Below are 63608 nucleotides of genomic sequence, written 5' to 3'. Positions count from 1 at the left end.
ATTATTGTACTGTTATTGAATTTTAATATTTATTCATTTTAATAAAGACTATTTATAAGATATTTTAGTAAGCTTATATAATTTGCTCTAAATATAAGCTTGTGAGTAGATAGATTGTTATGATATTATGATGGAAATGATTTAATTATTCTTTCAATTTAAGAAAAAATATACAATTGCAACTCAATATCTAACGTATCATATGAAATCATGTTAGTATGTAAATTTATTTTTTCGATATCTATTTATGGCTATAACATTTATCTTTAACATTATATATCTTCAATGGTACAAATTGTATGGTTAATCTATTTGGGTATTGGATCAGATTTTTATGAAATTTGTTTTGGTATTGCAAACGATATGGTCCTCATATCATCAAGTCGGCAGGTGTTTTAGCATTCAAATTTCAAAACGAAAGGGGGAAAAAAAAAAAAGAATTAATTGTCTTAATCTTTGAACGCTTCGATGTCTGTAGTTTTCATGAGTAATCAATGAGTTTGCATTTATACAGATTGAATTGGGTTTTGGTAATTTAAACGTCTTTCTCTGTACAGACACCACCCATTTTTGGTGAAAATACAGCTATTTCTGATTAATAATAATAAAAAAAACGAAGATATTTTAAAGCAATAGTTATGCTATAGATTCTGATGATCTTTTATATACTTCCAAAACCAATTTAATGTTATTTTTTAAATAAAAAAATAAAATTGGGTGAGTTTTTTTTAATTAATTAGGTAATTGAATATGCATTATTTATAATGAGTATTAAGAGTTAAGCAGCAACTTAATTCATGAATTACGGTTGTTTCACGAGATACATGCATGATTCTTATCCTTAATTATTTTTTTTCATTGATTATAAGGGATGTGTTAAGGAAGAATAATTAAATGCTGTTAATTAGCCACCTCTGACATTTAGGCCTCAAAATACTTTTAATCTATCTTATTTCATCATTACAATATTTTCAAATTTTTTATATAAAATATAATAAAAAAATTAACTTTTTTAAATCTCAAAATAATAATAATATTAAAAAATAATATTTTAATAATATTTTATTTATCTTATCTCATTATCTAAACGAATTCTTAGCCTACCCATCAATACCCGTATTTCATGAGGGTGAGATCCTTGCCGCCGGGTTGAATGATCTCCTTCCCATATATTAATTGTCTACAAAATATATATATATATATATATGTAAAAGACTTTATTAGGTTTTTTTAATGAAAATATATAATTAATTTTACTACATTATAATTATATGTTTATATAAAAAATTATCGGATTAATTGATTTGCAGTTCAATTGGTAGTATGGTACGTCTTCTTTTTATAATATATAATAAAGTAGAGAGTGCATGAAATTCTGAATTCAATAAAATTTCACCAAATTCATAAAAAAACCAGAAAAAAAAAAAAAAACTCATCAAAATCAGAATACATGAGCTTATCTTTAAAATTAGCAAAAGAATGAATTAAATTTGGTGGAAAACCCTAAAAAATAAAAAATTCTAATAAAACCCTCTAAAATTTTAAAATTTTTTTCTTTATAATAAAGTTAAATTTTCCATCAAAAGGTAATTAATATTCTTTTTTTTTGGATTTTTAGTTGCACACGTGTATATTAGGGTGCGTTTTGTTTCCCATGCATGTGTCATGTGTCAACGTCGTGAAGTGAAGTGTTTTGTTGTTTCCCATGTAGGTCTCCAAAAAGGATTGGCCCACCCGTCGCTGCTATCTGATCAGGCGAGGCGGCGGCGGCGAGGATACTTTTGCATGCAATGCAATGGGTAACTACAACATCTTGTCAATCTTTTTACTCAATTTTTATTCACTTTTTCAACCAATTTTTAGGTTACCTATATTTTCCTCGATCCAAGATTATTGTTTTTTAGTAAATTTTAAATTATTATTTTTAAATTTATAGATTAATTTGTAATTAAAAGAGACTTATAAACTAATAAGAATGTTATACATCAGTTACTATTCACTTCTACATTTATATTTATAACTTTTTTTATAAGATATAAAGTGTGATATAGTGAATAATGACTGATAAAAAGAATTTTTCATGAATAAGACTTATAAATTAATAAGAATGTTATACATCAATTACTATTCATTCTTACATCTATATTTATAACTTTTTTATGGGATATAAAGTGTGATATGGTGAATAATAACTGATAAAAAGAATTTTTCATAAACTAAATAGGAATTAATACATGAATAAAAGCATGATATCCTACAATATTTATAGCATCTACAAATATTACCATAATATTATATTATTAGGATACGATCGTAAGAATCTTAGACACCAACATAAATATGAATTTATATATATATATATATATATACACACCAAGAAAATAATTTCCCTAGCTAGCAATGTTTGATTTTTTTGATAAATAAGTGCCTTTTTTTTTTTAAAAGCTTGTGATATTAATTAGCAATCTTCCACCATTGACATGAAAGAGTAGAAGAAGAAGAAGTATCTAGGAGGGGATGTGTACACAAATATAGGGACAAGAGCATGAAGTTATAATATATATGATTAAAATAAATTGCAGCTATAATTCAAAAGGGCCACTCCAAATAGTGAATTTAGACCTAATCTTGGCATTTTTTTAAAGGAATAAATTAAAGAGAAAAAAGAAGGTTTCTTGCGGGTAGAGTTTTCTTGATTTGATGATACGCAGAATTGCAGCATATGGGGTAGCTTGGAACTGGTGGCGGTTTCATTTTGGTTGATTGCGGGCCCGGTTTAGTTAGGAGGATAAGGTTGCCGTTGGTCCCTTTTTTTTTTTTTTTTAATATATATATATATATATATATATATATATAAAACTAAAAATTGTTGTGCTTTGACTCCAAGCTTTATTTATTTATATATATATTTTTTGCTTACTTTTTTTTTTTCCCAAAGTTTGTTTAATTATAAATATATTAATTATATAATATGCTTGTGGTATCAGAGGGTCAAGTTTCTCCATCTAACTTAAGTTGTTAACTAACTTTAATTATTATGCATTGTTTGTTAGCTTCAATTATTTAATTTGTTAGTTTGAGTTTGAGTTAAAATAAAAAAAAAGTAAGTTCTTTGTGATTTGTTTACAAGTCAAGTCTAATTGATTTATGCTGTGTGCTTACTGCTACGATCAATAAAATCAAGTTCATCATTTTGCCATAAATTTGTTAGGAAACAATTGAAGTTATCTTATATGTTATTTTTTTTTTAAATGTTGTGTTGGTGTTTTTATGTTAAAATTCTTTTCATCAGTTATTATTTATTATTCGATATTTTATATTTTATGAAAAATATTTTAATATTTTATAAAAAAAATTATAAATATAAAATATGAAAATAAATAGTGACGGATGTAACTTTTCTACTGTTAGAGTGAAAAACAAAAGATATTGATTTTTATTGCGTAAATATGTAAAGTTTTTATTGCGTAAAATTGATGTTTATAGGTAATAATTGTGAAAATATTTATGAGAATATAAGGGAAGCCATTTTTGACTGAGTAAAATGAGAGATCAAGGAAAGAAAAGGAAAACACTTGATTATTCCAACCACGACACAAGATTCTAAGCAGATTTTGCCTTTACTTAAAATTATAACGTAATCACTGTATTGAAAAGTAGATACATGCCACCGCCAAGCGCTTTAGCGCGTGGCGACCACCCTCGGGCCTCATCACATCTTTCTCCTTATTCGTCACTTCAAAAGTTCAAATTGAGAACGTGTCTTTTACTTTTAAGGATTCGTTTGATTTTAGAGATAAGATGAAATAAATTGAGATGAGTTAAAATTAAAATTAAAAAGTTAAATAAAATATTATTAGAATATATTTTTTAATATTATTTTTATTTTAAAATTTAAAAAAATTGAATTGTTTATTTTATTTTGTGTAGAGATTTAAAAAAATTATAATAATAAGGTAAGATGAGATGTTTCCTGAAAAAAAACGAGACCTTAGTTCATCTACCATCTTTACCCTCATTGTATTATGATCAAAGAAAAGCAATTCAGCTGCAAGAAAAATAATCAGATATTTATATTGTAAATAAGGCGAAAATAATTCATTTATAAAATATTTTACTATTTTAAATTCAACGTAAGTACTAATAAATTAATAATTTTATGATGATAAAAATTTTAATGAATTGCAGGACCTCATAATTTATTTTAAAGTCTTGTTCACTTTTATTAAATTTTTTATCTCATTTTATCTTATTTTATCTAATTATTATAATTTTTTAAATTTACACATAAAATATAATAAACAATTTAATTTTTTTAAATTTTAAAATAAAAATAATATTAAAAAAATATATTTTAATAATATTTTATTTAATTTTTAATTTTTATCTCATTTAATCTGATTTGTAAAAACAAACTAGGTAAAGAATTAATATTAATATTACTTCTTGAATTATATACACAAAATGGATTGGGTGTTAGGAGTTTGGGGGACCGTGCTCCCCACATGGTCTGATCTCAAACTTCATTTATGGTTTACCTTGTTTTTCTACGTGGCCTCGGCACATGATGTCAACCTGACGAAAAACCAAAAAAGAGTTGTCATCTTTATAGTCTCCCAAGCTCCAAGTGCTATACGTGTACAGGTGCTTTTTCACCTTTACTGTTCTATAGGCTAGAAAAGTCTTCTTTTTTTAAACCCAAAGGTTATAATCTTATCTTTGCTATTTTAACTAATTTTTCAGTTTTGAGTAATGTTAGAGATAATTTTTAATTGTATAAAATTTGTACAAATTTTTTGTAAAAAAAAAGTAGATTATTGTATAAGATTTATATATTTGAGACTTGTGTGTGTATATCGTTATTCTTCAATTTTTGAAAAAAAAAGGGCTAAAAGATGAAGATAGAAAAACAATGAATTAATTGCACATGTTATTAATCATCTAGTGATGAGTAGGATGATAAGATTAGGAGCAAATGTGTATAATTATTTCAATGTGCAGTCGTGAGTGTGAAAGCGCTGCGCAATCACTTAGAAAAAAATTGAAGAAATATGAGACTTACGTGAAAAAATAATTTTTTAATAGTAAATCTCACTATTTTTCAAAACGATTATGCGGCGTTTGTGTATTCCACGACTGTATATAGCATTACTCTTAATTTAATTACACATTATTAACCATATGTTTTTCACTAGTAATTTAGCCCCCAAGAGCAAGTGATGTCCACACCAAAAAAGACGAACAAAATCATTTCTAGAAAGTACTTGTACAAAGGAAAGAAATATACTTTTCTTGATAAGGATTTTTGACAATTTGGAAGGGTGGGGGGTGTAAAAGTGCTACACAAACTTCAGTGTGAAATTAGAATGGGGACCATGATGGGGACGGCCATGGATACTTCTAATTTGTTGAAATAATGTGCTTTTCTCTAGAATGGGAACGTGCATGTGTTGCTAGAAAGGAATATACAGATTGTTAGGCAGGTGAGATGATCTGTTCTCACCAACTCACATGCTTTGTAAGCTTCATTGTGTGCCATATTCATGAACATTGGGAAAATATATTCTGATCTAGGAGCGATCCCTTTGGTTGTTTTGGCATGAGAAGATTATAAGAAACGGTATGGCTCACACGACAATTGTTAGGTCGAAGAAACAGAAAAATATATTAAGAGTATGACATATTAGTATGAAATTACTATTTATTCCAAATGCTTAAACTAATTAAAAGATGTAGATTTAATTATATCATTAATACTTCCGCTCAATAAATGAGCCAAACACTTGAAATATTTATTTAATGAAATGTAGAGTCAGTTTTCGAATTCAGTACCTCTGTTCTGATACTATATAAAATCATTGTTTGTTCCAAAAACTTAATTTGATGAGATCAAGAGCTAGATCTTATTATTTATTTTATATTTTTACAATCAATTGGGTTAACCAAAGATGACAAAATTTAAGATTAAAAATAATATTTATGTTTAGAAGATGTGTGCTAACAAAACAGGAGATGCCAATTAGCTAGAGATATGTGAAAACTAGGAAATGATGAGATAACAGATTTTCTATTTATGCAAGTATCAAGACAGTATGGAATTTCATTCAAAAGTTACAGATTGAAGACTTAGGAGCAAACTTGTTTTTATTCACCTTCCAGTCTCTCCAAGATAAAAACAAGACTCTCAACCAGACCCCTTGGAACTTCAAAGGGCACATTCTCATCCTCAGTGCAGAAAGAAACACCAAAAGGCTAAGCTCCCCCCCTTTACTTAAGAAACCCCAGCCGCGAAATAAAAAGACACAAGCAAACCCACCCACTAGTGTGACCAACATATCCTCAGAAGATTAACCCAACCCATCACTGATGACTCTACGTTGGCTCTCATGCACTTGGAAATGCAAGCTGGCTCTACGAAAAAAAAAACAAAAAATAAAAGGAGCATCATAGATCCCTCCCTTACCTCAGATCACATTCAACAATATTTGAGAAATCCAAAAACGCTGAAGAGGCAAGCTCTAACATGCCTCCAAAAGCTCAATGAGGACAATAGTTTGGAATTGCAGGGGACTCGTTCAACCTAAAGCATCTTGATCTCTCAAGGCCAATATTAGAAAACATAATATGGATATTATCTTTTTGTCAGAAACCATGGTACCTGCAGAACGTACTTATAAAATAGCCTGGATTTCCATCTTTTTGTAATTTTTCCAGCCTCAAGAAACAATGGAGGCCTTTTGTTACTATGGCATTTGGGTGTAGATATTGAACCAGTCAATATTAATATGGATATTGTATCTATTTTGATATACTCTGATCATGCATATCAACCTTGGCCTGTAACTTTTGTTTACGCTCCTGCTTAATGGAATATGCTGCACTCGACATATAAAGCTATCTCGGGACCATGGTGTTGTATAGGAGATTCTAATGACCTACTAAACCAACATGAAAAAATAGGGGGCGCCCTTTCACATCTACTTCTGCTGGGGGTCTGAGGAACTTAATGGAAAAAATTGCCTAATTGACCTTGGATTCACAAGCCCATCCTTTACATGGACCAATAATAGGCAGGGTAGAGTATTGATACAAGAGACTAATTCGGGGCATCACAAACCAACAACGGAGGCTATTATTCCCATATACCAATTTGCAACATCTTTCATCTTCGGCATCAGATCACCACCTATTGATCTTAAATACTACAATGCGCCAGAGCCGGGTATTTTCTTTTAAATTTGAAGAATTCTGTATCCATGAACCACTCAGCCAAATAATCATACAAGAAGCATGGAACCCCGCATACATACTCTGTAGAAAAATCAAGGCCACAAAAGAAGCTCTCAAACACCGGAATCGAGTCCACTTTGGGAAGATCCAAGCCAACATCCCAAAAAATAGAAAATGAGCTTCTTGAAATATAGTGCAATGATCCATCCTTCTAGAACAGCTCTAATATGACCTCCAGAAACAAATGAAGAATGAAGAAAGTCTATGGTGCCAAAAATCCAGAATTTCATGGCTAACCTCCTCGGATCTCAATACAAAAGTTTATCATTTGTCAACAACCATATGAAGGTGTAGCAATACATTCGACTCCATCAAATTGGGCCCAAGTAATTGGTCAATGGACCCATATATCATTGAATCTTCTTTCATAAATCATTTTCAATTCATATATGCATTCTCAAACCCAACAATTCAAAGCCAGCTTGAGAATCTCTTTGAAAAGAAGATCACGGATGAGGATAATACTTTTCTTAGTGCAATGCCCAGTGAAGTAGAAATTCTTGAGGCCCTAAAACAAATTCCATACTAAAAAGTCTCGGGACCAAATGGAATGACTGCCATTTTCTATAGACATTATTGGGTTATTATAAAAAAGAAAGTCATCATGGCAATCCAAAGCTTCTTCCAAAATGGTAAACTACTAAAGTAGATGACCCATACAAATAATGCTCTCATCCCAAAAATCCCCAAACCAAGCTCCCCTCATCACTATCGTCTAATCAGTCTAACGAATGTCATCTGCAAAATCATTACGAAAATCCTGGCCAATAGACTTAAAACCATTCTCCACCGAATCATATCCCCTCTTCAAAGTGCTCTCATTCCCAGACGCAACATAAAAGAAAACACAATAGTAGCTCATGAGCTATTTCACCACCTGAAGGGAAAATCCGAGAAAAGAGAACAAATGACCATAAAGATTGATATGGAAAAGGCATTTGATTATATAGAGTGGGATTTTCTGTTCACAATGATATAGGTTTTGGGGTTTAGCAATAATTGGATCAATCTGATAAAAGAATGTGTCACAATAACATCATTTTCTCTCCTCATCAATGAATCCCTAAGAGAATTTTTCAAGGCTCAAAAGGGCTCAGACAATGTGATCCTATCTCGTATTCTCTCTTCATACGTCCGGAGGTCTTACCAAGATTAATAGCTCGATCAGAGGCTCAATGCAAATTTGATGGCATCCAGCTAAATAGAGATAGCCTCTCAATCACCCATCTACTATTAGCAGACTATCTAATCATCTTCGAAAAGGCTAACGAGATGGGTGCTCAAGTAATATCTGCAAAATTTGGATAAATATCAGGATTGGTTGGGACAAAAAATCAACCTAAAAAAATCATCCATTTTCTTCACCAGAAATACCAACTCTTCATTAGAGCTAGAATCACCCATATGTTGACCGTTTCTCACGGAGGCCGTTCGTGAGAACAAGTCTCTCGCTTCCTTGAGTTTAGGAGTCCTTGAAGTGGTCCACTCTGACTTATTCATCACGTTCATACAGCGTTGAAACTGATTCCATGAAAAACTGAGCATGTGGGACACGTAGCACCGAAAATTGATGGAGGCTTCGGCTATAAATACTGTGTTTAGTCCCCAGACTCACTCACTCAATTCCCTTCAGTCTTACACTATCTAAATAGAGTGGAGTAGAGTTTGGAAGTGCCAAACACCAGTGAGAAACGCAGCAAATCAGTGAAGAACATCAATGGCTGGAGGTACTGTTCTTGACATTAAAACCTATCGATTCTTGTTTAAAAAGTGTTATTTCAAATTATAGAATTGTTATAAAGCTTTCATTTGATATCAGAGCCCCGTTTTAACTCTGCCTTAGTGTTTGAAGAAATGCTCTATTCATCTCTACTTTTGGCCGATTCTTAAAAAAAAAATAATTAAGTTTTGATTTTTAGATTTTTTTATTCGAAAGAAGTTTAATAATCATGTGGAAATAGTTTTTTCTAAACTTTTATGCTTAAAAACATGATTTTTGACGTAAAAAATGGTCCCAAAATCGTGATCTGCGCAATTGTCGGGAGGTTGAAGACGACGAAAACGACATGTAGTTTTTAGCCTTATTGAAAACGACATGTCGTTTAAGGGGGGAAGTTGTCCATTCAATATTACCAAACGACACATCGTTTTGGGTTTGGTGAAAACGACATGTCATTTAGTTCGTAGCCATTTATCAAGTATGAGATAAACGACATGTAGTTTTCAGTTTTGTTGAAAATGACATGTCGTTTAGTTGAACCAAAGTTCATTATGTATAACGATAAAACGACACGTCGTTTATAAGTTTAACAAAACGACATGTCGTTTAGTTGACGTGTTATTCTTTTAAACCAAGAGGAAAACGATACGTCGTTTTGCGGTTTTGGAAAAACGACATGTCGTTTATATGGGTCAGTTTTTTTAAAAATAAAAAATAAAAAAATAAAATTTTTTTCCCCCACCTTTATAGATGGTCTAAAAAGTAGGTTTTTGTGCCTACGCCCTTTGTGCTTATAATTTTTATTTAATTTAATTATATACAATTTGGAGATAATTGTTGTGCAAATTTATTTATTATGCTCATATTTAGTTTGCATGAATTGATTAATTTTGCTCTATATTAATACACGCAATTTTGGATGAGTATATTGTTAACGGCATGATATTAAATGTTAATATTATAGTTTTGATTATGCAATATTTATGCTTATATTATTAGAATATTTGTGCATAATAATAACATGTTAGCATTAGTTAAAATTATGTAATACATAATATTAAGGTTGTCTTATACTATTTAATGTCTAGTGATCCATATAATTTTAATTAATTAGAGAATAGCCACAACATCTTTAATTAATTAAAGTTATATATTAGGATTAATTAGGATCACATAAAGAATATTAGACATTAATTGTAATTAATTATATTTAATATAATAAATTTTATCCCACATGAATTTTTATTATATTTATATTATTAATTAGGATAAAATATCAAGTTATTCATAAATTACCCACATGAATTATGAATTTAGTAAATAATTTGATAGTTTTATCATAAAAGTATAATCTAAGATAGAATATACATTAAATCATAATATACCCTTTAGAATTATGAATTAAGTAAATAATTTGATAAAATTCTATCATAAAGATTAATTGAATATACTTGAATTAAAAATTTAGCCCACAGACAATTTTATGTCATTAGATTCAATTTTTAAGCATGATTTACATTGGTAAAACATGATATTTTTTATTAGGCCTCAGTTTTAACGTAAACATGTAATCTATAATTTTATGCAGTTGCACAACCTGCAAATTTCTTTGATATTCGTTATGATATTTCTGAACTTAAGGGAGATAACTATAAGGTCTGAAGGAGAGAATTTTTCTTCATTTAGGGTGGATGGACATAAATTATACTCTTAGGAAAGACGAACCACCAGAAGTAACTGATACCAGCACTGCAACGAACATCGCGCTTTATGAGCGATGGGAGCAATCTAATCGCCTCAGCATGATGTTCATTAAAACTAGAATTTCTGCTGGTATTCGTGGTTCAGTTGATCAGCATGAAAAGGTCCGAGACTTGCTAAAAGCCATTGATGAACAATTTGTCACTTCTGATAAGGCACTAGCAAGCACCCTAATCATGAAGTTCTCATCCCTAAGGCTCACCAGTGTGAAAGGTGTGCGTGAGCACATCATGCAAATGAGGGACAATGTGGCTTAATTGAAGAAACTCGAGGTTAAAATATCGAAGTCTTTCCTGGTGCACTACATCATAAACACCCTTCCGCATCAATATGGACCCTTCAAAATCTCTTACAACACACATAAGGATAAATATTCAATTAATGAACTCATGACCATGTGTGTTCAAGAGAAAGTGAGACTGATGATGGAACAGGGTGAAAGTGCAATACTTGCAACGCGTGGAAATGACAAATCTCAAGCCAATCAGAAAGGAAAAGGCAAAATACCTCTCCAATGTGGTATTAAGAAAGATTCCAGGTGTTTCTTCTACAAAAAAAAGGGACACATGAATAAGGAATGTGCCAAATTTCAGAAATGGCTTGCAGACAAAGGTAATCCAACCTCATTTGTTTGTTATGAATCTAACATGGTTAATGTCAATATTAACACATGGTGGATTGATTCTGGATCAACAATCCACATTTCGAATTCCTTGCAGGGTTTGCAAAATCTAAGGAAGCCAGTGGGAAATGAGCAAAGCATCTTTTTAGAAAACAAGATGGGCTCGCATGTGGAAGCTATAGGAACTTGCTATTTAATTTTATCTAGTGGTTTTGTTTTAAAGTTGGAAAAGACCTTTTACGTTCCAAGTTTCTCTAGAAACTTGATTTCAGTTTCAAGACTTGTACCTTTTGAATATTCCTTTAATTTTTCAAATTCATCATTCAATTTATTTTATAAATCTGATTGTATTGGGAAAGGTACTTTGTCTGATGGTCTTTATTGCATTAATTGACAAAACAATGCCACTTATGATACAATGTATGTTCACATTGGCACTAAAATGTGTATTATTAATGAGGATTCCTCTAAATTATGACACAAGAGATTAGGTCATATCTTCATAGATAGAATTAAAAGATTAGTAAATGAAAGGGTACTTAATACTCTGGACTTTACTGATTTTGAAACTTGTGTGGACTGCATAAAGGGAAAGCAGACCAACATGTCAAAGAAAGGTGCCAAAAGGAGTTCAGACATATTAGAGATCATACATACTGATATATATAGTCCAGACATGGACTCACATAGTCAGAAATACTTCATCTCTTTTATAGTTGATTACTCACGATATATGTATTTCTACATACTTCATAACAAGAACGAAACATTAGATGCTTTTAAAATCTTTAAGGCTGAAGTAGAGAAATAATACGGTAAACAAATTAAAATCATGAGATCATATAGAGGTGGAGAATATTATGGTAGATACACAGAGAATAGACAAGTACCTGGGCCATTTGCAAAGTTTCTTCAAGAGCATGAGATTGTTGCCCAATACACCATGCCTGGTTCACCGGACCAGAATGGTGTAGCAGAAAGAAGAAACAGAACATTATTGGATATGATGCGAAGTATGCTTAGCAGCTCCAATCTTCCTAAATCCTTATGGGCTGAAACACTTAAGACGACAGTATATATATTAAACTGAGTTCCAACTAAGGCTGTTCCTAAAACGCCATTTGAATTATGGAAATGTTGGAAACCGAGTTTGCGACATATGTACGTTTGGGATGCCCGTCTGAGGTGAGAATTTATAATCCACAAGAGAAGAAACTAGACCCAATGACCATTAGTGGGTATTTCATTGGATATGCTGAAATGTCTAAGGGTTATAGATTTTATTGTCCATCTCATAGTACTAAGATTGTGGAATCAAGAAATGCAAAGTTTCTTGAAAATGACTTGATCAGTGGGAGCGATCAAACCAGAAACATAGTTTTTGAGAATGATCATTCAGAATCTCAACCTTCCACCTCAAGTGATAGATTGATTATTGTTTACAGTACCCTTCAAGTATAAACTGATGTTGAATGACCAATCATTGAAATTCCACAAGCTGCTGACAACATTCCAGTAGATCAGGTAGTTCAAGAGTTGCCAACAACTCTTGAACAACAAGTTAAACCACATACTTCTCAGGAAAATGATGGTACAATATTAAGAAGATCTATTAGAGCAAGAAGATCAGCAATTCCTAATGATTATATTGTGTATCTACAAGAATCTAACTATAACATTGGAGCTGAAAATGATCCCGAGTTCTTTTTACAAGCCATGAGTTTCAAAGAATCAGAATTTTGGTACAATGCCATGAAAGAAGAGATGAATCTATGAAGAGTAACGCAGTCTGGGATCTTGTTGAGTTGCCTAACGGTTTAAAAATCATTGGATGTAAATGGGTCTTTAAGACAAAAAAAGACTCATTGGGCAACATTGAGAGATACAAGGCAAGACTCGTTGCTAAGGGATTCACTCAAAAAGAAGGAATCGATTACACGTAAACTTTCTCTCCTGTATCTAAGAAAGATTCCTTATGTGTTATTTTGGCATTGGTAGCCCATTTTGACTTAGAGTTACAATAAATAGATGTGAAAATAACATTTCTCAATGGAGATCTAGAGGAGGAGGTTTACATGAAACAGCCTGAAGGATTCCTCTCTAGTGATGGTGAACAATTGGTTTGCAAGCTCAAGAAATCCATATACGGTTTAAAACAAGCATCCCGCCAATGGTATTTGAAATTTCATAATGTAATTTCTTCATTCGGTTTTGTAAAAAACGTTATAGATCAATGTATATACCAGAAGGTCAATGAGAGTAAAATCTGTTTTCTTGTTTTATATGTGGATGACATTTTGCAACCAATGATAAGGGTTTGCTGCATGAGGTGAAATAATTCATCTCTAAAAATTTTGATATGAAGGATATGGGTGAGGCATCTTATGTCATTGGCATTAAGATCCATAGAGACAGATTTTGAGGTATCTTGAATCTGTCTTAGGAAACCTATATTAATAAAGTTTTAGAGAGATTCCGGATGAATGATTGTTCACCAAGTGTAGCTCCCATTGTGAATGGTGATAGGTTCAATTTGATCCAATGCCTGAAGAATGACCTTGAAAGGGAACAATTAAAGAACATTTCATATGCTTCTGCTGTCAGAAGCCTAATGTATACTCAGGTCTGCATAAGACCTGACATTGCATTTGTTGTGGGAATGTTGGGACAATATCAGAGTGATCTAGATTTAGACTACTAGAGAGCTGCAAAGAAAGTAATGAGATACCTTCAAGAAACCAAAGAATACATGCTTATGTAAACACGGACGGATAATCTGGAAGTAATTGGCTACTCAGATTCTGACTTTGCTAGCTGTATTGATTCATGCAAATCAGCATCATGATACATTTTTTTTTATGGCCGGTGGAGCTGTATCATGGAAGAGTGCCAAGCAAACATTGACTGCCACTATTACTATGGAAGCCGAGTTTGTCTCTTGTTTTGAGGCTACTTCACATGGTGTATGGCTTAAGAGTTTCATTTCTGGGTTTAGAATTATGGATTCTATCTCTAGGCCATTGAGGATGTATTGCGACAATTCAGCTGCTATTTTTATGGCTAAGAACAACAAAAGTGGGAGTCGAAGTAAACACATCGACATTAAATATTTAGCCATAAGAGAACGTGTTAAAGAAAAGAAAGCGGTTATTAAATACGTCAGCACTGAGCTAATGATTGTTGATCCTTTGACTAAGGGCATGCCACTGTTGAAATTCAAAGATCATGTAGTGAATATGAGATTTGGTTCCATTATATAATTTTTCATTGTATGAACAATGTTATTTTAATGAAATTCTTAAATATTTTAATGTTTTTTCTCATACTGATGTGCACCTTAGTTTAATTTTGAGAAAATTCATCTGTGTTGGACCAAGAATAAACATAGGGTTTATTCATTAAGAAATTGTTGCCACATAAATTATAATGTTTAAGAAATAAATGTATGGTAATACATGGAAGGTAATACATGGAAGGTAATACTCGTCATTAGAGGACCTATCGCCATGATTCATGTATTTATTACTTAAATGCATATTATCGATGGGTTTAAGATGAAATATTAGATTAGAAGTGTGGACAAAGTGAGAGAATGTTGACCGTTTCTCACGGAGGCCGTTTATAAGAACGAGTCTCTTGCTTCCTTGAGTTTAGGAGTACTTGAAGTGGTCCACTCTGACTTATTCATCACGTTCATAAAGTGTAGAAACTGATCTTATGAAAAACTGAACACTTGGGACACATAGCACCGAAGATTGATGGAGGCTTCGGCTATAAATACTGTGTTTGGTCCCCAAACTCACTCAATCAATTCCCTCCAGTCTTACACCATCTAAATAGAGTGGAGTAGAGTTTAGAAGTGCCAAACACCAGTGAGAAACGCAGCAAATCAGTGAAGAATATCAATGACTGGAGGTACTGTTCTTGGCATTAAAACCTATCGATTATTGTTTAAAAAGTGTTATTCTGCATTATAGAATCGTTATAAAGCTTACACCATATACTGTCATACAAGTCATCCTCATCCAAAATGAAATATCTAGGACTTTCAACCTCTTTCAATCGAACTAAAAAAGAAGTTTCAAAGACTTAATAGAGAAAATCAATAACAAGTTAGAAGGTTGGAAGTCGAAATTACTTTCGCAAGCAAGAAGAACAATGCTAATCAGCACAGTGGCAAGCTCGATCCCGTCTTATCAAATGATGTTATTTATGCTACCAAAATCAGTATACATGTCTTTGAATAAAAGCTTAAAAAACTTCTGGTGGGGCTTCCCCCATAATCAAACTCACAAGCTTACTCTGAAGTCATGGAAATCCATTTGTCAACCAAAAAATATAGGAGGACTTGGACTAAGGTTAATGGAGGATATGAACTTATCGCTTCTAGCAAAAACAAGATGGGAAATAAGCAAAGCAAATACGAGACTATGGCATGATATCCTCTCAAAAGTACCTAAGATTTGAAGACTTTTGGAATGTTCCAACAAAAGCGTCGAACTCATGGATATGGAAGGAACTCCTAAAGACAAAGGAACGAATTTCAAAAGGCAAGTGCTATCAAATATTCAATGGCTTATCAGTCAATGTATGGTTAGATCCTTGGATACCTACATTGAAAAATTTCAAACCAAAACCCCTCCTTCAAATGAACAAGGTTCACCCTCATCTGCATGTCTATGATATTATTGATAACAATTCACGCTCTTGGAATATGGAGAAAATGCGAACTCTATTCGTGCCAAATAGAATCACAGAAATTCAAAAAATCTCACACTATTGCCAAACTTCCCCACTATCAAGTTAAACAAAATTTGGAGGTTGAAAATTCATGATTGTCATAAGCTACTACTCTAGAAAATATTTTGGAATATGCTCCCTACAAGGAATCAGCTGAAAATGGTTATCACAAACTTTCAAACTGAAATGTGCCCCCTATGTAATGAAGAGGAAGAAACACAACTCCATCTATTTATTGAATGTCCATTTGCTCGTATACTATGGCAACAAAGCTGCTGGCTTTTAAACCTTGATCGATTGCAGCAAAATTTAATTTTAAAATGGATTCAACTTATAATCAACCCCGTGGCACTGGGACTAAATGCATCAGAGAAACATCCTTTTCAACTCTTTGCAATGACAGTGCTTGACTTTATATGGAGGCAACGAAATGAAACAGTACACAATCAAATTGTCATCTTGATCAGAGACTCATCCATTTAGCTGGTGAAAATATATCAAGTCTCCAAACAAGCATGGGAGTTGAAATCAAAAGTCCATCAATCATTAAGTTAGATACATCTACCTTCGAACCAATGGAGCTTCTCCTTTGATGTTATCGTAAGAGTCTCTTTCTCCACATCCTCAGTTATGTGTCGGGACTCAGAAGGCAACATAATGGAAATATGGACCTAAAAAATTCTAGCAACTAACTTAGTCATAGTAGAGGCATCACCAGCTCTCCTGGCCCAGCTCTCCTGGCCTCACAATTGGCAAAAAAAACTCCAAAAGCGTCCATCAACTCTAGAAGGTGATGTAGAACTTGTCATAGATTCCATTACTAATGAAGTCTCTCCTCCTTTTTTGCAACTAACTCATAGATGATATCCATCAAAACCTTCACTTACGGGAAGATTGGAGAGTAATCAAAATACATCGTTCTCAAAATCGATTTGCACACTCAGTGGTGCGATGAAAAGATTGGAGAGTAATAGAAAATATTGTTCTCCAAATCGATGTGCACACTTAGTGGTGCAATGGGTAACGACCAATTTAATTTTTGGTCGTATACCCCTTAATAGTATTCCTAGCTGTATCTTATATATATAGATAGTGGCAAAGACTCTTCTTGAAAAGTTTTGTAACTCATTATTATTTCTTAATATTAAGCATGCTTGATTAGGAAAATAAAAAAGAAAAAAAAAGGAAAAGGGAATGCTAATTTGAGATGATAATTAACAAGGCATCATGATATATTAAATAAGGAGACCACAACAATAGTGATTTTGGATATGAGAGCATAACAGGAAGATACATATCACAGACCTTGGTTATTTCTTAACAGGAATATTTGAAATAATCCACCTCGTTTTTCACTTGGATATAGAGGGAGAAAAAGTTATTTATTGAATTAATTAAATTAGACGGATTAATAAGTTGGCAAGACATGCAAAAATAATATTAAAACTCAAGGGTCTGAAATAGGAAAAAGCAAGTGTATAAAGTGGGCCCTACATATAATATATATTATGGTCCATATAATCTTTTTTACAGTATTAAATGTTCAATAAATACTATGGCGCTTATTTTATATATATTTATTTATCTCTTATTTAAAATTCTCAAATTCATATAAATTAGAGTTGAGAGTATGTTGATCCATTAAATTGCATTTAACTTTGGTAAAATTGTGATGCATGCGTGTAGTGGCTCTGGGGAAGAATAGAAGATGATGAGATTTGTACGGAATATCCCATTTCAACAGTAGATTAATCATATAATTCACAAAATGATCTCATTCTTTTTGCATATTTCTGGTTCATTCTTAGAATTCGAACCTCGAACCATATTCTCCAACTTCACACGCCATTCTAACAACTGTAGGTCAGACCCTTTTAACTTTATCTACTTCAAATGTCAGGAGGACTCAGGACTCAGAATCTTTAACTTTACTTGACAAGGACTCAGGCAGTCTATAACATTTATGTACTGAACTATATATATATATATATATATATATATTTCTCTAAGTATGAAAATTAATTATCAACAAAGAAGCAGCAACTAATCCAATAATAATTAAAGCATATCAAATCTTGATTCCATGCAACTTTATTATTTTCCATAGCCTCCACAAATTTTTCTTTATTTAGAAGGAGGCCCTCTGGCAGGAAAGCCGAAGACACTAGTACAGAAGGATTAACATATCCAGACTCCAGTAGAGACTAGTCCTTGGAGTTTGATTCTTGAAAGTGGGCTCCTAATTGCTAGTGATCTTTTTTCATTACATGTTTGGGCTCCGGATCTTGGGTTTGTCATATGGATCCTTGTACCAAATGATTAGGGCCTTTTTGAAATGTCCATGTATTTACTTTTCTTATTATTCTTTAATAATACTTATATTTTAGTGGTATTTCTATCATATTTAAAAGAAAAACTATATTTAGTAATTTTGCACCACACACCTGTTAAAAAAAAAAAATCTTGTTTAAAATAAAAAATATTTTGGGTCATATAAATAAATAATGAAGGTTTCATTTTACGAAAATAAATTTTATTTACAATCTCTAAATGAAGACTGTATGTGCAAACCCTTCATTAAATAAAAAAAATACCATTTTGATAAGGATATTATTGTAATTTTAAAAAATTTTAAATAAAAAATTGTCTAGACTTGCACAAACAGTCTCCAAATGGAGACTATACATAGCATTACTCTTTTAAAAATACCAACTTCTAGTATATATTGAAGTCAGAAACTTTGTAATCAATATATTTTCAACTGACGTAAATTCTTGCTATATCGTTATAAGAAAAACTAGTATTTATTATAAAAATAATTATTTATTATAATAATGGATTATTTTAATAGAAAATATTTATTTTCATAACAAATAATTAGTAACAACCAATAAATATTTTTCTTGTAATGCATTTGCTTTGTTTGTTTTCCTTAATTTACTTTTATGTCATTTTTACACTACTATAATCTTCGGATATCTTATCAATGTTATTTGTCTCATCCGCATAAAGTGGCCGTTTATAGTAATAATTTAGTATGTAGGGAAGACACTTTTATTGGAGGCGTGAAATTACGAGGAAAAGGTTGGTTTTTCTCATTATTATAAGAAGAAAACTCATACGCTATTGAATAATGAATAAGATCCATGATTACGATAACGACCTAGTAATTATATATATATATATATATAAATTCTACATATAATTCTGAAGTCCGTAAACGTCGTGTAATCGCTTTGAAAAATAGTAGAGTCTACTATTAAAAATTTAATTTTTTTCAAGTGGGTCTCATGCTTTATTCATTTTCTTCAAATCGATCACGCGACGATTGTACAATTCATAATTGTAAATATCTTTTTTCATATATATATATAAGAGGAGAGAGAGAGAGAGAGAGAGTGGCATTGCATGGTTTTGGCTAATGAAAAAGAAAATTTTTATTTATAAATCAGTATAGAAAACAAATCTAATAAAATGTTTTCATAGCGTAATTTGATTTAAAAGATAAAATTTTAAAATTTGAATCTTGTAAATCAAATCTTATCATTTAAGTGATATAGATGTTGTGCTCAACGCACTAATTTGAGAATATAATAACTTGTACATTTCAACTGCAATAACTCTATATGTTTATTCATTTGATTGATAGTAATTTGCAGTCTATGAATATTAATTGATACACCAACTACCAAAAACTCTTTAAAATTTCAAACCGATGTCTACTTACAAGCAGTGAGGATAGGATATGATTTTAATGGTTATGACGCATCATTTTGTGGCCCATTGATTCTCTGCTGACAGCTTAGCATAGACAGAGTAATTGGGTTTTATGATCTTTTATCCTGGTTTTGTGCTGGTCAATGAAAGTTCTCTTTAGCTTAAATCATAGAAAAGTGGAACGTTATTATGTACAAATTTAATTAAATTATGAATCCTAATTAGTAATTACACTTTCATTTTTATTAAGAAAATATTAGTTGAACTTATAAAAGTGACTAATAAAACTCATCGATTGATTTTTTTTTAAATTTTTTTCTTAAGGATTAAGAAAGTGAATAATAATAAATTAATATTTTAAAAAAATATTTAAAAATACATAAAAAATAATTAAAAAAAAGACAAAAATATAAAAATGTATTTGCGTTTATCGGTTTGAATTCTTCTATTGATTATCGGTCAACTACTCTTTTTTTATTAATCCAATTAAATAAACATTGGAAAAAAAGGAACACACACGTCAACTCGAATGATTGGATCCAATACTTATCCACAGCATTGTTTGTAAAAAAAGTGCACTAATGAATGCCCAACTTTGCCGGCTACTCGCACCAGTAGAATCACCACCCTTTGATCCTTCAGATCGGTTAAATGCTTTCTTTATTCAACTGATACATGGTCTTCAGGCGCCACTCCAGAGGTATGGGTTAACTATTCCTCCACTACAGATCTATTCTTCATTTACTGATCTATCTGAACTATTACTTTTCTTAATCGGTAATCTTGTAAGAGAGACTAAGGACCTTATCGACAAATATCTCAATACTTTCAACTACAGTGCATCTACTTGCACCGCTTCTAACAATGACTTGTCTTCAAAACGTCTTTTAAGATGATTTCCTCTTAATAGGGCTTGGTAGAGACCCAGAACTCCTTTTTTTTTTTTTTTTCTTTTTTTCTACTACATTTGCATTGTGTTTGTTGTTTTGGGATATTTTGTTGGGAATCCTACCCCCTCTAACATGTATCATATTTTTTTTTTTTTTAATGAAGTTTACTTACTTAGGAAAGAAAAGAAAAGAAAATAAGAGAAGAAACATCCATAAAAACAGACCACCCTAGTCTCTTTAGGAAACAAATAAGCTCTATTATAAAATTATAAATTCATTTTTTATTATACAAATAATTTTCGTTAATATACTCTTATATAACCTTATTGTTCTCAAAACAAAACTATAATCAAATTAAGAAGTTGCATTTGTACGTACTAATCTCTTGATTACCATCCATTCAATCAACAAAAACAAAAGATGATAAATGTAGTTCTAATTCATACCGAATTACGTTATATCACTCATAGTATCTATTGTGACATTTTTTAAGTAGGATTGATAATTTTTAATGGGTGCTGCTATGCAGCTCCTCAAAATTACTACTAGCTCATTTTTGTGTATTTTTTTTAAACATTAAAAATAAATAAAAATACACAAATGCACTAGAAATACTTTTGAATGTAAGAAAAAAAAAATATACAATAGCGATAACTTTAAACGATAATTTTAAGGAAGCTACTTTGCATTTTTCATTTTTAATATAATTAATAAACTCGAGGCGAACCCAATTCGAAATTAGCAAATATAATTGAGAGGTTTAATAATCTCTTTAATTCTAACAAAAGTCATCAATCGTAATTTAAAGTGGTTTTTTTATTTGATTAATATCATAAAAATGAGTTTTGTTAGATATGGACTAGTCCAACTTATTATAATTTTAAAAAAATAAAAAACTAATTATTTTTCAACATAATTAATATAAAACTTTTTTACATTAATATAATGTGCAGAATGTGTTGAAAAAATAAAAATTCTAGATAAATTTTCTCAGTATAAATTACTTGAAATGCTCCCTTTAATACTCGAAAGGACGAATTCTGGAGTCTGGACAGTGGTTTGCTCAAGTAAATGATGACAGTAGTTAAGTATATAAGTAAAGATTAGAAGTCGTGCTTATCAGGTGATCTTTCTTTCATGTCTAGAACTTTCTGTGTTTCCGAGAAACGTACGTGTAAATCTCATCCACACCAGACCCAGACTTTAATAAATACCCATTGCTCTTTTCTTTTCCACCACATAGTACTTGTTCGTACTGATTTTTTCAGTGCCTTTCTTTATCTGACAAAATAGTTGTACTTTTAGCATTGAATTCAGAATTCTCAAATCGTTCTTTGGTTCTTCTTGTTGGGCTCAAACCCCTAGCCTTGAATCAATCTTAACTCATCCAAAATCCTCGGTTTGAATTCCCAGCTTATGTGAGTTCAAACCCCATGAATTTGACTAGGAATCCTGGGTTTGAAGTTGCATTTCTCTCCCTTAATCTTTCTCAGAAGATTTACAAATTCAGGTTCAAATTCAAGCTTTGAACCAAGTTCAAGTTCTGGGTTTTGCATCTCTTTGCATAAAGTTTTCATTTTTTTGGATTCAAATTCGGAGGTATAGGGTTTTGGGGTTGAGATGGGTGCTAATATGTCTGTCGGCGTGTCGGACACGGATCCTCCTTTGAAGCCCAGGTTGGACGATATACCGGAGAGCTGCGTCGCGCTGGTTCTGATGTACTTGGACCCTCCTGACATTTGCAGATTGGCCCGATTGAACCGGACTTTTCGGGGTGCTTCTTCAGCGGATTTTATATGGGAATCAAAATTGCCGCCCAATTATCTGTATATTATGGAGAGACTTTTTGATGAGGAAGCTTTGGTGAAATTTCGGAAGAAGGATATCTATGCCAGGCTTTGCAGGCCTAATTCCTTTGATAATGGCACAAAGGTACACCTCTCTCTCTCTCTCTCTCTCTCTCTCTCTCTCTCTCTCTCTCTCTCATTATATTCTTATTTTATTGATTTGCTGGGAATTTTTGTTTTGCGAAGGAACTTTGGCTGGAAAAAAGTACGGGGGACGTTTGTGTGGCGATTTCGTCGAAGGCTCTAAGGATAACCGGGATAGATGATCGGAGATACTGGAAACACATTTCGACTGAGGAATCTAGGTAAGATCATATTAACAGAGAAGACATGATTTTCCCATTATATCAGTTGCATAATTTGTGGAATAATGTCATAAAGTTACTCTTCTGTAGTGAAATTTGGAGTACCCGAACCATTCTCTGTGATCTAAAACCTTTTTATTTGTTCACAGCCTAACATAATTAGTGCTAGTGAATTTTACCTTCGATTTATGTCTTGCTTGAGATTTATGAGACCCTTTAAATTAACCACAGAGGCTGAAGTTATAATTTCGAAGCCATGTAGATTTTGGTCCTCTTCATGCTTTTATTGTTTTAACTTTTTGAATTGGTATCCCTTTGCTGAGACTACTGACATTGATCTAGATGTTGCCTAAAAGTTATTCCCTGGTGGCTGTTTCTAGTAAGTTACAATGGCTAAGTAAAATTAGGGATAATCTGTGTGTTGTCAAATTTGATCCTTCTCGATTTTCCCAATAAGTGAAGTATGGTAGATGAATTGCCAGGTTTGTTGTATCTTTTGGTTTCAAGGTGAGAAGGATGCTGGTTTTGCCTTGTTATTGACTACATGTTAATCTTCATCTCTTGGACTGCTGAACAAATTATATACATCTGATCACTCTTAACTTTTATTTTGCTGATTTGGAGTATTTGTGTGTTACGCTCTTGTTTCTTCATGTTGCGTGTTTTCTCCTCAGCGTTTCCTCATGTTATGTGAACTTGACATGGTTTAACTTATCATGTTATCTTGGATATAGGTTCCAGACGGTCGCTTATCTCCAACAAATCTGGTGGTTGGAAGTAGATGGTGAGTTTGAGTTCCAATTCCCTGCCGGAACATATAGTCTATTTTTCAGACTCCAGCTTGGGAAGTCCTCCAAGAGAATGGGACGTCGGGTTTGTGATTCTGAGCACATTCATGGCTGGGACATAAAACCTGTAAGGTTCCAGCTAACAACTTCTGATGGTCAACATGCCGTGTCCCAGTGCTATTTGGACAATCACGGGAACTGGGTGTACTACCATGCTGGAGACTTTGTTGTTCGGAACACCAATGCATTGATGAAGATCAATTTTTCATTAACTCAGATCGATTGCACTCATACCAAAGGTGGTCTTTGTGTAGACTCTGCGTTTATATACCCAAAAAGTGTGGGGGAAGAGGCCAGATTGTTTTTGTAGGCAGGGAGAGCTGTAAAAATATTGAGGTGTTCCGCCAAACAGATGCTTGTTAGCACCAAAGGAAGGACTTTCAAGTAGCGGTTGCTTTGTGAGGGACCCGTAATGATCTTTCAGTGTATAATTGTGCTTATTTACTTCTCTATGATGTTGGCTTTTTGCAGTTGCTTTTGGCCAATAATAAGATGCTTGATTCATTTGAAGTTCAGCATTTACTGATAATGTTTCATATATGTAATAGATTTCCCTTGCTGATTCTTGTTCCCTAGTCTCCAAGTGGGTCCTCCTTGAAACAGAAACAAAAAATTCCTTCTGCTTACCACTCATAAAACTAGAACGGATCACTTGAATGCTAGAACTGCATTTGGTACCTTGAACATTCATTTCCTGCTTTAGATGCAGAAAGCAGGAGGTAGGGACAATTTTCTGTGGGACCTTGAATGAAGCCGAATGGAAATGTTTTGCCGGCGTTGGGTCAATAAGAATGATTCGTGTTTCTTGGGCAAGTGTGCCTCCCAGGTCGCCGAGTTTGAACATTGTACATGGGATATGAAGAATGAGTCAAAGTATGCTGTGCTCAGTGCTCAGTACCGGTCAATAACTAGGAGTTGTGTGGTATACTTATAGCGGCTAGCAGTTTTGGACTTGTTCTTTTGTTTCTGCTTTGTTTTTGTTTTTATTTTTGGGAGGATGTTTTAGGGGTACGTTATCTCTATCTGTAGTGATTGCATCACCCTTGCTCTGTAGTTTTTTTTCAGTGCAGATCAATAGTCTTTATCTGCGTTAAAAATACAGTGAATTCTGAAAGCTATCTGTCAGCGGTTGTCATAACAAGTGTATTGCAGTTCTTGTGTTTAATTTTGGGATTTAAAATAGCTTCATAAATCTGGCATGAGCCTGGCATTTCTTGACTTGGCTTTATTATTATTGTTCAATGTCTGGACTGCTCTTCTTCAAGTTTTGCTTGTGGTCTCAAATTCTCTTTCTGCATTAAAGTTCCAAGATATGAAAGTAGAGGCTAAAAGATGCGGTTTTCTGGTTCTGATTAAACCCAAGATAAATGCTGTATTTACTCACCGATTATAAATAGCATTAACTCTTTAAGAATTGCAGCAGAGAGTATAGATGGCTATCAAGGTCCCTCTCCCTCTCATGCTTTGACACCTTCCTGCTGATGGCCTCCAGCGACATGAGCCATAGCCAAATCCTTCTCAATAGCAGAGCAGCTATCTCCACCCTATCATGTATGTATCCCTCTGTAGAAGTCAGAGTAAGGGGTTGTTTGAAAGATGGAATGGTTTCATCTCATTTTATTCCATTTCATCTCATTTATTTCTCAAATATCATTCTAATACAAATACTTTTCAATTTCAAACCTTCAAATTTTTTAGTTAATTATTACGTAATAATTACAACTTTCTCAAACTTTTAAAAAAAATATAAAAAGTAATTTATTTTTTTCAAATTTCAAAATAAAAATTATATTCTAACAATATTTTAATTTTATAATATTTTTATTCAATTTTTTTTTTCTCTTTTCTTAAAACCTCATAAGACATCATAACTTAAATAATTTTATTATTATTCACAGATCTCTATCGCGTCTCACTTCTCAAACATTCCCTAAGTTTGCTCCAATTACCGTTACAAACAATATACAAGTCAGTTCATCATTGTACCCATCCCCTTCAGTTAAAGTGCAGTGCCTCTTTATCACGAAGTTTTTCTCTTTCCTTCTTCCAACAACTTATACATTAAGTCCTCTGGCTTAATGGTGTTTAAGTTATTATGATGTAATTCAGCATGTATTAGATTTTGGGTTTGAATTTCAATACCAACATCTTGGACTATTAAAATTAATCTTATAAATATTTACGGAATTCTCTAAAAAGACTGATATTTAATTATGATTCAAACTCGATTTAAGGCAGTCATTTAGGCCTTTTATCCAATTCTCAATAGAAAAAGTAATATTAACTATTAAGAAAAGATATTTACAATCGTGAATCGTGCAACTGTCGTATAATCGTTTTGAAAAAAGTAAATAAAACATAGGATTCGTATAAAAATAATTAATTTTTTAATAGTGAACTTCACTTTTTTTAAAATAGTTACGCGGCGTTTACACATTTTACGATTGTATGTAAAATTACTCTTTTAACTATTATGTTCACTTCCAAACTAGTGAAGCTAGCTCTAACTTACCCTGAACTACGCTTTTTAACCAAGGAAAACAAAAGCTTGTGCATGACTTTCGTTTGCATTCAAAATCTATATTAACTCATCTCATCTTATCATTATAATTTTTTTAAATCTTGACACAAAATATAATAAACAATTCAATTTTTTTAAATTTTAAAATAACATTCTTAAATTTTTATATAAAATATAATAAATAATTTAATTTTTATTTTATTATTTATAAATTATTTTAATCTATATTAACTCATCTCTAAATTTAAAACAAGTTTATGCCGCCATCCAAAGGGGAGTGACTGTGACTTCAAAAGAAGGTCTCTTTCTACAACTTTACAGTCATGTAGCTCTGAAAGCGGGCGGCTTTAGCCAACTTTGAAATCTTATTAGCAGAGGCTTAAGATTTAACCCAAGTAAAGGAAAAGCAAAAAAACCTTGTGCATTAAGTAAGTGCTATCCAATTAGGCTTGCAATTTGGCCACGGGAGTGGCTGTAAAAAGAGGTCTCCTACTGCAACTTTATAGTCTTGTTGCTCCGAAAGCTACTTGAATTGAATTGAAAATAATAATATTTTATAAATTTTATTAAAATAAATTTATTTTTTTATATGAATTTAAATTTTTAAGTCAAAATATATGAAATAAGTTGAGATGTATTTAATATTTTTTAAAAAAATTAAAAAATATAATGAATTTTATCAATAATGAATTTGAGATAAATTGAATTGGGTTCACCTTCTTTCAAATATTGTCAGCAAAGATTTAAAAATTGAATAAAATAATTTGTAGTCTTTTTATTATTTACTTATATAACAGTAAATGATTAAAAATAAGTAAAGAATTACTGATATATATATATATATATTTTTATAGAAAATCACTTATATTTTCTAAGTATTTGATGTCACGGGAAAAGATAATATTGAAAATAGAAAAAATAATTTGGTCAACATATTTTTTTTTTTTAACAAAAATTAACTAAAAAATTGATCAGATTTAATACATGAAGTTAGATTATAAATATTTTTTTTATTATAAAATAGATTTAAAAATATTTCTTGAACTAATTATTCTAATATATTTTTAAGATGAAACTTATAATTTTTACTGACGAAGATTGCTACATATATAAATAAATTGTATAAAAATAAATTTATAAAATAACATAATTTTATATAAAATACTAATCTAATCTATCTTATAATAAAAATAATTATACAACCTAACATATTATATTGGACATGTCACTCTGTGGTTTGCTTTTATACCATCTCATTCACATCTTACTTTGGCTATTCTTGAATAAGAAGTGCTTCACAAACTCAATTTATGATTTTAAACTTTTTAAAAGAGATACGTGTCTACGAAGTATTTCTCATCTTAAATAGTTCCGAACGTGTCACTCTTGCATAAACGTTCGTCTCATTCCTCTGAAACTCTCAAAGTCTCGAGCGTCTCTGAGACAGGATAATTTCCTTTGATTTGTTCCATTTTGCATTCCGAAATTAAGAAGTCTTTTTTTTTTTTTTCCCGAAAAATATGGTCCTGTAAGTTGTAAGTTTCTGCACCTCATTTTTCTGCAGAACTTTAAGCCTTTTCCTTTTGTTTAATTTTCTCTCTCTTTCCCGAAATCTGGTTTTTTCCTGAACTAGTGAGAATTTGCGAACTGTGTTATTTTACAGTATCGTTTGGAGTAGTTACTTGACATGGAAACTTGTATGGATTTCTTGGATCGAATCGACCCCGACATATCGTTGAAGATTCTAACGTATTTGGAAGATTCATCTGATCTTCTCCGCGCTAGTTCTGTCTCACGATCTTGGCGACATTTTGGTGAGCTAAAAACACTTAAATGCCTGCATTTCTAAATATGGTAGACTCATTGTTTATATTGTGAACAATCCCCATTCCTTTATCATCCAAAGTAATTTAAACAGGTTATCCTGTTCAGTTCTAGAAGTTTTATCAGGAAATATACTGAATGGAACCATTTGAAGTAAAATAGGTTCTGGTTTAACACCGTCTTATGTTATGTTATATTTAGCTCATGCTGAGAGATTCTTTAATCGATATGTTAGACTCCTTTCAGTCGTTGTGTCTGTCTATTTGTTAATTCAAGAACTCTGGAAGTTCAGTGTTCATCGCCGGCTCGGAATTGACGCTCTTGAACTGATAGGTTTGAACTCTTGATGATCTGCAGTGATAGTAAATGGTCTTTGGAAGCAATTATGTTTGAGAATGTTTCCTCAGTTATCTAGAGTGTCCCATGTTTTTGAATTGAATAAACTCAGTACAAAAGAGCTAGTAGAAGCTGGATCTAGCTATTCAAAAGAGTGGGAATCTCTGGAAAGGGATGATAGGGCCTATGCCCTTTTAGCTCGAGCTTGTACATCATTTATTGTTAGGGACTGCGTTTTGGAAGCAATTAGTGCATCTAGCACTGATAATTATCCAGAGGAAAGCATCGATAATACTCTTCAACCAGCGGATATTGTTGCACGGAGAGCTTCATACTGGTTGACTAGAGGACAAAGTAATCCTGCGGTGACTGAGAGAGTAACATACAAACTGGTTGATGAATTTTGTGTCATTACAGAAATCAATATACGCCCTTTCCAAGGTATAGTGTGAAGCTTTTCCACGAACTTTGCACTCTTCCAGTTTGTTTTGATCTTTTAAACATCAATTGACAAAGATGTGATTTGTTAATTTGCCCAGCATACTTTCAATCGGGTTTGCCTCTATATTTGGTCAAAGCTATGCGATTTCGAATGGGCCATCCCAAGAGCCCTATGGGTGTAGGAAGTGATCTCCCGAGTGACTCGTACCCCGATTCTGCCGACGAAAAATTCATATGGACTTATACTTCACAAGAATTTCCAGTGGCTCAGGTCCTTTTTTTTTTTTTTTATAATAATGTTTCTACAATTTCAATTTGTTTCTGAGGTGATGGAATTGTTAGGGATTAGGTGCGTCTATTTTCTAGTAGTTTTTAGTCGATCACTGTCTGAATGCTATTGTTTCCCTCATAAACAGGAAAGTTGCTTGCAGAAGTACAAGCTTCCAGAACCTGTTCTTTGTGTTGGTGGAATTTTGCAGATCGAGTTGCAGGGTAGAATTCAGAGACTAGAAACGGGTGGCTCACTCTCTACACGGTTTGTTTCATATGTTACTTTTTTTTCACAACTTTTTTTTAATATTCGTTTTCAGTATATATGGAGGACTAACAACTTAGGAATTGTTCTTGTTATCAATTTTTTGTAAGTGTTCTTGTTATCAATTATCAGGTAGTTTAGGCCTCCTTTATTTTCACTACTCCTCTCAACTTATCTCATCCTATCTCGTCTAACCATTACAACATTTTCAAATTTCCACACAAAATAAAATAAACAATTCAAAATTTTCAAGTCTCAAAACAAAAATAATACTAAAAAAATATATTCTAACAATATTTTATTCAACTTTTAATTTTAATCTCATATGCAAAAACAAATGCGGGAACTTATCATCATTGTCTTGTATACAAAGGATTTATGGCAAAAATAAAAAGCATCGTTCATTCTATTCAAAATTCAGTTTATATTTGAAAGCCTGGCTCCCTTGAAGCAGCAAAAAAATTTCCTGCTGTTCTTATCATTTGGTATTGATTGGCTATCATTCTGTGGAATATTAAATTGTGGAGAGAAATGTACCGACCTAACTTCGATGCTGTTATAATAGTTAATTTAGCACTGCTATGCTATTTGATACCTTGTGTGCTCAGTTCAACTTGTAAATCCAGCTTTCGTTCCCTCACCAAAGTAGTATTGTGTATGTGTGGCAATTCCCTTGTGCTGCTAGCAGGGCCGAGGGCAGAAATTTTTATGTCGTTTATAGTTTGATCCACTTTATTGCACATTGCAGCATGTCTTATGTTCAAGTAATGGGGCGGCCGTTATCTCCAACGTTTGGCGTAGAGATTCTTGAACCATCTGGGAAATTTGTCTTGAAGATTAAGAATAACACGTTGGTCGAGTTTCAAACCCAACCAGGCATACCTTCAGCCGATCACTTGCAGAGACGTCGCACATATTTCCAGCATATTTTGTCTATTCCTACTATATTGCAGGGAAACTTAGTCGATGATATCAATGAGTTTGAAATGAGCGAAGATGAAGAATAAAATCTTCTCTGAAATTGTTGTATGTCTCCCCCTCTCAATCCTTTCATATGGAGAATTATGTTGGAAGCCCTCTCCTCCTCGTCAGTCTTTTCTATCAGGAGGTGTAAGGTTCTGTCACACTTCGGCACATCTACCGGAATGGGCCGAGGCCATTTTGGGCTTTGGTTTGAGGTAATACAGATTTCGAGATTTGGGCTCAGGAGCTTTTATGAGTCGGACTAGGATGGTTAATGTTTTCTTATTTAGTTTTATTGTATTTCTCTATATGGGCTAGGTTTGTGTTAGTAAGCCCAATTACTTTATTACTATTTATGTTTATTTTGCTGCGAGGACTTAAAAAGGCCCATGGCCTCTACTTAGCTCTACGTAGTATTTGTCGGATTTTCATGGGAGTCTATATACTCAAATGCTTAATAGTGTAAGGCAATTTAGAATGATATAAAAACTTCTTTGTCTCTCCCCTCTCACTTTCTTGGAGGAGCTTTCCTCAAAGAGAGCAAATCAATGTTATCTTATTTTAATCGTTGAAATCTATTATAAATTGGTATCAAAGTAGGGACCACGTCACGGGTTCAAGTTACGGAGGGGACGACCTATACGTTGGATTAAAATGCTTTGGTACTATGTATGTACATAGTGTAAGTCATTGAATACTGATAGATGAGTGAAGTCGCCAAAAGGAAAATAGCCACCGGGTCAATGTCAATAGAGAGGGCCGCCGTGGACGTTGGATTCGAAAGCATGGTGGAATGTTATGATCCTAAAGGTTAAAGATTTAATCAAATTAATATCCAACAGTCTTAGGACTTTTGAATCCATGGTTGGGTCTTTAACAATTGGTATAAAAAAAACACTGATTTCTTTGCTATCAAAACTTAAGGAAGAAAAAAAAATTCTCGCATCATCTGAATACTTCATCAAGGAAGAGGAAGGCCAAATACCTAGTTAAACCTCTCTCTCTCTCTCTCTCACATGGTAGAGAAATCAGCTCTTTCACTCAAATCCCCTAACAACCATCCAAGTCTTTACCACCCTCTAGAACCCTCAGCTGAATCCATAACCCCTCTTCGATAAAAACTCCTTCTCCACCATCAAAATCCCAACACTTACTACCAACACCCCAGATGAGACTTTGACCCCGGTGGTGGTGTCGACCTTCTGTTCTCGCCACGAAAATCCAGCCAAACAATATTTTAACTCGTCGATCTCCCTCATTTTTGTAGAAAAAGCGATGACTCTAACCCTAGCCTGAGCTTTGTACTTGATTACACCCAAACTAGTACGCGGTGTTATAGTATATAGTTCAGGGTGTTGATTTACAGGGAGTCAGAAGAAACACAACAAGACGCAAACTTAAAAAGAAAAAAAATCAAATTACAATATGACAAGAATGAAAATTCCATCTAAAGCATGTAATTAAAATGAGATTAGGGCATAGATAAGAAGGCAAGTAAAGCTTCGGACTTCTATCAACTAAATCCAATGCTCTGACTTTTTCAATCCAAACGATATACACAATTAAGAATTATAGCACCAAATTCCTAATTGGAAGATATGACATTATATTCATTTATTTTCTCAAATTTAATTGTAGAATTTATTCTCCCTTTACAAACCACAGTTGTTATATACAAAAATGAATATCAGATCTAAAGACGACACTATGTTCTCAAATAATAATACAGCAAAAGATCACATCAATGACATGAAAGGCCTGCTTAAGTCACAATCATATATTCATAATCCTATAGCTCAATAAAATCAAACCATAACAAGATTTAATATAATTGTCTCAAATTTATAATATTCAAAATAAATAGAGAATTGAATTCTAAAATCTTAAATAATAAAACTTAATCTATGAATTGAAATAAAGTGAAAGCATTTTTACTGATCAATTTCCTCTATAGGCTTTATCCAAGATTTAATTCTCTAAGGAATAACTAAAAATAAATAAAAATAATATTTTTATCCTCTCTTCAGAACTAAGCCATCTATCATCCATTTAAAAACTCTTCAGTTTCATGATAATGATATGCTTATATAGGGTAGGAAAAAAACCTTAATGTCTTTATGATTTCTGCATAAAAAATTGCTTAAATTTTAGGACTCAAATTGTCAGTCACGTACGCACTTTAGTAGTTTGAATTTAGAAATCTTTTTTAGAGACAAATTTGTATCCCTTTAACATAGCTTTCCAACGCATCAATAATTGCATCAATCCGATATGTGAGTGGAAAGTTACAGTCAAAATACTAAAGTATATCCAGACTGTCTCCTAACGAATTTCGGACTTGATTTCTTGCGGTTTCCTTTTATGATTTTTTTTTCTTGATCCAAATTTATTTCAAACCCCATCATTATCTTTATTTGAAGAGTTTTACACTCGTTAAAAGTTCTTAACTTGTTCCAACATCTTGCCCACTTGAAAGTCCTCTTTTGAATTTGACTGGGTTTGACTTGCTCTTTTATAGACTGAAATTAAACATAAAAATCTATTTAGCAGTATCCCAAAGTAAATAGAAACTCAATTCAAGAATACACATTAATTCTTATGATTTATATTCATATTTTAACATTTTAGTCAAATAATAAGATATTTAGAGTACATTTTCGTACGCTCATCAGTACTTTACTTCACTTCACTCCATCACCCCACTATTATTTCTAAGCTCCTCCTTCCATTGTTTTTCTTCCTTTGGCTTTGTCGAATCAACAAATTGTAGATTATCTGAGCTTCAAGCTTGTTATTGTTGCTGATGGTGGAACCAGAAAAACAACGTTTGTGAAAAGGCATCTTACTGGGGAGTTTTAGAAGAAATATGAACCGACCATTGGTGTGGAAGTCCATCCATTGGACTTTTTCACCAACTGTGGGAAAATTCTTTTCTACCGCTGGGACATGGCAGGGCAAGAGAAATTCGGCAGCCTTAGAGATGGTTATTACATCCATGGGCAATGTGCAATTATAATGTTTGATATTACTGCTCGGTTGACTTACAAGAATGTTTCAACATGGCACTGCGACCTTTGCCGTGTGTGTGAAAACATCCTAATTGTTCTTTGTGGAAACAAGGTTGATGTGAAGAATAGACAGGTGAAGGCAAAGTAAGTTACTTTCCAACGGAAGAAGAATTTGCAGTATTATGAGATATTGGCCAAGAGCAATTATCACTTTGAGAAACCTTTCTTATTCCTTGCCAGGAAACTTGCAGGGGATCCTTTGGTAAGTCCACTATTTGTTTTTCTTTCCGTGGTAAAAAGTTTGTTGAGGCCAGATTTCCAAGTTGCGACACAAAATTGTTGGGTCAAAAACTGGGATACAGGGGAGGTTAGTGCAGAAATGCTAGTCAATTTGGAAATTTCTTGGATATGGTCTTGTGGCACGCCCAATGGGTTACATTTGTGTCTTGCATCTGCTTTTGATTTCCAGGCTAGAAAAATAAATATACCTATATTATACCTATATTTGGTAAGTTTGAAATTGGTTTAAGCCAAGCCTTATCCTCTTCCAACTTTCTTAAGGGGCAAAATCTAAAAATGGGTGTGCATTTGAGATATTTATGTTACTTGGGTCTTAACAATGACAATCTTGAAGGGACTGTGCCTGTGGAGCTTAGACTTTTGGAGAGTGGGTTTGATGAGAGAATCAGGATGGTTGATGCAAAAGGTTTTAAAGACTTGAGTGCAGCTCGCAAGGTGTTTGATGAAATGTCGGATAAGAGTGTGGGTTGTTATTGGACATTCTATTCCATGATGTGTTTTGCTAGGATTAATCTGTTTGCACAATCATTTCTCTTGTTGCTTTTTAAGAGAAGTGGGGTCAATAGAGGTCGAACGGTCTATCATGGAATTTACGGCCCTTGGACCATTGATCCCTTCGATGCTTAAGAGGTTGTTTTATATAGAGTGGAGTTAGAGACTGCTGCCTTGTCATTTGTTGTTGTTGCATCAGCTCCCCTTTCACTTGAAAACTCTACGTCAAGTGATATTATCAAGCAAAATCTTGACATGTTTTATACGGTTGATGCTGGTGGGTTGGGTTGGTTTTTATTTTTCATTCACATCTATATTACTAAGATTAAGCGCACACACTTCAAGCACTGTGGGGACTTGGAGTTGTTGGATCTTTAGCAACTTACACAATTATTTCTCTTTTGGCCACTATGCCTTGGGGAGAACTATTAATTTTTCACATATTTCTTATTCAAAAGAGTAGTGCAACTTATGAGTATGTTGTTGCCATGAGAACCCAAAGTGACCCACTTGGTCCATTTCTCCTCCTTACCCACCACTCACTTGCATTTGGTTTCATCAATTAGGCATCTCAACAACCTAGGTTCACCCACACTTCACCCATACTTTAAATACCTACCAATTGGAAGGGAGCGAAAATTGCACCTTACTTATTCGTGGAAATATCAATTAAGAGTTGTGTGGTTTTAATGTTTGGGTGTAAATGAGTCTTTGAGATGGAAGGCACAGAGAATATTGGTTATGGGGTGATTGGGCAGAACATTTTGTCTATTGAGGAATGTGTGGCCAACGAATTTACAGGTTCCTTGGGTTTTGAAAGGGCAAGGTCTGGGTTTGGCTGGGGTTTTGGTTCTCTCAACATTCTTTTTAATGATAGTTGTGGAAAAGCATCAATGGATCCTTGTTGATAAACACCTTATGAGTTCTAGTTTTTTATTTGAGCACTGTGATGTGATGAGTGGTAGAGATGTTAAAAGTGAGATTGCATGTTGGCAGGAATCGAGGTATTCTTCCAGGATCTAAAAGCCTACTCGCAGCTTGTGGGCAATATGCTTTGAAGGGGGGAGGTTTGTCACATTTCAGCACATATATCAGAATGGGCTAAGGCCATTGTGGGCTTTGGTTTGGGGTAATAAAGATTTCGAGGTTTGGGCACATGAGCTTTTATGGGTCGAACTAGGATGTTTACTATTTTCTTACTTAGTTTTATTGTATTTCTCTATATGGGCTAGGTTTGTGTTAGTAAGCCCAATTGCTTTATTTCTATTTATGTTTATTTTGCTGTGAGGACTTAAAAGGCCCATAGCCTCTACTTAGCTCTGCGAAGGATTTGTAAGCTTTTCATGAGAGTATATATACAAAGGCAATTTGGAATGATATAGAAACTTCTGTCTTTCTCCCATTTTCTCTCATTTTCTTCGAGGAGCTCCCCTCGACTAGAGCAAATCAATGTTATCTTATTTTAATCTTTGAGGTGTGTTACATGTTCATCCCCGTTTATCTTCACAATTTGTAATTATTGCTTTATTCTAACAGAGCTGATCTTAGTAATGAACTCGAGGCAACTTAGATTTCATATCATATAATCAATAGTCTGTCTAGTGGCCAATGATCTCCAGCTAATGGTTCACTGAATCACTGTTATAGAATAAGGCTGAAGTTGTTTCATGTTTGTCTCACCAAATTTTCTTCCCCACCCTCTCTCTCTCCTGAGCTTTTTATTCTACATTATTTAGTAAAATTTTTAGTTCCCAACTTTCGATCTGTCTGGCTAACTTGAATGTATTCAGATTTTCCAAAAAATAAATGGTTTTAGATTGTATATTCATTGTCAATTTCTGTCTCTTAGAGTCCGTCTTCTACTTAATAACTTTAAATTCGTTGGAGAAAATAATACCTTTTCACAAATATACAGTAAATAGAAACAGATATCGGCCAACCCAACCCATCCTCGATTTATCTTCACTTCCAAGCCTTTGAGATGAGCTGAACCAATCTTGCATTTGTAGCCTTCGATTTATTTTCCACAGTCTTCAAGCCTGGTGCTGGCCCAATCATCTGAGTAGCTTAATAAGGCTCGCTTGAGCTTAGTTATTGTTCCAACTTTATTGTTTGGCTCCAGCGTCACCGTTCGATTATTTTTTCTTTTTTTTCTTTTGTGGTCTCAAATTCTTTCACGTTTTAGACTACAAAATGGGCAGTTGTTTTCTTGTTGACAAAAATGACTTTGAACAGGAAAAAAAGACAGAATTAAGAAAGCAAATGTCTATGCTTCTTTTGGAAGATGATGATGGGATGGTTTCAGGTTATTCTTTTTCTTAAACATCACTTAAACATAAATATTTTTTAATTTTAATTATTTAATTTTTTCATCTAAATATTACAATTTTTCTAAACTTTAAAACAAAATTAAAAAAACAATTCAACTTTTTCAAATTCTAAAATAAAAATTATATTATAACAATATTTTAATTTTATAATATTTTTATTTAATTTTTTCTCTCAATTTTCAAAACCTCATAAAACATCATAATTTAAATTTCACAAAATTTTCATCTAATCTCAATCCCCAAACATCATAATATATATATATTGATTTTTTATAATTGTAACAGATCCTACGGATCTGTGATCGATGATTTATTTATGCACGGACTTACAAATAGCATAACCCCTCAACCCTCATGTATGTGTATCAATATCCTTAGTCACAGATTTTTCACTTGCCATAACCAAAACAAGAAAAAGAAGAGCTCTAAAAAAAAAAGGGGGTTTGTTCATACCATTACCACTGTTACAAACTCTATTCAAGTCCGTTCCTTTCATCATTGGATCGTCCATTAATTAAAGCGTGAAGCTTTTTCCAACATCAACTATCTGCTACCCAATTACTATTGAAGGGAGTGGCTTAAAAAGGAAGTCTTTACTACTAAAGTCGTAGCCCCCAAAAGCTGATTGCTTTAACTTTCATTCATTGTAGGCCATGAATTCAAATTTTAGTGGGGCTGAAATCGCCGTTATGGCTTCTATGTCCAATTAGTAGGTGCGGTGATACTAAAGTCATATCAAGGACAACAAGTCACCTCATTTCGTAAAGATGATATTCACAATCTTAAGATATATAAATTTTAAATAATTTATTTAAAAATAAATAAATAAATTTGAGATTTATATAAAAAAATTATTATTTTTAATTATAGACTCTTACTTTTTTTCAAAATGAGTGTGCAGAACTTACATACTTTAAAATTATATCTAACATTATTTATCTATTTTTTACCAAAAATAAAAGTTTACATTTATTGGATATAACGTAAAAAGGATGATATAATTTGATAAGATGATTAAGATGTTGCGTAAGGAAGTGCCAGAATTGCATGATAGGGAGAAGTGGTGACCGACCTTCCTGCATGCATCGAGAAGAACGTTTGTGGACAAGTGGATACACAAACCCCATGGCCGTTGAAAAGAAAGGAGAAATTGGAGTTTTCAACCCATGAAAGAGATGTTTTCAACCCATGCGAAGAGGACATTAAAGCCATGTGAATGTGAATGGAAGGAATATCATGTCATACACTAGTCCATGCCAACCCCAATTGAATAATAAAGAATAAAACACTCAAGAAGAAGAAACATATATTTCTTTGTAAGACAAGAGATTGGGTCTCTTGGACTCCGAACGTGTCAACATGGTCTACAATTAACTATTAACTATGTCAAACATTCTTCTATAATTAAGAAATAGATGGTCTGAACATGTAGACTTTGTAGTATAATTAAATGTTAGGCTTATACTTATACTGTGATATTTTTTGAGTGTAAGTTCCGCGTATTCTTTTTTTTTTTTTTAAATAAATAAAGTCTACTAGTAAAAAATAATTTTATTAAGTGGGTTATTAAATTTATCTACTTTTTTTTTTTAAGAAAACGCGTGAGACTTGCACACTCTAAAACTGCTAATATCATTTTTTATGATTAAATATTATAAAGTCTGAATGTCAATTAATTTAGATCCAAGATCTTGTAATTGAGATTGATACCTAACCTCATGAAAATACTTTGAATGGTGGATTGACATTATAGATCTTATTGTCCAAACACATTTCAAAATTGCTCACATTTTCATAAACAAAAACATGTTGGTTGATGGTTTCATTGGTTTGTCTGTAGCTTAGCTTCCTTCACATCTTATTGAAATTTATGTGGTGGACAAGTTAAGTTGGCCTAGATGTAGGTTACCTACATTTAGATAAAGCTTAGAAGTTTAATTTTTTATAAATTAATATGGCTTGACATAATATATTAAATTTATTTTACAATCAAATTAATTTTATAATTTATAATATCATTTTTAATTTCTTTTTATATTATCTTTATAAATCTCATATTTTTCATCTATTTAGAGCCTATTTGGGCTTTATATTTTATTTTTATATGAGAGTTGTTACAAGTGATAAAAGAGTCTTGATTATGCCCTTAGAATAATATTTAAATTTAATATTTCATTTTATGTGTCTATAATTAATAATAATTAAATTTAAAAAATGTTGTATATATGTTATATATAAAAACAATTATAGATTAATATAACTTAATGTAATATATCAATATATTTTGATACAATGAATAATGTTAAACCGCATGAATGTACTTACCCACACCCCACAATCCCGCGTTCTATAAAAATAATATTCTTATATCCTATTAAAAATATCTATATCTTATAAAAAAATTATAAATATAAAATATGAGGATGAATAATAGTTAATATATAATATTTTTTTAATATTTATAATAAAATATTTTTATTTTCTTAACAGAAACTGTTCCCGTTGACGTGATGGTGAGATAGATATTTTTATACAATAATTTATTAGTTTAATAAACAGAAAAATATATAATATAATTTGATTCAAAATTCATTTCAATTCATCTCAATTTATTTTATTTTATTATTATAATTTTTTTAAAATTTTTATATAAAATATAATAAATAATTTAATTTTTATAAATTTTAATACAATAATAATATTAAAAAATAATATTTTAATAACATTTTATTATATTATCTGAACCATCTCCACTATCCCTTTCATCCCTTTAAAGAAAGAAAAGCATACTGTTTATCTCTCACTCTAAAACAGGCCACTTCCTCCCTGAGTTTCTAGCGTCTACGAGACAGGATACTTTCGTTTCACATTTTCTATTTCGTATTTCCTGATTGAGAAAAGCTTTTTCTTCCAAAAAAATGGTCTTGTAAGTTTCTGCACCTCATTTTTCTGCAAAATTTTGAGCCTCTTTGTTTGTTAATAGTTCTCTTTCTTTCCAGAAATTGGGTTTTTGTTCCTGAATTAGTGAGAATTTGCGTATTTTTATTTTAGAGTATCAGGTTCAGATGAGGCTGACTGGTTTTGGTAGGGAACTGGAAAATTCCGTTGAGCTTTGATTGCCATTTTCATGTTGGGGGAGGGTGGGGGGGCTTTTGTGTGAATTTTCTAGCTTATCACTGTAACAGCTGATAAATTGTCTTGTACATCACCGATTCAGATTTTGAAGTCTGAACAAATAACTTGGTCTTGCATATCTTTTGGAGTAGTTACTTGATATGGAAGCTTGTACGGATTTCTTGGATCTGCTCGATTTCGACATATCGTTGAAGATTCTAACGTATTTGGAAGATCCATCTGATCTTGTCCGCGTTAGTTCTGTCTCACAGTCTTGGCGAAATTTTGGTGAGTTAAAACAGTTAAATGCGTGCATTTCTGAATATGGTAGACTCATAGTTTTATATGCAAACATTCCCAATTCCTTCATTCATCCAAGTAATTTATATCTGTTATTTTGTTCAGTTGTAGTGGATTTAGCAGCAAATATACTATGGAACCATATGGAGTAAAATAAGTTAATATTTTTGTGTACAACAATTAGAGTACTTGCATGTTTTTGGTATGAGTGATACTATATGTGATCAAAATCTGATTACAAAATTATTGATAAACAGTATGCTCATTCGAGGCCTTCATGAGTATGTATCATATTAGATTAGGAGAGTAGATGGTTTTAAGTGAGGCATAAGATTAAGGGTTGGTAGAATTTCTACTTCAAGTGGGCCTGGCAAATGTAATGACTCACAAGGTAAAAAGAAAAAGAAAAATGAATTGAAATTGTCGTCTTTTACCTCTACTTAGTGTTGTAGACTGGTTACAGGTTTACAACGCAGTAGGTCTCATGTTATGTTATATTTAGCTTATGCTGATATCCTTTGGGTGATATGATCAACTTTTTTCAGTCCATTGTTTCTGTCAATTTGGTAGTTCATGAAATTCTGAAAGTATAATGTTAATTACTGTCTCAGTACCAAGATGAATGAAATGATAGGATCTCTTAATGATCTGCAGTGATTGCAAATGGTCTTTGGAAGCAATTATGCTTGAGAATGTTTCCTCAGTTATCTAGAGTTGCCCATGTTATTGGGTTGAACAAATGCAGAGCAACAGAGCCTGTAGAAGCTGGATCTAGCCATTCAAAGGAATGGGAATCTTTGGAAAGGAATGATAGGGGCTATGCCCTTTTAGCTCGAGCTTGCACATCATTTATTGTTAGGGATTGCATTTCAGAAGCAATTAGTGCATCTAGCACTGATAATTATCCAGAGGAAAGCATTGATAATACTCTTGCTGCACTGAGAGCTTCATACTGGTCGAGTAAAGGACAGAGTAATCCTGAGGTACCTGAGAGACTAACATACAAATTGGCTGATGACTTTTGTGTTATTACTGAAATAAATATACGCCCTTTCCAAGGTATTGTGTCAAACATTTCCACTAACTATGCATTCTTCCAGATTGTTTTGACCTTATAAACATCTTTCAACAATGATGTGATTTGTTAATTTTTTCAGCTTACTTTCAGAGGGGTGAGCCTATTTATTCGGCCAAAGATGTGCGATTTAGAATGGGCCATCTCAAGGGCCCTACAGATGTAGGGAATGATCTTCTGGGTGACTTGTCCCCTGTTTCTGCTGATGACAAATTTATATGGACCTACACTTCACAAGAATTTCCAATGGCTCAGGTCTTTTTTATTTTTGTAATATTTCTACTATTTCGATTTGGTTTCTGAGGTGAGGGAATTGTTAGGGATTAGGGGTGTCTATTAAGAAGCTGAACTGCAATCTTTTGTAGGCATTGCTCTGTCAACACTTAGCTAAAATGCAATGGGCTTTGCCTGCAATAGCTGGTTGTCCTCTGATTTTTGCCTGAAAACCTATTTCTTTCTTCTGGTCTGCCTTCCATGCTGGCATAATGTTTTAGGAGCTCTCTCTTCTTCCACTGAAGAACAGAGCAGACAGAGAATCATGGAAGGTGGAGCATAACAGAGGTTTCAACTGAACAGGGCTGTCCATTGCTGATTGACTTCCCTGAACTGAAAATAGCAGCCTATCTAGCCACTCTATATGAAACACTGTTCATTCTTATTTAAAACTGAAACTAAATGGAAAAGTTGAAAGTGGGTATGATTTATCTATTGTAGCTGCAACTATAGCTATGGACCACTTATCCCCACCCCCCCTCTGTTGCTTCAAGAACCTGAAGCCAATTGAAGAAGAAGCTGGATTTGACGACATCCTGAAAATGAGCCATGAAATGACCACCCACCCTCTCAGTAGAAGCATCTGCAATGGACGGATTTGAGTCATCCTATTTTGCACATACGTGACATATTTCCCCTCTGCAAAAGCCTCACTATGGGAACAATTTAACTAGGCCTTTGGATGTTGAGATGAGATGAACAATCTGTGAATAGTAGTGAAATAGTTTGTGAATAGTAGTGAAATGGTTTGAGTTAAGATATTTTATGGGATTTTGGGAAAGGAGAGAAAAATTGAGTAAAAATATTATAAAATTAAAATATTGTTAAGAGTATAATTTTTTAATATTATTTTTTGAAAAAGTTGAATTGTTTTTTGTGATTTGTAGTTGAAAATTTTGAAAATTTGAAATTGAAAAGTGGTTGTGTTTGAATGATGTTTGGATGTTGAGATGAAATGGGATTTTTGCAAATGTGTAACATCCAAACGGGGCTTAAGTCACTCTGATTTTTGCGAATATGTAACATATTCCCTCAGCCTATGACAATATTATGTAGCTACTAGGATTGTTTTATAAGTCTATAAGTATAAATAAGATCCCATCAGGAATTAACGTAATTTTTTTTATAGTATGGAATCAATGTAATATTATAACTTGGCTACTAGGATATTCTATGCAATGTAAGTGCCCCATCAATATTCCTGCTCTGAGAGACCTGATTTGAGCTTCCCACAATCTTCAACAAGCTATGAAACAGACAAACTATGGCATCTGATACAAAAATGGGATTGGAAAAGAAATTTCCTAAACCTACGGAATTGATGCTGCTATACTTGCTTGCTTCTGTAAATCCTCTATTTCAATACAGTTTTTGTTCTGTGCACGGAAGAACCATGGTTAGTAAAACCAATATGAAAATCAACTCAACTCATCAGAGATGTAATGGGTTTTGTGAACTGTATTCTCAATGAAAAAATATTTTACTATTAGATCAGAAGCAAACATTGTTCTCCAGCCATGAAAGCCACGTCAAGGATCCTTCCATGGTAACTGCATCCCTTTATGAGAAGCGCCCTCCCTTTTTCCAGGGTTTAAGAACCTATTTTCATTTTAGGAAAGTGGACGGATATGAGATAATATAGAAGCAAGAAGGTTATGATTAATGAGATTAAGCTCATAGACGGTTGTTTTAAAGTTTTAAGGATATTACAAAGGCTGGTAACAAAGTTCTTAGTCACTCCTTTAATCCAATTTACTATCTCCTGTATCCTTATTAGGTTTTTACATGGTCATTTTTACAAGATTTAGTTTTTATTTGATGACTGTCTGAAGAGTCCTACTTGCAAGCTGGTGTGAAGAGCACACCCCACACCACTGACATGGCAGGGTTTGATTTGCAAGAGAACTAAATTTAAACTCCTCTTGCAAATCAAATCCTGCAATGCCAAACGTGTGAGGTGTGTGTCCTCTACACCGGCTTGTAAATATCATTATTCCTGTCTGAATGCTATTCTTTTCTCTTGATTATGCTATTATTTTTCTTTTTATTTTATGCTTGTTGAGAAATAACTGACTTCCTTAAATGACTACCTCAAACAGGAAAGTCGCTTACAGAAGTTCAAGCTTCCAGAACCTGTTCTTTGTGTTGGTGGAATTTTGCAGATTGAGCTGCTGGGTAGGGTACAGAGACAAGAAATGGATGGCTTATTTTATACATGGTTTGTTCCATACCCTCTTTTCCACAATTTTTTTTTTTTTAATATTCTTCTATAGTTATACAATGGAGGACTTACTATGCCCATGAAATGCTAATTTTCCTCCGCTGCTATATTTAAACCACTATGTATAGGCTTCAGTCTTTTCCTTAAGTGTTGTATATTATGTTATTGCTTTTGATTCATACACGACATTTGTGTGAATGGGTAACAAGAGGTACTAGTTACCCTGGAGATAGAGAAAAGACGTCCCCAGATAGGATATACAAAAGCAGAGGTGGGAGAGGATAGACTTCAAGATCAGTGTCTTAGCTATCACAAGTTTACTGCCTAGTTTCCCTCTGCCACTAGAACCTGTATCTGGAAATAGTAGAATTTTCTCCCATGTGCTGGGATTTTTTAATACTAACCGTGCTCTTGGATATCTGATTATACTTTTTTTTTTTTTAAATTTTAGATTTACTTTCCTATTTAACACTTTTTTAGCCTAAGCTTTTGTCAGAATGACTAGGGACTGGCTTAACTGGTATATATCGAAAAATAGGTTCTGTTAATTTCTGTGATACACATGCTCGATTCAGCTCACCCTCGCCAATGTTAGACTGGTGTTTTTACTGCACTGTTGCATTTGTTTTCGGTATGGAATAAAAGTTCTTTAAATTAAGTAGGAGAATAAGATTATTGCAACCTTTTCTCTAGTAAGGCTTGTGATAAGGAAAGAATTGTTCTTGCTATCAATTATCAGGTAGTTTGGATAATTGTTCTCAGCTAGGGTACTTATCATCGATATCATATATAAAAAGGATTTATGGTAAAAATAAAAGCATCGTTCATTCTATTGAAAATACAGTTTGTATATGGAAGGCCTGGTCCCTCAAAGCAGCCATAAAACACTTCCTGCAGTTCTTATCTTTCAGTGTTGCTTGGTTTTCATCATTATGTGGAATATTAAATGGTGGAAAGAAATTGTGGAAAGAAGTGTGCCAACCAAAATTTGATGCAGCTATAATAGTTACTTCAGTACCACTAACTTGCCAAAAAATAAATGTTACTTGAGTACCACTAAGCTCTTGTATGCGTGGTACAACGTGTAAATCCAACTTTCCTGCCCTCACAGAAGCATCCTCTACATAAAGGAGGTCCTATAGGGGCTATATTGTTCTCTACGAAGTAATATTTTGTGTGCCCCCGGGGCATTCTGCTGCTAGTTGAACTGAAGGCAGAAAGTTGTATGTTGTTTATTTTTTGATGCGCTTTATTCCAAATTGCAGTATGTCTTATGTTCAAGTTATGGGGCGGCTGTTATCTCCAACGTTTGGTGTAGAAATTCTTGAACCATCTGGGAAATTTGTCTTGGAGATTAAGAATAACACGTTGGTCGAGTTTCAACCCCAACCGAACATACCATCAGCTGATCAGTTGGAGAGACGTTTCAGAGATTTGCAGCATATTGCGTATATTGGTAATATATTGCAGGGAAATGTAGTAGTTGATATGGATGAATTTGAAATGGGTGAAGAGGAAGCAAATCTTTCCTGAATTTGTTGAATGTCTCCCCCTCCCTACCCTTTCCATATGAAGAATGAAAGTCCTCTCCTTAGTAGTCTTTTTTTTTTTTTTTTTTTTTTTTTTTTTTAATGTCGGGGAACCTCTTCAAGACAGGGCCTTTCGGACCCACTTCTAAAGAGTAAATTCCAGTTCCGTGCACCGCACCTTCCCTACACGAAAATAGTTAATCTCGTCGGCAGTCTTTCTATCAGGAGATTATGGTTCATCCCTGTTTATCTGCATATTTTGTAATTATTGCTTTCTACTAACAGTGCTGATCTAATTAATGAACTTGTTGAAACTTATTTCATGTCATATATAAATCGTCTAGTGGGCAATGAACTGCAGCCTGAGGAAAAAAAATGATTCACTGGTATTGAATAAGTCTAAAGTTGCGTTTGTCTTATCATTTTTTTTTCTTTCCCTTGCCACAGAATTATAAACATTATAATAAGGTAACTGAAACTCCTCCAATCACGTCCTAGAAATCACGCTGTACAAAGGATAGAATAGCTGGCATTGAATCATCTCCCGTACAACACGCTTTTCTGTAAATCTCGCACTTGGTGGTTTCTGGAAATTCCCTTGTATAGCTAGACCACTTGCTGTACATATCTAGTTATTTATGGTCTTACCGTATATAGCTAGACCTCTTCCTGTATATATATTCATGTAAAGCTTTCTTGTAATTTGTGAGAAAATATTTTATTCAAACCTTTTTATGGTATCAGGAGCATTTTTTCTCTAACGAGACTTGATCCATACATTCCGCATCTATGGCCTCGTGTTCGTCCTCTAGTGCCTCTGACCCAATAGTTGCCTCTCACCCAACTAATGGCCCACCGGTTGACAAAGACAATCTCCTCATTACCATCAACACCAATCAACTGCAACGCTTGACCCCCTCAAATTTCCCATCCTGGAGTGCGACTTTTACCAGCCTTCTCTACGGATACAACTTGATGGGATATCTAGATGGCACTCTTCCATGTCCATCTATACCAGACATGAATGCTGACACCACTACCCGTGCTAGCTTCAATTTCTGGTTTCGCCAGGATCAGCTATTGCTCAATGCTATCCTCGCCTTTGTTGCTGATACAATTGCTCCTCTCATAGCCATTTCAGCAACTTCACGGGAAGCTTGGCAGCGCTTGAAGCGTCTCTATGCCAACCGCTCTCGTACCCGTGTGATGCAACTCAAAGAAAGCCTCACCATGCTTTAATGTGGTGATCGTTCTGTTTATGAGTATATGCAAGACATTAAGGCTACTGTTGACGAACTGGCAGTTATTGATGCCCCTCTTTCTTCTGATGATATAACCCTCTCTGTTCTACATGGGTTAGGTCCTGAATTTCGAGATGTGGTGGCCTCAATTCGCACACGCGAATCTGTTCTCTCATTTGAGGAACTTCATGACATCCTTCTTAGTCATGAAGTCTACCTCAAGCGCTTGGATGTCTCAAATCAATCTGTTGTGGTTACAGCTAATACTGCCAGTCGTCGAGATGGGCAGCGCTATCAGCGCCATAACGGCTCTCGCTCCACTTGGTCTTCATCCCACAATGACCATCAGTCCAACAAGAACAATAAGCCTCGTCGTAAGCCCACATGCCATTTTTGTGATGAACAGGGACATATTGCCAAAAACTGCCCGAAGCTCCAACCAGCCACTGCTCATTATGCTGGCCGGTCTGCCGGCAAGAAATGGTTATTGGATTCTGGTGCCTCCCACAATATTACATCTGATTTGAGCAACTTATCTATTTATTCTGAATATGATAGTACCGATGCTGTGGTAATTGGTGATGGTTCAGGTTTACCCGTTATTCATATTGGCTCTCTTGTTTTTCACTCTTTTGCCAAGAATTTTACTCTCAGTGATACACTTTGTGTTCCCCAGATTCATAAAAACCTTGTTTCTGTTCATCAGTTTACCAAGTCTAATAATGTGCTAATTGAATTTCATCCTAATTAATTTTTTGTGAAGGATCGGACCACGGGGGCAACTTTGCTTCGAGGAAGGTGTGAACACTGTGTCTACCCACTTCCTACCTTTTTTCCATCTGCTTCGCCCTCCATCACAGCCAATACTGGTTAACGAACGACTAATTTAATTTGGCATCGTAGGTTGGGCCATCCATCCCAACATCTTGTTATCAAAATAATCTCTCAGCATTTTCTTCCACTTACTGCATTTGGTTCATTACCAACATATCATCCTTGTCACATTAATAAAAGTCACCAATTACCTTTTCATTCTAGCATTATCCATACAACTGCTCATTTACAATATTTTTTTTTTATGTGTGGGGTCTAGCTCCTGAATTATTATATGATGGTTATAAATACTATGTTGTGTTTATTGATCATTTTACTCGATACTGTTGGTTCTTTCCCATGCATAATAAATCTGATGTCCGCACTATTTTTCCACAACTACATGTTTTTTTGGAAAAACAATTTGGTCATTCACTTAAGAACCTATACAGTGATAATGGGGGCGAATATCTTGTGGTCTTCGATTGTATCTTAAAAAATGTGGCATAAGTCATCTCACCACACCACCTCACACCCCGCAACATAATGGTATTTCCGAAAGAAAACATTGCCACATTGTTGAAACTGGTAAAACCCTCCTCACTCAAGCTAATATGCCACCAAAATATTGGACTTTAGCTTTTCAGGCTGCTGTTTATTTAATAAACTGCCTACCCACCGCCAACGGCCATGCACCGCCCCTCACACGTCTTTTTGGCCAACAACCAAATTATAAAAAATTATGGACGTTTGGTTGTTTATCTTTTCCATGGCTTAAACCGTATCAACATAATAAACTTGATCCAAAGTCCAAAGCTTGCATTTTTGTTGATTATTCTAATTCTCAAAGTGCTTACAAATGTCTAGATATTACCACTAACAAAATTTATATTTCACGACATGTAACCTTTGATGAATTAGAATTTCCATATATGTCCATGACTCACACGGATCAAGTTTGTCAAAATTCCCCTGTTGTGCTTGCTCAGGAGCCCATCTACTTGCCGCAAAAGTCTAACCAGATCCTATCCGTGGCTCAGAACACTTCAGCCCCCACACCTGGTTCGCACCTCCAACAAGCAGAGCACTCGGTGTCCAGTCTGCTCACTCAAAGCACATTTCCTGGTTCATCCGTACCTGTACCAAGTCCTACCTTGCTCAGCCCTCGTGAGCAATCTCCCTCGACTGTCTTGCAGTCCAGTCCAAGCCTAGAGATTCCACGTACTCATCCCATGATTACCAGGGGAATGAATAACATCAGAAAGCCTAAGCGGATGTTTGCAGCCACCAAACATCCCATGCCATCCTCTTTTGAGCCTACTTGCGTGGGCCAGGTCTTGAAAGCTGAAAACTGGCATCGAGCCATGAGTGAAGAATTCAATGCCCTTGTTCGACATGGTACTTGGGATTTAGTCCCTTCTCAGCCCAATATTCGGCCTGTTGGTTGTAAATGGGTCTTTTGCATCAAACGGAAACCTGATGGCTTTATTGATCGTTATAAAGCCCGTTTGGTGGCTAAAGGTTTCCACCAACGGCCGAGTCTAGATTACACTGAGCCTTTCTCTCCCGTTATCAAACCGGTTACTATACGAGTCATTCTCACTATTGCCTTATCTCGTGGGTGGCCCCTTCAGCAGCTTGATGTGAACAATGCTTTCCTTCATGGGACTCTTACTGAGGAGGTCTATATGGTTCAGCATGCCGGGTTTGTAGATCCTGATAAGCCCAATCATGTCTGTAAGCTGCAACAGTCTCTATATGGGCTCAAACAGGCCCCTTGAACCTGGTACACTGCACTGAGTGGTCACCTGCTACAATTGGGCTTCCATCAGTCCAAATCTGATGCTTCCTTGTTCATCTACAATCAGAATGATATTGTGGCTTATTTTCTTGTATATGTTGATGATCTCATTTTGACAGGCAACTCTGGATCTTTTACCAAGTCTATTATATCTTCCCTTGGCGCAAAATTCTCTCTCAAGGATCTCGGTCCCTTACACTATTTTTTAGGTGTTGAAGTACTTCCTATGTGAAACGGGCTTCTACTCAATCAACATAAATATATTAGAGATATACTCCAACGAACGCAACTAGATGGTGCAAAAGCAGTGTGTACCCCTCTGGCAGCCATAACCAAACTCCACCTAAATGATGGCACCCCGGCGACTGATAGCACTGAATTCCGACGAGTCATTGGTAGTCTCCAATATCTCTCACTCACTCGACCAGACATAGCCTTTCCAGTCAATCGCCTTGCTCAGTTTATGCACTGTCCATCACAAACCCATTGGAGTGCAGTCAAACGTCTGCTTCGTTACCTCAAACATACCATGCATCATGGCCTACTCCTCCAAAAAGATTCCAACACCACACTCACGGCCTATTCTGATGCCGACTGGGCAGGCAACGCAGACGACCGGACATCCACATCAGCATACGTTATTTTAAGTGGCCGCAATGTTAGCTCTTGGTGCACTCGCAAGCAACGAGCGGTTGCCCGCTCTTCTACTGAGGCAGAGTATAGAGCCCTTGCCACAACGGCCTCTGAGGTAGCTTGGTTATCCTCTTTATTCACTGAGCTTGGGTTACAATCCACTAAGCCTCCAAAACTTCTTTGCGACAATGTGGGTGCAACTCACTTAAGTGTCAATCCCGTGCATCATTCTCGCATGAAGCACATAGCCATTGATCTTCATTTTGTGCGTGACTATATTAACAAAGGAATCGTCGAAGTCTCGCATGTATCTACGCAGTACCAGTTAGCTGATTTGCTCACCAAGGCACTGCCCCGTACCAGATTTCATTCACTGATGTCCAAGATTGGCGTCACTGATGGTGGCACCATCTTGCGGGGGCGTAATAAGGAAATTGAAACTCCTCCAATCACATCCTAGAAATCATGCTGTACAAACGATAGAATAGTTGGCACTGAATCATCTCCTGTACAACATGCTTTTACATAAATCTTGCACTTAGTGGTTTCTAGAAATTCCCTTGTATAGCTAGACCACTTGCTGTACATATCTAGTCATTTATGGTCTTACCGTATATAGCTAGATCTCTTCCTGTATATATATTCATGTAAAGCTTTCTTGTAATGTGTGAGAAAATATTTTATTCAAACCTCTTTACATTATTGGTTAGTAAAACCTGTAGTTTCCAATTTTCGATTTGTCTGATTGACTTGAATGTCTTCTGAATTTCTTTTTTAAGAGACGGTTTTAGATTATAAATACATTAAAAATTTGTGTTTCTTTCAAGCGATCGAGAAACCATATCAACTCATCTCATCATTATAAGAGCACTTTCATTGTATTAGTCAATGTTAAAGGATATTTTTTATTAATGTAAGAGAAATTTAACTTTTAACTATTCCATTCACATAAATCTCCATATTGGAATAGCTATTTTTTCATTATATAACAATAAAATAATATAAGATGAATTTGATTTTAGTTATTCACATCAAATTTTCACATTAGATTATATATTTATTCATTATATAGAAATGAATAACTAATAATTTCAAAAATATTTAATTTTTTTAATTATTAATTTATTTTATTTTATCATATTTTACTATTCTACCTATTATATATTAATTAATAATCATATTCTTATTAAATTAATATATCACTAACTCAAATTAATACACCAATTGTAATTGAAAGAAAGAGAGAAATAATTAATAAAATATATATTTGATGTATATATAGTAACCTTCAAATTTGAAAAAACTTTTAAAGTCATTGAATTTAACTGCTCCATTGTGAGCATATTTTGTTTTCTAATAGCTAAATACTCAATAGATTTAACTTTTAGCTAATCTAATAAGAGTGCTCTAACTTTCTTAAATTTTTACATAAAATACAATAAACAATTCAACTTTTTCAAATCTCAATTCAATTTTTTCAAATTAAAAAATAATAATAATATTTTATTCAACTTTTAATTTTTATCAAAAATCATCTTACTATCCAAAGAGGCTCAGTCCTGTATCGTGAATTCAACCTTTGGCAAGCAAAAGTCCTTGGTCGTGAAGTTATGCACCAAGTGCTATCTTATTTTAACAAGCGATGCTATGGGGACACAGTTGATACAATTAGAATGTTTTTTTTTAAATAAAAAAAAGAATGCTATAAGATTCTGGGGACCCAAATATATTATATCCCTACCCCTTCCATTTTCTCATCAACAAGCCACTATCATTTTCTTATTGCTCAAAATTCTTTATTGTATGCACATTGTATAAGCACAGAAAACATACTGCAGTCACAGTTCAAAATAAACGATTTCAAAAACATATCATTCAGTTAAACGACATAATAGCTCAGATTCGGGTTTAGAAAATTATAGCCATGGTAATAATAACTAGATTACAGCTTTAAGCTGCCTACAAAACCATCCTTTGTTAATGACATCAATTCCCTAGCTGATTCCAAGCATGATGATCACTGTAGCATTCCAGCCATCATCTTTTTTTTTTTTTTATAAAGATATAAAAACATGTATTTTTACCAGGATGCTTCCTCTTATATGTCATATAAAAATATGATCTTCCTTTATTGATCTACAAGTTTGTCTGATAACAAGTAAATCCACTCTTACTGTTACCAGCAGCTAATTATTATGAAATAACAACAGAGATAATAGGCAAATAGCTTAAACTCAAACCAAGTTAAATCTCACAAATCTAAGTAATTAAATAAACATTGAAGCTCATTGAGGAGATGCTTCTCTTTTCATGGTGCCTTGGACTTGGCTGGCGATGGAAGCAACTGCGAAGCAAAAACCATAAAAAAAAAAATATATTATATCAGCAAAAAATTGGAGGATTTGTAAACGGTCATTGCCAGAGAAGCTTTACTCCCAGGTAACGTCAGTAGTTTCATACCTTGCATTGACAAAAACTTTTTTCTTCCAATCATCATGACCCCTCTTTTTTTAATGTAATGAACTTATAATTAACTTATATTGCATAGTGGAGTTTCAGCAGCCAGAGTTAAGCAAATGAACAAGGGATCTTAATTAGAGATTTGCAGCAAAGAATATGCAAGTACCTGATAACAAGAGATAAGTGAGCTAACAAATCCAAGAGCTCCAGTTACACGGGGAGTAACTTTCTTGGGTACCAACTGAAGCAGACCAACAGCTACTGCTAGATCCAAGGCTGCTTTGATTAGTGCCAGAGACCTCTCATTTGATTTTTTAAGTTTGGCTCGGTATTGCTCATTCTGCATTCACAAAAGACCAAAGCATATAAGGGGCGAGGGGTGGGTTGGAACAGCAATAAGAATGGCAAAAAAAAAAAAAAAAAAGAACTTTGATGGGCAACCCATCCTAAAAGAGAATGGGAAACGTACTTGATATTTATCATTTTTATTAAGATCCTTTTCTAACTTCTTCATTGATGCAGAAAGTCTTCCAAGCTCCCCAACCTGATAAAAGACAGGAGGCGAAAACATGTCATAACAACACTTTTTGTGTTTTTTTTCCCTATTTTTTTTTTTTTGGGGGGGGGGGGGGGGGGGGGGGCAAATCCTTGTGGAAATCTGGGCATCAACAAACCTCAACCAAAGTAGTACAAATCGAGGCACTCAGCCAACAATAGAGAGAGATGCGGCCAAGTAGGTCTGTCCGTTCCTTGTTCTACAACAAACCAAAATTCAAATTTCTTCTTACAAACTTATATCACGGAAACCAATATAAAATACAAGGACCAAGAAAAAAAGAAACTTGCATGCCATACCTTATAAATGCCCGTTCTACCAAGCCACACAATTTGATCAAGAAACAAGAAGGTTGACAGTAATGCATTTTTGGACTGTAGCAAGCATTAAAACAGGGTCACTAAGAAGACAAGCAAGGATAATTAATGGGGGTAAACAAATTCATTCATACCTTTCCAAGCAAAATAATAGGAAGGGGAGTTCCTGGCGGAGTTGGACTGATAAGAGCTTGCAAGTCATTGACAAACTGATTGACAGATTGAAGCATAAGATGTTATGGAATTTAAACATACCGAAAAGCAAGATCAACATCAGATTTTTCTGCAGCGTAGTATCTCTTTGTGTGCATTCCAATACCATGGGAGGAATTAGAATACAACACAAAGGTGTCCCTTTGAATTATATTTTCTCTCCTCTTATTATTTCCAGGAACCAAAGCATTAATACTAAGTCATAACTTACTTTCGTCAATAAATGAAAAAACAGATAGGCGGAAAAGCACAAGATATTTATTACTTAGGCCCAATGTAAGTACCAAATATGCAACAGTTCCAAATAAAATGGAAAGACTAGATTCACATGATAAAATCTAACCTTGAAAAGACGGAAAACCTTCCTTGCCAAGCTAGTTGATTTGTCAACATTTTGGGCTGTACCAGGCTCTCCATTACTCAAGTATTTGGAGCCATATTGTATTGCCCTGCATATCTTGTCCCTGGCTTCGGCCTTGCTCAAATACAAAACAACAAGTGCAAGTTCTGCCCTAGTTGCATCGAGTGTACTCATCTTTTACGCTGAAGAAACCTGCAAATTCGAAGTCCTGTTCAACTTCAAAAAATGAAGAATAACACCAGAGGGCATCAATCGCAAAAACGAAAGTATGTCAAGCGAACATTCCAGTAATACATAAACAACAACCTAGTAATAGCATGTAATCAGAAAACACTGTGGAAAGAGTGTTGGGAACAGATATACTCTCATCCAAACTCATAAATCAATGAAGAGAATCCAGATCGTATGCAACAACTGAAATTAAAAACAAAAAACCAATTAAATTAGTTCACGCAGCACAAACAGTGTCTCATTCAAACACAATCAGGGAAGCTTTAGGGCCCGTTTGGAACTTGGACTGATTGAGATAACTCAATTTAGTCTAATTTTAAGCTGAGTCTAATATCTAAACACCCAACTCTCAAATAACTAAACTCATCTTAACTTAAAACCTCTTTATAAGTGAGACCCACAACCTTTTTCAACTCAACACCTCTTTATATGCGGGACCTACAACCTTTTTCATCTTCCCATAAATAAATCTAAACTCATCTTAACATCCAAATATATCTAAACTTATTTTAGGTGGGCCCCCACACAACTCACTCCATTATCTCAACCACTACTATTCATAGAAAACTTAACTCATCTCAACTCAGTTCAACATCTAAACGGGCCTGATCTCACCCTTTTAGGTAAACCCTTTGTACTACCAACATTAAAAGTCATGTTGGTAGCTTAAAAAGGATAAGAAAAGGAAGGAACCATATACTTCAACTGAAGGTTTTTTTCACTGGGGCCTGATACAACAAATATCTCTATTCAGCTTTGTGTTAATGCGAGGCAATGGCTTATCCCAGTTAACTTCTAATTCGAAATTAACCATCGACAGTTCTAAAGACTAAACTCTCAATTTTTCTCTTTTCCTCTATTTTCCCCACAGGCCAAACAGAGAGTATATTACAAAAAGATATAAAACGATGTTGACTCCAACAAACCAATAAAACTAAAATATATCTATTAGTAAATTCCACTCTCAATCTACATTAAAACCAAAGTAATAATCTGAAACTAAAATAAAAAAAATAAAAAAAAAACAGTTGAAAAACTCAACCTTTTACCCGAAAAAACTCACTACCCAGCTGGAAAAAAAAAAAAAAAAAAACAGACAAATAAAACATGCATTTTCCACAATTACTCAATATCCAGCCGAAAGTTCAAATCTTGTTCATAAACAAAAACCCAAATATTATAAAAACAAAATCTTCCATACAGAATTCGTTGCCAGTTTACTTCGAGAGCAAATCACGGATCAAAGACCGGGGATTTGAGAAGTCTATATTCTACGAGAGAGAGAGGGTACCAAAGGAAGTGCCCGATGATCGGACCTCGAGAAGCGCAATCAAGCTCCGTCCCAGCAAATCTTAGAGCCTCTCTCCAGCGTCGCCTCTCTCCCCCTCTATGATAGGCTCTGTTAAAGGCTGGTTTGGTCCTCTCTCCAAAACTAACAAACAAAAGGTTCGTTGCCACCTAATTTTACGAAATGATTTGAGCGAAACTTTTTTTATTGAATTTAGAAAAAAAATAAAGATAAAATTATTACTAAAATTATTACTAAAATTAGACTTTTATTTGAAGATAATTTTTTAATATAATTTTTATTTTAAAGTTTATAAATTTTTATTGATTTTTGTGTTTGAATAATTATAAGATAAAAAAATTAAAAAATATTTTTTAATAGAAAATGGGATAAGGTCCAAAACATGCCCTTAACCCTCTTCCTATCATATTTACAGAAGAAATAATTTTGAATTCTTGACCGTTGATGGATGAACATCGATTAATCGAATGGATTTCATCCACCGGGCGCACTTCTGAAACTTTAAGAGCTGGACCGTCAAAATATGAACTTTAGTCAAGCACGCATCTCAAGGAAGCAGTCAATCTGTTATGCCTCAAAATCTTCATTTCATTTGTCATCCCAGATAATGCGTGTGTAGCTCACTATAAATAGTAATATTAAGAACAAGTCTTATATACACCTGTTATAAAAATAAATATTTTATTAATAAAAAATATTTTTTTATACTTTTTTAAGGTAAGATTTACTTTTTTTACAAAGATTTATATAAAATTTATCTATTTAAAATTTATAAAAATCATTTATTCACTATAAAATGTTGTATGGCAAGCATGTTTGTCGTATACTCTCTCGGCTCTATATCCAAAGCCACACTGTGAAGTCTGTGAAGTTATTTTTTTAGGTTCCCAGGCCTCTGGACAAAGCTCGATGAGCTAAATCTCTGTAGAATGCAAATGGGCATCGACAAAATAACTCAATCGACACTGATTGTTTTGGCCACTAAAAGTTTGACAAAATCCACTTTGGTATATAACACTTCACTTTTGGGACCAAATATATTTGTTATTTTCTTCTTTCCGTAGCATTCTTTCATCCAAATACGCTTCAGTCCAGAGTTTTGGTGGGATTTTCCATTACTGTCATTCAAATACGCTTCACTGCAGATTGACAGGGATTGATGTATGTTGGTTGGAGTAAAATGGTTTGCTGATTACGTGTGTTGCTATTTAAGAGTCAGGCTGAGTACGTGGGTTGCTATTTAGCTTCAGGGTTGATGTATGGTGGTTGGAGTAAAATGGTTCCAAAGAAAATACTTTAACTACAAATAAATTATATAAAAATAAATTCATAAATTGATGTAATTTGATATGATACGTCAGATTGTAAAGTTAATTTTATTATTAAGTAAATCTAACGGATTCTATAAAGTCACATCAATTTGTAAATTTATTTTATGTAATCTTTTTGTAAGTAGCAATTCTCTGAACCCAAAAGCAGAGAGCCTTAGTAGTGAGCTCAACAAAATTAAAATTTGACACAATAAACCACTATAATGAACTCAGCAAGTGAACACTAATTATAGCCTAAAGTTATTTGGCTGGCCAAATCTGGCTACCCAAGAGGCTGGTTAAATATTATTTTGAGAATAAATAATTCCTTCCCGCTACCTCTGTTCTCCTGCGCAAGAAGGAAAACTGGAGAAAAATTGTGCTCTACCTACTGCTTTCCTCTCTTTCATTTGAACTCCAGCAGCTGCAACCGCCAAACACCGTTGACTCCTACAATCGCTATCGTAAGCCACTCCATTTTTCCTTTTTCTTTTTTTTTTTTCTAGTCGGTCGACTCCATTTTCTGGGATGGCCTTCACGGAGTCTGAGAGACAAGCATGGGTGGATTTCTGGCCTCCATTTTTCTGGGATGGCTTCCTTTTGCAGGGATGGCCTCCATTTTTCTGGCTGTGGGTTTCTGATGCACGTGGAGAAAGAATGTTGGCCATGAGTTTTTGAAAGATTAGTGTCTGGAAAAAACAATATTCTTGGTGTTCATAAAAAATTTATGTACGAAGATTTAAGCTGCAAGAAAGCCTACCAAATGCATGATAAAATTACAATTAGAATCTACACGTGTGTACCTTTTAATAATAAATAAATATTTAAATTATAATTAGAATTAAAATAAATAAAAATATTAAAATTAATATTTTAATCTTTGGGTTGCAATCCGAAGAAAGTAAGATAAGCCCCCATCTTTACCACGTCATATCCAAAGCTTGATAAATAAGGTTTTGGAAGCATCTCCCAATAGGATTTTTAGGCTGGGTTCAAAACAAAATACAAAGTATAATTATGATGGGGACATTACAAAGTATGTGGAACTTTTACATATATGCATGCATGTAAAGCAATGTTTGAAAAATGCTCAAAGTAAATTCCACATGTTAGAATTCAACACCAAAATCATAACCCTTGAGGAGAAAGTTTAGTTCATTTTGAAGGGAAGCTCAGAAGCAGTATTTTGAAGCATTGAATACCTAAGTGGTGGCAGGTACAAACCCCTTTCAGTAAATTAGACGCACTGTAATGCAGGCTTCGAATCAAAAGTCCAAATTCCAGCTGCCTGTCCTACTCCAATGTTAAAAATCCTATATTTTCTACCAACAAAGATGGTGCATCATACGTCACAAATACAGGTGATTTCATGAACAGCATCAACATCCTTCCACAAAAGCTTTCAGAAAAGCTTACCTTTGATTCAGATAAATAATAAAGCCAGACAATCATCACCTTAGAATAATCACGAACATATCTTCTGTCACAGTAAATATGAGGAAGGAAAGGAGGAAATATGTAAAAGCAACATATAAAGACCATAAATTAATAATAGAACATTGATTGCATGGAATAGCAAGCTTGCGCATTCCAAGTTCATATCATAAACAGCTTTGTTTCATATAGACAATGAAACAACTAACATAAAAAAAAAAAAAAAAAAAAAAAAAAAAAAAAAAAAAAAAAAACTAGGGTGGTGGACCCCATTATACAGAAGACACTTGCAATTTGCTTCTATTTTCTGCTGAACAAACTCCTTAGTTTTCCTCTTTCTAACCTCTCCAGCAGTTTCTTGGCACCAGGGATGTCCATTTCTGTGAGCTTTTTAAGATATCCAATTGCTCCATATGAGATCATCAGCTTCTTACATTTCTTACTTGAAGAAAGAGATCCAAGGCAGAAAATTGCATACTTTTTTGCAGTGTTATGTGGAGTTGGGTCAAGCAATTGTACCAAACTCGGCACACTCTTGTCATCCCTCTTAATTTCCCTGCAGTTCTGGGAAAGGATAATCAAGCTTGAAATTGCTTGTGCAGCAACCTCCCTAACACCATTTGATTTAGCCTCAAGCATCTTGACAAGCAGAGGAATGCATCCAGCTTCACCAACCAATTTCTTAATCTCTGTTGTGGTACAAATCCGACAGATTGCCATTGCACCAGCTTGTTGTGCACCCAGAGATCCACATTTAAGCACATGAACTATCCGGGGCAGGAAACCAAGTGAAACCAATACTTCCATAGAAACCGACCCAACCAAATTCCTTAATGCCCCAACTGCAGATTCTTGGGGCAGTGGACCATCAAGATAAACCAATAGGCTCCGAACACCACCTTCTGAAATAACAGACCTCCTTAGATTATCGTTGCTGGAGGTGAGATTCTGCAAGCACTCTGCTGCATATTCTTTGGAACCCAAAAGCATGCCACAATCAAGAAGATTGATCATAACCCTTACAATCCCTTCTTCAGCTAGAATTTGTCTTACCTCTGGGACAGCTGATATATTCTTCAAAGTACAAGCAGCCGCAGCCTGTGAAACAGAATCACCAGTTGAACAGATCTCAATCAGTGGACGAACCCCACCATGCCCAACAATTGCACGAGCTATTTCCAGAGCCATGGACAACCTTTGAAGTGAAATTGTAGCCTTCTCTTTGCCCACAGAGCTACCTGACTCAACAAGCCGAATCAGAGGAGGCAGAACTCCTTCCGAGACAAGCCAATTCTCACAACTCCCAGATTCTGCCAGCGAGCAAATTAGAGAGACTGTCTTCTCCCGGATACGTGGAGATGTTGCTGTGAGCAATTGAACTAAAGCGGCAATATTGCTCCGGCCCAAAACAGCTAAAACATTATTTTCCTCCTCTCTCATTACTTCAACAAGGTTGTCAAGAGCCCTGTGCTTTGCTTCCAAGTGCCCGATCTGAAGCCGCGCGAGTAATTCCCTTATATTGCTATGAGATGCAGCCTCTGGTTCGGCTGAAGAAACACCTACAGATAGAGGCAAAGTAGCCTCTCCAAGAACTCCAGTCTTGATCAAAAGCCCACAGTCCCTCAAATTCAAGTCCAATTTCCCTGACAAAGCATCCAAGTCACTCTGCATCCTAAGCTTGCCTTCATACTTCTCCTCAACACATAACTCAGCCAATTGAATCGCTTCCTTCAACGTCTTTGATACGGCCTGCAATTGCTCCTTGCAAAGTGCATTCTTTGAGAAGCAAGGGTGGCTTGACAAGTCTGATAAACGTGCTGGGATCTGCTCCAGTTTTGATATTATCATCTTCCACCTACCAGGAAAAACTTTTACCTCCCTAGCCTTATTAAGTGCCACTGGAACAAGCCCTTGAGCATGAGATAAACACTTTTCAGCTGACTGGGTGTCAGCCAAAACCTTAATTGCACTATCTTCCACCATGATTTCAATGTCTCTTATCGATCAAATTCGTTGCCAGAGCTGTGACAAACGGAATAATGAGAAAGCCAAGGCCTGTGAGCTAACAACCCAGATGAGAAAACACGGTAAGGAAATGATATTTTCATAGAAAAATTAGATGGCAGTGGAGCGGTTGCAATCGGAAACACATGAATTAAAGATTAAGCCTGCAGTATAAAAATCAGAGATTTTGATAAAAGAACACACAAAACAACAAATGGGACAACATCAAGAGCTTCGAGAATCTTGTATGATCACAAAAAACTTATTTTTCTGAAAACAAGACCCGACCAACTATATCGAAGTACCTAAAGATGCCCCACGAGTTTTCTCATACTGCTTTACAGCAAGTGCTCATTAAATGCCATATTTAAAAAAAAAATCAGAATGTAAAAAATTATATCAAAATAAAATTAGAATTTATTATTCAAAACGTTGTCATTGATAACGAAAGAAGTTACTTTTATCGGCCAGCCCGTGCCGTCCAATTAAGAAAACGTCGGCAGATTACTACTTCAAATTCCAAAATTAGCCCAACCATTGTCATACTATGTAGACTTAGAAATGCAATGATATATGAGGGGCTTTTCGGAAAGTACAAACTAAAGATACAACTTTACTTTCCAACCAGAAGATCGCGAATACGATACCAGATATCTCTACTGAGTTTTTTGCTAAGTTGATCCTGATCTATATTCAACGGTTAAGATTTCTTCGGAGGTAGGGAGAACTTGGCCACTTAGCTGTATTTCCATTTTTCTCCTCAGAAATGGACCTTCCTGGTTGAGAGAGAGAGAGAGAGTTTCCTTCGAATAGAAGACAGGCGTCTCCATCCAAACATGTATTTCATTGAGTGTATTTATTTAATTGAAATGGACAAGCCACACAGGAAAAAGAAAATCTCAAGAAAATAATAAATTATTACGAAAAATAAGATATATTTTTTTTTTTCCGCAAATTGACTTGACTTTCCGTAACTTTTAGGATTCTCCGACTATTAACAGCCACCAAACAGTGCGTTCCTATCACTACGAGCTGGTTCTATAAGGAGAAGGGCAGAAAAAGAAAGGAGTAATGATTAAAAACCAGCTATTATTCTGAAGCATCAAGAAAGCAAATTAATTTCTAAAATTCAAAAGTAAAAGGAAAGAACAAAAAGAAAACGAAATCACATTTTTCTGAAGTAGGCATCAAAGAAAGCAAGCAAATACGGCTTCAAGAACCAACCTTAAAGACTCAGAAACTCAGAAGCTTGTCCCTTTTTACTCAGAAAGCAATCCACTATAGCTTCATCTTCAAACCTTTCTTTCTCTCGAAGCTGTAACTCGGAAATGCATAACTTAACTTCAAATATCTCTCTCCTCAGTAAATGAAAACCCAGCAGTGCTTCCAAAATCAGCAATCAAACAACAGAAGGATATTCAAAAACTCTCTCCCACTCACTTTCAAAACACCAGACCAGAAAACAGTATCTCAAAATCAGAGATAGCCACCGCTCATTTTTGTTTCGTAACGAAGAAACAGATATCAGACGGTCAGAATCATAAAAAAAAAAAAACCCAAGAAAAATATACAGGGGAATCTTCAACCTATAGAAGAAGAGGAAGCCGCCCCACGTTTGAAAAACCCACAAAGTATTCGAGCTTTACCACTACAAGACACGGAGAGACTATATATAACAATCGCAATCAAATTCAAAAATCAAACTTCACTCTCTCTCTCTCTCTCTCTCTCTCTCTCTCTCTGTGTCTTGTGGAAGGAAATGCCAGTCTCTGTGTCGATTAGATTCTTTCAGTGAAAAAAACGCAGTATCTTCGAGAGATGGGGTTATGTTTCGGACATTAGAGGTTAAAGGTCGAGCATGATGAAAGATTCGACGGCCATGATTGGGGTCCAGACTGAGTATCCGACCGTTTGGGATTGGGTAAAATTTGAATATGCTTTTCGAAATATTTACGTTACCGATGTGATGACGTGGCAAAGTCGCCACGTGTGAGATGGAGACACCTTATGACTTTTTCAAAATGGTGCCAGGTGAAAAGGATCCCACGTGTGAAGGAGACAGATTATTGGAAAAGTGCGTTAGAATTACGAATTGAATCTTATCTCCGTTTAGAATTGAAAATCTTTTCAATTCATTTTATTTTATTATTATAATTTTTTAAAATTTTAAAATAATAATATTATTATAAATAATATTCTAATAATATTTTATTTAACTCATCTAAAATCTTCTCAACTTATTTTTAAATTTATTTTTTTAAAAAAATCAATGAAACAGATTCAATGTCAATTTATATATTTGTTTTTGTAGGGTTATTTTATTTTTATTTTTATTTTTATTTGGGGGAGGTTGATCATAAAATCCCAATGATAACACCCATTAAATTTGTGAGCATTGGGTCTCGAATTAAACGAAGGAGTGGAATCATGTGCTTAAGGAGAATCAAATAATGTTTGGTCATTATAACATAGATGTCATAATGAGCATGCCAAATTAATTAAAATAAAATAATGATATTTACAGTCATAGAATATGTAAATACTGTATAATTATTTTGATAAATAAAATAAAATAAATACGAGATTTACATAAAAAAAATAATTTTTAATAATAAATCTCATCATTTTTTAAAAATATTATACGACGCTTGCATACTCCATGATTATATATATTATTATTCATCAAAATATACTTGTTTGGACTGTCTCATCCAGTGGGAGAGGAGATATGTGTCCAAAATGATTGAGCCTATAATTTCTACACCTCTCTCTCTCTCTCTCTCTCTCTCTCTCTCTCTCTCTCTCTCTCTCTCTCTCTCTCTCTCTCTCTCTCTGAGTAATACATCTGAATTTGAATGCTATTTTCCTTGTAGTTTCCATCGCCAATGACATGTGGGCTAGTTTGGATTCAAAAATTATTTCGTCTCACTTCGTCTCATTTCATCATTATAACTTTTTTAAATTCCTACATAAAATATAATAAACAATTTAACTTTTTCAAATCTTAAAATAATAATAATATTAAAAAATAATATTTTATTCAATTCATATAAAATCATCTAATTTTATTTCACTATCCAAACGAACCCTAATCTATAGAATTCAAGTCTCTTATAATCTTTTATCCAGATTACGAGCAACTTGAGCAAAGATGTAGGAGAAGGTGTAATGGAATCTAAAACATCATGTAAACGGGATAGTTGTCCACCAATCTAGAGATTGTGAAGTTTACCGTCCCATTTCTTCTAATATTAGTTAGATTATCAAGATATAAGACAAAAAAAAATTCTACTCATCATCTTTACAACACACACCTATTTTGATTTTTTATCATTTTATTTTTTTATCTTTAGCAAATATGTAGTGTATGGATGATAAGTAGAAAAATTCAATTAATTTAGTAGGGAATAAAATAAAATTAAATTAAAACAAATGTAGTGTGTAGTGTAGACAGCTAGGTAGCAAAATCCTGAGATAAATAAAGATGATAAACTATGATTTATTTTGAGTAGTGAATTTAACGGTGCTCAAATTACCCCCCGCCCCTCTCTCTCTCTCTTGTGGACGCCTCCCTGTGGCTTTAGCCTTTGCCTAAAAATGACATGTCAATAAATATTAAATAATTTAAAACATTAAGGATCCAATTAATTTTCACTTGTGTTATTATATAATTGCAATGATCTTTCGTCTTATAGTTACTTTATTATAACTTAATCAAAGGAGGTCATAATACTCCACCATCAACAATACTAGTTGTTATATATTTCAAAAGCCAAGTATACAAGTTTGTCGGTTATGACTCATATCTTATTGGCTCGTAAAAAGTGTATGGGAAGTAATATTTTTCTAATACAATAAAGAAGATGAAAATTAAATATGATTGGAATGTTATGACTGGAAGAATAATGTTATGTTGTCACGTC

General features: G+C 33.9%; 5 protein-coding genes across 16 annotated transcripts; 3 read left to right on the top strand and 2 right to left on the bottom strand.

Moving 5' to 3' along the window:
• The first annotated feature begins 21941 nt into the window (after nt 1-21941).
• On the top strand, nt 21942-24250 carry LOC121266198 (F-box protein PP2-A13-like). The gene is made up of 3 exons (XM_041169957.1): nt 21942-22672; nt 22774-22892; nt 23627-24250. Exons 1-3 carry the CDS (start codon nt 22361-22363, stop codon nt 24048-24050), a joined length of 855 nt encoding a protein of 284 aa, XP_041025891.1. The 5' UTR covers nt 21942-22360; the 3' UTR covers nt 24051-24250.
• Nucleotides 24251-27681: 3431 nt separating this feature from the next.
• On the top strand, nt 27682-30863 carry LOC121256482 (F-box protein At4g00755-like). Its single transcript, XM_041157296.1, has 6 exons — nt 27682-27789; nt 27925-28075; nt 28443-28862; nt 28961-29133; nt 29279-29397; nt 30146-30863. The coding sequence occupies exons 2-6, from the start codon at nt 27949-27951 to the stop codon at nt 30402-30404; spliced, it is 1098 nt and encodes a 365-aa protein (XP_041013230.1). The 5' UTR covers nt 27682-27789; nt 27925-27948; the 3' UTR covers nt 30405-30863.
• An 8395-nt stretch (nt 30864-39258) lies between these two features.
• Nucleotides 39259-45313, top strand: LOC121256487 (F-box protein At4g00755-like). Of its 5 annotated transcripts, none has more exons than XM_041157329.1 (7): nt 39276-39416; nt 39550-39574; nt 39708-39892; nt 40559-40963; nt 41062-41234; nt 43352-43470; nt 44739-45313. In XM_041157329.1, exons 3-7 carry the CDS (start codon nt 39766-39768, stop codon nt 45004-45006), a joined length of 1092 nt encoding a protein of 363 aa, XP_041013263.1. In that variant the 5' UTR covers nt 39276-39416; nt 39550-39574; nt 39708-39765; the 3' UTR covers nt 45007-45313. The 5 variants fall into 5 exon arrangements, with proteins under 5 accessions (XP_041013249.1, XP_041013271.1, XP_041013263.1 ...); XM_041157321.1 differs by having other exon boundaries at nt 39279-39416; nt 39516-39574; XM_041157315.1 differs by lacking the exon at nt 39550-39574 and having other exon boundaries at nt 39259-39416.
• A 6280-nt stretch (nt 45314-51593) lies between these two features.
• Nucleotides 51594-55321, bottom strand: LOC121236501 (peroxisomal membrane protein 11C-like). Of its 6 annotated transcripts, none has more exons than XM_041132982.1 (9): nt 54920-55082; nt 53704-53811; nt 53380-53605; nt 52958-53032; nt 52806-52880; nt 52625-52705; nt 52420-52494; nt 52117-52290; nt 51594-51834 (listed from the first exon to the last, which is right to left on the bottom strand). In XM_041132982.1, exons 3-9 carry the CDS (start codon nt 53569-53571, stop codon nt 51799-51801), a joined length of 708 nt encoding a protein of 235 aa, XP_040988916.1. In that variant the 5' UTR covers nt 53572-53605; nt 53704-53811; nt 54920-55082; the 3' UTR covers nt 51594-51798. The 6 variants fall into 6 exon arrangements, with proteins under 6 accessions (XP_040988916.1, XP_040988887.1, XP_040988909.1 ...); XM_041132953.1 differs by having other exon boundaries at nt 53380-53613; nt 54920-55081; XM_041132975.1 differs by lacking the exon at nt 53704-53811 and having other exon boundaries at nt 53380-53613; nt 54920-55321.
• A 2471-nt stretch (nt 55322-57792) lies between these two features.
• LOC121267641 lies at nt 57793-61448 on the bottom strand. 3 transcript variants are annotated; one of them, XM_041171611.1, is made up of 2 exons: nt 60910-61448; nt 57793-59743 (listed from the first exon to the last, which is right to left on the bottom strand). In XM_041171611.1, exon 2 carries the CDS (start codon nt 59662-59664, stop codon nt 57982-57984), a length of 1683 nt encoding a protein of 560 aa, XP_041027545.1. In that variant the 5' UTR covers nt 59665-59743; nt 60910-61448; the 3' UTR covers nt 57793-57981. The 3 variants fall into 3 exon arrangements, with proteins under 3 accessions (XP_041027545.1, XP_041027536.1, XP_041027553.1); XM_041171602.1 differs by having other exon boundaries at nt 57793-59703; XM_041171619.1 differs by lacking the exon at nt 60910-61448 and adding an exon at nt 60144-60299 and having other exon boundaries at nt 57793-59703.
• Between the last annotated feature and the right edge of the window lie 2160 nt (nt 61449-63608).

Source organism: Juglans microcarpa x Juglans regia, chromosome 1D (assembly GCF_004785595.1).
Source record: "Juglans microcarpa x Juglans regia isolate MS1-56 chromosome 1D, Jm3101_v1.0, whole genome shotgun sequence".
Lineage (NCBI taxonomy): Eukaryota > Viridiplantae > Streptophyta > Magnoliopsida > Fagales > Juglandaceae > Juglans > Juglans microcarpa x Juglans regia.
Note: the sequence above shows the minus strand (reverse complement) of the source record. Positions and strands in the feature narration are given on the sequence as shown.

Coding starts and splice junctions, on each gene's coding strand:
- LOC121266198 (XM_041169957.1), top strand. CDS start 22,361: ATGGGTGCTAATATGTCTGTCGGCGTGTCGGACACGGATCCTCCTTTG. Junction 22,673..22,773: donor CCTTTGATAATGGCACAAAG/GTACACCTCTCT, acceptor TGTTTTGCGAAG/GAACTTTGGCTGGAAAAAAG. Junction 22,893..23,626: donor ATTTCGACTGAGGAATCTAG/GTAAGATCATAT, acceptor TCTTGGATATAG/GTTCCAGACGGTCGCTTATC.
- LOC121256482 (XM_041157296.1), top strand. CDS start 27,949: ATGGAAACTTGTATGGATTTCTTGGATCGAATCGACCCCGACATATCG. Junction 29,134..29,278: donor AAGAATTTCCAGTGGCTCAG/GTCCTTTTTTTT, acceptor CCTCATAAACAG/GAAAGTTGCTTGCAGAAGTA. Junction 29,398..30,145: donor GGTGGCTCACTCTCTACACG/GTTTGTTTCATA, acceptor TGCACATTGCAG/CATGTCTTATGTTCAAGTAA.
- LOC121256487 (XM_041157315.1), top strand. CDS start 39,766: ATGGAAGCTTGTACGGATTTCTTGGATCTGCTCGATTTCGACATATCG. Junction 41,235..43,351: donor AAGAATTTCCAATGGCTCAG/GTCTTTTTTATT, acceptor TACCTCAAACAG/GAAAGTCGCTTACAGAAGTT. Junction 43,471..44,738: donor GATGGCTTATTTTATACATG/GTTTGTTCCATA, acceptor TCCAAATTGCAG/TATGTCTTATGTTCAAGTTA.
- LOC121236501 (XM_041132975.1), bottom strand. CDS start 53,571: ATGAGTACACTCGATGCAACTAGGGCAGAACTTGCACTTGTTGTTTTG. Junction 52,495..52,624: donor TTTGTACTACTTTGGTTGAG/GTTTGTTGATGC, acceptor GTCTTTTATCAG/GTTGGGGAGCTTGGAAGACT. Junction 51,835..52,116: donor CACTTATCTCTTGTTATCAG/GTACTTGCATAT, acceptor TTTGCTTCGCAG/TTGCTTCCATCGCCAGCCAA.
- LOC121267641 (XM_041171611.1), bottom strand. CDS start 59,664: ATGGTGGAAGATAGTGCAATTAAGGTTTTGGCTGACACCCAGTCAGCT.